This window comes from Dasypus novemcinctus, chromosome 10 (genome assembly GCF_030445035.2).
Source record: "Dasypus novemcinctus isolate mDasNov1 chromosome 10, mDasNov1.1.hap2, whole genome shotgun sequence".
NCBI lineage: Eukaryota > Metazoa > Chordata > Mammalia > Cingulata > Dasypodidae > Dasypus > Dasypus novemcinctus.
In genome coordinates this window covers 23,789,297-23,861,385 of record NC_080682.1, presented here as the reverse complement: position 1 = coordinate 23,861,385, position 72,089 = coordinate 23,789,297, and the positions used below count along the sequence as shown (strand labels likewise).

At 36.9% G+C, this 72,089-nt stretch overlaps 2 protein-coding genes and 1 pseudogene across 2 annotated transcripts; all 3 read right to left on the bottom strand.

Annotated features, from left to right (window-relative positions):
• Window positions 1–11,475: 11,475 nt before the first annotated feature.
• LOC101441019 (olfactory receptor 5T1-like) lies at window positions 11,476–12,474 on the bottom strand. Its single transcript, XM_004476924.1, has one exon. It carries the CDS (start codon window positions 12,472–12,474, stop codon window positions 11,476–11,478), a length of 999 nt encoding a protein of 332 aa, XP_004476981.1.
• Window positions 12,475–38,503: 26,029 nt separating this feature from the next.
• LOC101441448 (olfactory receptor 5T1-like) lies at window positions 38,504–47,306 on the bottom strand (annotated as a pseudogene).
• Window positions 47,307–66,930: 19,624 nt separating this feature from the next.
• LOC101441898 (olfactory receptor 5T1-like) lies at window positions 66,931–67,926 on the bottom strand. The gene has a single exon (XM_004476925.1). The coding sequence runs from the start codon at window positions 67,924–67,926 to the stop codon at window positions 66,931–66,933; it is 996 nt and encodes a 331-aa protein (XP_004476982.1).
• Window positions 67,927–72,089: the final 4,163 nt, after the last annotated feature.

Below are 72,089 nucleotides of genomic sequence, written 5' to 3'. Positions count from 1 at the left end.
GGCAGGCACACAGCCCAAATATTTAAGTATCTTAGGTGTACACCTACCAACTCTAGTACTAATTATAGGTTCGTCTAGAGGGACAGCAGAGCCAGGTGTAGGGAAAACAGAACTAAGTCCAAATCTAGCACTGGGGAGCATAAATTCCAAAGTAGGGCCCACTGGCAAGGGACCAAACTCCTGAGCTTTCTGCCCTGGCTATGTTGTTTGGATGTCTTCAGAGCCCTGATGAGCCATGATACTTAGAGTAGTAACTATTTTGGCTGTCAATGAGATCCTGCCATTATGTGCATAATCATTACCTCTGGAATGACCTCCCAACTCAGTTTGAAATATTAGCCATATAAACTCATTTGACTTTACTTCCACCCACCCACCCCCCTTTGGTCAAGGTATTTTTCCAGTTGCATTGCTTGTTAATATTTGGTAGCAATCCCTTAGTGCCAGGGAGGCTCATCCCCAGGCATCATGTCCCACATTGGGGGTAAGGTAATGCTTTCATATGCTGAGATTGGTTTAGAGAGTGACCACATATGGTCAACAAGGAGACTCCCAGTAGGTAACTCTTGGGCACCCTACCACACTAAGAAACTTTCATTTCAAGAGAAAAGTCTCATAAGCATAGTCATCAATATTAAGGGCCCATTGATGGGCCATTCTCCTTCACTAGTTATTACCTGTGTACTTGGGGGGTTCTTCTGTTCCATGAGAGAATGTGACAGTTCCTCAGGATGGGAATTTGATATTCTTTTGGTTATTTGTGAATTTCCACTCAAGTTACAATGCCCCATGAACATATGAACACATTTATATGCCTTATGTGTATGCCTAGGTGAACTTCCTCCTATGTTTTCCCCATCACTGATGCCCACAACAATGATCATCGCCTGCCACAGTTGTAACCCTTTGGTGATCCAAAACTTCTTCAAAAATGAAGCCAATAAAATAGCCAAATACAATTAAGAAGAAAATGAAATAATAATGATAGATTTAAAAATAAGAAATAAAATACAGAAAATTTTAAAAATTAAAATAAAATAATTGTGATATGAAAAAGTAATGAAAAAATATTTTTGACATTTTGCCTGTCATCACTGTAAGATCTGTTTTCCTGTATGTGCAGTGACTTTTTATTCCATTTACACTACCACTGTCTAACTTTTCATTTTGTCTTCGAAGAGGTTTTAGGTTACAGTAAATTCATATACAGAATACAGGGGACTTTCATATACCTAACATCCACCCCCTTCTCCCCCTTCCCATATTAATGACACTTTATATGTGGATGATACATTTTTTACAACTCATGTACAAATATTGAAACATAGTTACTAACTATGGTCAATGGTTTACATTATAGTTTACATTCTGGACCATACATGTTTATACATTTTGATGAAATTTAACATGGCCTGTATCCTTCATTGCAAGAAAATGTTGAACTCACTTCCATCACTCCAAAATACCCCCTGATTCATTTATTCTATTCCTCCCTTCCCTCCTCTCAGGACCTACAGAAATCACCAAGCTTCACTCCTTGAAGGACAAGATTCACAGTTACTTGCAATAACATTGAAGGTTTGACACACTGCCCAGTTCTCCCTTATTAGGCAACAACCATGGTCTTGAGAGACTCCTGCCCCTCTATTTGACAACATATTAGGCCTCCCCAGGATGGGAGTCTACCATCTTGCCACTCACTGTGTGGGTTTCCACCCAATGATACAACACACTATAACAAAATGATCACTCACATACTACCTAGAAGCCTGCCCAAGGTACATCCTATCCAGATGTCCCACATGCAGAACCCTAAACCAGTAATGTTTCCTTGTCATATTGCCAAAAGAGCAGTCCCAACATTTTAGTTTCAACAGCATACCCACCAATCCCCAGTGTTCATCTGCTCCCTCCTCCAATCCTTCCCCCAGTTTCATGGAGAGTCAAACCCACTCTCCCCACCCTACCTCCCTGAGAAAACTGCACTACCCAACCCAGTAATATCACAACATCCCTGTCATGACTCTCCACCTCACAACTACACACTTGCACCTTATCATAGACGTTGCCTACATGGGCATTGGCTCACAACCTTCCTCTCCCTTTCTATTTCCTGAAAACCTATCTTCCAGACTCTAACTTTGTGAGTCTGCTCAATTTGCTTAATTCATATTAATGAGATTGTGTAATATTTGTCCTTCAATACCTGGCTTGCTTCACTCATCATAAGGCCCTCAAGATTCATCCATGTTATTCCATGTGTTAATACTGTATTCCTTCTTATAGCTGAGTAATATTCTACTGTATGTGTATAATATATTTTTTAATCCATTCATTTGTTGATGGGCATTTGAGTTAATTCCAACTTTTGGCAATAGTGAATAATTCCACTATGCACACTGATATGTATGTATCTGCTTATGTCTTTGCTTTCAATTTTTCTGGCTATATACCCAACAGTGGAATTACTGGATCTTAAGACAGATTTATTGTTAGTTTTTTGAAGAACCACCAGAATGTCCTCCACAATGACTGTACCATACTACATCCCCACCAGCAGTGGATGAGAGTTCCCATTTCTCCATATTCTCCAACACTTATAGACCTCTTTTATAAAAGCCACCAGTATAATGGGGGTAAGATGATATCCCATTGTAGTTGTGATTTCCTTTTCACTAATAGCTAGTGATTTGATTTTCTTTTCATGTGCTTTTTAGCCATTTGTATTTCTTATTTGGAGAAATAAGAAGTTGCTTGCCCATTTTTTAAATGGATTGTTTGTCTTTTTATTTTGAGGTGTAGGTTCCTATCAGATATATGGTTCCCAAATATTTTTTCCCACTGGGGAAGCTGCTTTTTCAGTTTCTTGGCAAGCTCCTTTGAGATGTAAAGCTTGTAAAAGGTCCCATTTATCTATTTTTTCTTTTATTGCTCTTGCTTTGGGTATGAAATTCATGAAACCATTTCCCAATACAAGTTCTTTGGAGAACCTTCCAACATTATCTTCCAAGATATTTATGTTTTTGGCTCTTATATTTAGATCTTTGACCAATCTTGAGTTAATTTTGTATAAGGTGTGAGATGGAATTTCTCTCTCACTCTTTGGATATGGATATCCAGTTCTCCAAGCACCATTTTTTGAAGAGGTAATTCTCTCCAAGAGAATGGCCTTGGTGACCTTGGTGAATATCAGATTACTCTATATAAAAGGGTCTATATCAGAACTCTCAGTTTGGTTCCATTGGTCAGTATGTTTATCCTTGTGCCAATACCATGCAATTTTGACCACAGTAGCTTTGTAGTATGTTTTAAAGTCAAATAGTGTGATTCCTCTGACTTCATTTTTCTGTTTCATTATGTCTTTGCCTATTCAGGGTCTCTTGTCCTTTCAAATAAATTTCATTGTTAGCTTTTACAATTCAGTAAAAATGCTGTGGTGATTTTATTGGAATTGTGTTAAACAGTAGGTCAGTTTGTGTAAGATAGACGTCTTAATGATGTTTACTATTCCTATCCATGAACAGGGAATAGTTTTACATTTATTTAAGTCTTTGATTTCCTTTAACAGTGTTGAGTAGTTTTTTGCATATATGTAATTTACATCTTTAGTTACATTTGTTCTGAGGTATTTGATTTAGTTGTTATTGTAAATGTTATTTTCTTCTTGATTTCCAACTCAGATTGCTCATTATTGGTATAAAGAAATGTTACTGTGTACACATTGATCTTATAAACTGCCACTTTACTAAACTCATTTATAAGCTCTTGAAACTTTGTTGTAGATTTCTCAGGACTTTGTATGTAAAGGATCATGTCATCTTCAAATAGTTAAATTATTACTTCTTCCTTTCCAATTTGGATAACTTTTTATATCTTTTTCTTCCTAAGTGATCAAGGATGTACTTCTAAAACAATTTTAAATAGGAGCAGTGAAAGTGAGCATCCTTGCCTTGTTCCCAATATAAGAAGGAAAGCTTTTAAGATTTCACCATTGAATATGATGTTCACTGTGGATTTTTCATATATACTCTTTATCATGTTGAGGAAATTTCCTTCTAGCCCTATCTCATGTAGTGTTTTTATCAGGAAAGTGTGTTTTATTTTGTCAAATGCTTTTTTTGCATCTATGAAGATGATCATGTGATTTTTTTCTTTCAATCTCTTTATGAGGTGTAAAACATTGACTGGTTTCCTTATGTTGAACTATCCTTGCATAGCAAGGATGAAACCCACTTGGTAATGGTGTATAATTAGTTTAATGTGTTGTTGAATATGATTAGCAAATATTTTGTTCAGGATTTTAGCATCTAGGTTCATCACAGAGTTGGTCCATAGTTTTCCTTTTTTGTGGCACCTTTGTTTGGCTTTGGTATTCAGGTGATGTTGGCATCACAGAATGAGTTAGACAGTGTTCCTTCCACTTCTCTTTCTTTTGAAGAGTTTAAGTAGAATTGCTGTTATTTCTTTCTGGAATGTTTGGTGGAATTAATCTGTGAAGCCATCTGATCCTAGGCTATTTTTTGTTGGGATTTTGTTGTGTTGTTGTTGTTTTATTAGGCTAGTAAAAATAATTTATTTGGGAAATGAGGGAAATGACAGTGCTTGCTGAGAAATGGGACAGAAAGGAATTGGGAAGTTTTTTGATATCTAATTCTATCTCGTTACTTGTGATTGGTCTATTGAGTTCACCAGTTTCTTCTTTCATTAAGGTAGGCTGCTTTTGCATTTCTAGGAATTTGTCTATTTCCTCTAAATTATCCATCTTGTTGCCATATAATTATTCAAGGTATCCTCTTATGATACTCTTTATTTCTATGGGGTCAGTGATGATATACCCTTCCTCATATCTTATTTTGGGTATTTGCACTTTTTAAAATTGTTTTCTTTGTTAGTCTGGCTAACGGTTGGTCAATTTTATTACTCTTCTTGAAGAACTACCTTTTGGTTTTGTTTATTTTTTTCTAGTGATTTCCTATTTTCTATTTCATTTAGTTCTGCTCTAATCTTTTTTATTTCCTTCTTTTTACTTCCTTTGGGGTTAGTTTGTTATTTTTTCTCTCCAGGTGTACAGTTAATTCTTTGATTTTAGCTCTTTCTGCTTTTTTGATATATGTGTTTATGGTTATGAATTTTCCTCTCAGTACAATTTTTGCTGCATCACATAGGTTTTGATATGTTTTGCTGTCATTTTCCTTTGTTTCAAGGTCATTACTGATTTCTCTTGCAATTTCCTCATTGACCCACTGTTTATCTAAGATATGTTGTTTAACTTCAATATCTTTGTGCCTAACCTGGTTGTCTGGCCCTTACTGAATTCCAGCTTCATTCCATTCTGGTCAGAGATATAAATTTGTATAATTTCAATCTTTCTGAGTTCATTGATATTCATTCTATGGCCTAATATGTGGTCTAACCTGAAGAGTGTCGATGTGCACTAAAAAAGATTGTATACCTGTTGTTTTTGGGTGTAATGCTCTGTATATGTGTTTTAGGTTTAAATCTCTCATATACTATTCAAAGTCTTTGTTTCTTTTTTGATTCTCTGTTGGAGTGTTCTGTCTAACAGTCATAATGGTGTATTAAATCCCCACTATAATTGTAGAGGTATCCATTCCTCCACTTAGGTTTTCCAGTGTTTACCTCAATTATTTTTAGTCACCCTGCTTAGACGTATAGATGTTTATGATTGTTCTTGATAGATTACCCATTTTATTATTAAATAGTGTCTTTGTCTCATACAATAGTTTTGCATTTAAAGTGTTATTGTTTACTTGTAAAATTGTTTTCCAGCCATTCACTTTCAGCCTCCTTTAATCCCTGGGTCTAAGGTGAGTTTCTCATAGACAGCATGTAGATGGGTCATATTCCCCTTATCCATTCTACCAATATGGTTTTGACTGGAGAGTTTAATCAATTAATATTCAATGTTATTCTTGCCAGGAATTACTTACATTGGCCATATATTCTTTGGATTTATATATGCTGTTTTTGTTTCTCTTTTATCTTTTTAGTTGCTCTTACACTCTCCTTCAACTTTCTCTCTCCTGTTTTTTTCCTTTCAATCTGCAGCACTCCCTTTACAATTTCTTGAAGGGTAGGTTTCTTATTGGCATACTCTCTTAGTTTCTGTTTATCTGTTTATATTTTGAACTCTCTCTCATTTTTCAATGTTAGCTTTTCTGGATGGAGAATTCTTGGCTGGAATTTTTTTCTTTTAGTACCTGAACTATGTCCTACCACTGCCTTCTTACCCCCATGGTTTCAGATGAAAAATCAACACTTAATCTTGTTAAGCATCCCTTTTTTTGATGGTTCTCTTTTCTCTTGCTGCTTTCCATATTCTCTCTTTATCTTGAGCATTGGACAATTTGAACAAGTATATGTCTTAGAGTAGGCCTATTAGGATTTATACTGTTTTGGGTGTGCTGTGTTTGCCAGACATGTACATCCATCTCCCTCAATAAGGTTGGGAAGTTTTCAGTCATTATTTCCTCTAACACTCCTTCTGTCCCCTTTCCCTTCTCTTCTCCATCTGGGATGCTTGTAATGCATATGTTTATGCGTTTCATTTTGTCATTCAAATCCTTAAGTCCCTGCTGGGTCTATCAGTTCTGCCATCTGTTTGAGTTCAGATATATTGTCTTCAACATAGCTGATTCTTTCCTCTGCCTGTCCAGTCTACTGTTATGTGCTTTTCAGTGTATTTTTGATTTCTTGTATTGTTCCATTCTTCACCATCATATCTGTCATCTTTTTATGTTTTCTTTAGTATGTTCTCCCAGTGTCTTCTTAATATCCTTAATCTCTTCCTTCACTTCATTAAGTTGATTCATAATATTTGTTTGGACATCCCTGATTAGTTGTTCCATGTTCTTGATCTCCTCTTGGTTTTTAATTTCTTTGTTGGGCTGGACCATGTCATCCTGTTTCTTAGTATGGATTGTAATTATTTGTTGGTGTCTAGCTATCTGTTTACCTTGATGGGCTTATTCAGTTGATTAGCTTCTCTCTCTACTCTATAGTTTTATATTGTTGTTTTTGAGTATGATAATGTTTCACTTCAACACATCATTCCCCTTATTCTACTTCTTTGCTATTATCTATGTATCCTTGAAAATAAGAGTTAGAGCAGGAAAAGTAGAAAGAAATAAGAAGAGAAAAAGAATAATCATAGTAATAATAGAAAAGGTAGAAGAGGAAACATACAAGAACTAGGTAATTGAATAATTAACATTAGTAAAAAGTGGAGAGGAATTAAGTTTATAAAAGTGAAATACAAGTAATGAAACAAGAAACAAAATAGAGAAAAATATTAATGAATTAAAAGATTAGATTGATGTGAGGAGCAGAAAAGAAAAGGGAAAAGAAAGAAAGAAAAAAGTAAAAGGGAAAGAAAACAGAAAAAGTAGCTGAAAGAGAGGAATAAAAACTAGAAAAATTGAAGACCAAGCAAAAAGAGATGGAATGAAAGAAGAGCAACAGAAAACAGAAAATATAAAGATGAAGGAGAGAAAAGAAATAGTATAGGTAGAAGAAATTGGTAAACCAAAGGAAAATATTTTTTAAAATAACAAACAAACAGAAAAAAGGAAGGGGAAATACTACACAAGAATCAAGTAGTAGTTACTTTTTTTTTAAGGGAAAAGGCAAAACTAAATAACTTAAAAAAAACAAAGATAAACATGGAAAACAGCCTTCTCTCTTAGACCCCTAGGGATCTTCTCAACCTGCTGTTATTCACCAATTAATCACCCTGCCACCTGTCCTCTGCCAGTTTTAGTGAGTACAATAAGGAAAATAAAGAAGGAATTTTTTTTTTAAAAGTAAGTAATCCAAGAAAAGCTAAGACAAGAGAATGTCAATATGTTCTCTGTCATAAAGTTTCAGCTGGATGCCTGATAACCAGGTGGATCACTTCTCACAAACCCAGGCATCAAACCAAGACCATATAAATATATATATATATATATATATATATATATATATATATATATATATATATATATATATATATATACACTAAGCAGGAATTCTTCAACTGAACTCATCTCTCTCCTGTGAGGGAGTCTTTCAGAAAGCTATCAGTCCCTTTTCCCTGGGGTAGGTTAGATTCCCTGTAGCCCTGCTGATCTCTACCTCCCTTCTAATGTAATTCCTCTCTTTACCTAGGGTATGGATATGACAACCTACCTGAGGAGAACCTTGTCTTTCTCTCTTTACTTAGGCTGCTGGGAGAGGTAGCCAGCCTGAGAAGATCCCCCTCCCCTGTCCCTGTTGTGTCAGTATCCATTCCAACACCTAGGGAGGCTCTGCTGGCTAAACTATCTGCAGAGAAACCACTCTCCACTCTCCTAGACCCCTCCTCCTCTCAGGGAGGTTGCCATCACACTCCACTTGGAGGAAGCCAGCAGCTCCACCTAGTCTCTTTGTCCTAAGGGTTGAGTATATTTGCCATATCCAGTCACAGGGGCAAGAAATTCAAGGTTTTCTTAAGCTTCTTTATCTTTCCTCTACCCTCCTAGAAGACCCAGAGCACCCTCCCACTCTATATATATCTAAAGGAGCTGGCAGAGAGGAAGAAATCTGTTCTCTCAGTCAGACACAATTTACCAGGAGTTTTACCCTCTCTTGGTATCTCAGGGGGAGGGGAGGGGAGGCATTCCTCATGGCCTGGAGAATCAATAACTCACAGCTTGCTGTTTCAGTCTTTTCCTCTCTGTCCCGGGCTGTCCTGAAAGTTGTAAAGCAGTGTCCTGGTCTGGTCTGCTCTACTCCAAAGCAGGTCACCAAGACAGCCCTTGGGTCCCTCTCAGTTATTTTAGTGAGCGCTGAGCTTTATCTGCTTAACCCATCGACTGTGTTGTACAACCTCTCCTGCTCTTTTGATTAGTATTAGCATGATATATTATTTAACATCCCCTTACTTTTAAAAAATTTCTCTTATGAGAAATTGGGGCTGATGTATAAAGACATCCAAAATTTTAATTAAGGTTCACCAACCATGGGCCCTTGATTCTATGTGCATTGACTATTACTGTGGGTCATACAAATTACTGTGCAGAATCTAGGGCGGGGAAGGGGTCCAGGACAAACAAACATGTCCCGTGGCTCTCAATTTCCCTTAGATTTATTTTTCCCCCTATTTTCACATTTGCTGAGTGGTTGTCAAGACTAGATGGTCATCCAAACTTTGGGGAAAGCTAATTCTTACAAATTTTATCCATTTTCATTGGTCCAAGGGAGCTGGAAACTAGATGTATCCTACTCAAGAATTTTACTTATGTCAGTTCCTACCTATCAGTTTTTGTATGATGTCCTGTCCACTCTTTCCCTAAAGTTCTTAGCAAATTCCTACATCTTTGACAATCAAAAGTCTGGGTATAATGTGGCCCTCCTCTTCAGATTGTTTTTCCCTTTTAGCACACCTTGTGATTTATTGTTGAAAGCCAGACATGACATATCAGGTAAATGCAACTGAGGTAAATAGACTTTTGACTTTAGGACAAAGTTTAGGAGCTAGGCTGTTTTATTGTTTCTTGTAGATGCAAATTTCAGTGGCTAAAATTTCTTCTGTTGTCCATCCTTGGGCTCAGTTGCCTTAGGGTTTCTTTAGGGATTCATTTTTAAATTGGGGCTAAGCCTTGCAATTCTTAATATTTGTAACCCATTGTTATGTACAGTAACACTACAAATGTGTTGATACATTGTAGGGAGAGGTAAATGTTCTAAAATCCTATAAGGTCTCAAGTTTTCATTTAGACTGTGTCATTGGACTATGAAATTCACAAAAGATTAATAGGGTTTTATTTTACTTCTTATCTGAGAAGAGGGAAATGACAGAGGGATCTGGGTATCTATTTTCCCCCAGGTAACTTAAGCTTTGATAAAACACTATTGGTTAGGCTCAGATAAAATACTGTCCCTTAAAGACTGGTCTTTGTTAAGAAATACAAAATGCCTTGTGGATACTTTTCCCTATCTCCTAGTAGTGGTACAATGGAATTTTTCTACCATCTTTGAAGTGGTTTTGGGATTTGCAGATGCAAAATGCAAAAAAGTGTGGAGGTCCCCTAACCCAGGGCTTCCAGAAGACTTTTATCTCTCAAGTGAGTCCATAATCAATTTTCATCAATTAGGTAAAATAATTAAACTGTAAATAAAGGGAAATTTAATATGTCCCCTTTAAGTACTTCTATCTGTTGCTATTCCTGATAAGCTAAATTTCTGTATCTGCATTTCTTTGCAGTTTTGGGGTAGTGATTTGTCATGTGACCTTATTTCTAAGAGGGGTTGATTTTAGATATTCACCTTGCCAGCAGTACAATAGTGGCTATTTCCCAATTCTACCTGTAGGGTGAGAAACCAGCAGCATTGTTCAGGGGAATATGCTGAACATATTCTGCTATCAAACCTTTCTTTGACTCAATAGAGATATATGAGTCTTCCTTGCATAATTATCAGGTTACAAATGAAGTTCTGAAAATTGCTGGTTTAGATCTCAAATTCAGAGTTAAGAATTAACTGTTAAAAGATTGCTTTGACTACTTGTTTTGAGGAGATTAAGTGAATTCAAAAGACAAGCTCCACTGGTGGGAAAAGAGTTATTTTCATTGAGAAAATATATTTTCACTCTTAAAGAGTAGTGAAATGAACAAAATTTGAAACCAAAAAAAATATAGAATAGGTGAACTGATATGAATACCATTTTCATCATGTAACTTATTGATTAGGAGTAATTTGAGAAAAAAATAACAAATGCAAAGTCATTCCTCATACACAGAGGGTAAAAGTAGAGATAGAAACTAAGTCCAATATCCCACCATTACAGAACCCCTAAAAAATAGATGACCTTTTAAGACTGTGGAGCATCTATATCCAAAGCCACTTGTAGGTTTTTCCCTTGTTATAATTTTGTCTTTCCTGATCCTTATTTACAGTCTCTATAGATATTACCTTATAGTAACTGTATATTTTTGGGAGTTTCAAATATATAAATGAATATAAGTAATTGAAAAGTGGAAAGAAAATAATTTAATGGAAGAATAAAAAGTTTTGGTGTTGAGTAAAAGAGCGAAGAGATGTGTCCAGAAGTCTGGACTGGTCTGGATGTGAGCCTCGAGGGATTTCAGATTACAATTAATTTATAATGAGTGCAGAGGAATTTCTATGAAAAACATGGGCGGATATGAAGCCATCAAACCCTGAAGACATCAATTCTAGTTATAATAAATGAAAATCTGGTTATACATGCTTAAGTACAGCAATATGAGTACATCAATAAGTGTTTAATATGGATATATTCAAATGTAGTCGTAAGCATATAGATGACACAGTTTATCTAGCTGTAAAAAAGGTTGCACAGGAGGGCTCATTAGTACTTTATTTGGAAACATTCTAAGATATATTAACTAAATATAAGGCATTTTCCACTCACAAATCTTACCATAAAAAATGGACTGACATTCAGCATTCATTTCAGTTTGATTCAATGCCAAAAATATACTTTATGATGAACCAGTTTTTCTCAAATATTTCTTTCATTGCCTCTTTTACATCTTTGTTCCTCAAACTGTAGATGATGGGATTCAGCATGGGAATCACAATAGTGTAAAATATAGACAATATCATATTATCTGAAGCATAGTTGGAACTTGGCCTCATATACATGAAGAGGATTGTCCCATGGTAAATTGACACTCCAGTTAGGTGAGAGCCACAGGTGGAAAAGGCTTTTTGCCTCCCTTCTGCAGAACGCATTTTCAGAATAGCCAACAGAATGAAAGCATAGGAGATGAGGACTATGGATATAGTAATTACTTCAATACAGCCCGCAACATAGAAAATTAGGAGGAGGTTGAAATGAGTATCAGAGCAAGAAATAGCCAGGAGTGGAGGGATGTCACAAAACACATGTCTAATTTCATTGGATGCACAGAAGGACAAGCTAAAAGTGGCCGCTGTGTGTAAAGTACCATGCAAAAAGCCACCAACATAGGAAGCAACGATGAGTGGCACGTAGACTCTGGGTGACATGTTAACTGAATATAGCAGTGGGTTGTAGATTGCTACATAGCGATCATAAGCCATTGCAGCCAAGAGAAAGCATTCTGTGCTTCCAAAAGAAATAATGAGAAAAATTTGTGTTGCACATCCAAGAAATGAAATATCTCTATTTCCACCTAGGAAATTGACCAACATTTTGGGGGTGACAACTGAAGAATAGCAGGCATCCAAGAATGACAACACACTCAGAAAATAGTACATGGGGGTGTGGAGCCGGGAATCCTCAATAACCAATAAAACCAGTCCCAAATTTCCAATCAGAGTAAAAAGATAGGCTGCTAGAAATAATAAAAACAGGAAGGCCTCCAACTCAATATTATCTGTGAAGCCCATCAATATAAACATGGTGACTTCAGTCATATTCTTCAATGGAATCCTGTAGGTATCCAAATCTGATGGTACCTCTGACATCTCAGTTGATATGCAGAGGCATCTAAGGCACTACCTGGAGAAATAGAGTCCTCACAATTATACACCCTTATTTGCTTCTTAGAAGGACATATGATAACAGACAATGAATGGAGAGATGATGAAGAGGCCCAAGTGGATGTGGTTCCCTGTATATATAAAAGGAAGATATGGTTTCTTTCATTTGTTGCCTAAATTTACCATGATAAAACAGAAAACAAATTAATTCCAGTGGATAATTTTGTTAAGTTTTGAACTATTTTCCTGATATCTTCTTAAACTTAATAAAAACCAATGAATATCATGGTTTCTGTATGCATATATGATACAGTAGCAAGTAAAACCTGAATATTAGTTTGAAATTTTTTACAATGAGCATAAAATTTACTTAAATGATTGTAATTTTAAAATAAGCGTAATTACATTTACCTCATAAAATTATGCTAAATGTAAAGAAGAAAATCTGGGTGAATGTTATGTCATTTAAAATGTTCCCATGTGACTAAAACTGGGATGTTAGATAGACATTTCCACCTGACTTCCAGAACAACTATTTCACAATGAACCATTTTATGTGTTCTTTCCTAGCAGTTATCCTGTTCCTTTAGTTCTTCTGAAGTGATTTTGAAAAGGGCATCTGAAGTTACTCTGGATGTAAGTGCACCTGTGTATCATAAAAAAACAGGGCATTATATTTTTTCTTGTTTTCATTTTTCTATCTTGAAAGCATAACATTAATTTGTCCATTTTTGTCTCTTCAAGTTATTGTAGTTCTTATGCATTTTCTCATTATTTCTACAAAGCACTGGGATGGATATTCTAGACAATACAAATATGAGAACATTCTCCCATGAACTAAAACAAATGTACCACACTAATACATGGTGCTAATAATAATAAGTGTATGGAAAAAATATATAACAAATTGTATGCCATGGACCGCAGTTAGTGGTAATAGTCTGATATTGTTCTTTCATAATCTTTAACCATTGTTTGATTATGATATAAACTGTTGGAGGAGGGGTGATGTATGGGAATTCTGCACATAATGCATGCTTGTTTTGTAAGCATGCAACTTTTCTAATAAAAAATGTATATTAAAAAAGCAAAAAGTGAATAACCAAGAAAAGTTTAAACTTAAAGCATAAAAACAAAATATTAAAGAGGTAACCACATCTACATTAATGCTTCATTGATTGAAATACAGTAGTGGGTACAACGTATTTAGGCACTATATTCCAGCAAATGACATATGCTTCTCCTTTGCTACTATATAGACTGAAGTGTTGGCTCATTTTTAGAGATAATTGGCACCTGTGTTTTCTGGGTTTTAATGAAATGAAATAACTGCCACACACTGGGGTGGGCTGCAGGCAGTGACTTACTGCAATATTTTATTCATGATATGAAGCACACCACAATTTTGTCATTTAGAGATTTCCTATCAAGAAGAGAATGAAGAAATCAATTTAAAACTACAGATAGAAGGAGGAGAAAGCCATCTGTCATTTTCACCATGATAGTTTATCACATCCATGTGGCTATATGAAAGATAAATAAAAAGAGTAAATAGTAAAGTATATATTGGAGTAAGGAACTGAAGTTCCACATTTGATTCTTAGAGAATTCAAGAATTAAAATGTATATAATAAAGGTAATTTCTGATTACTGTGCAAATTCTGACAAAATGCATATTACTCATAGACGAACTGACACATTATAATTTCTGTTTTAGTTTGAATTGCTATATTAGTGAAAAAATAAATCAATTAGTAATATAAGTATGATTAATAGATTGTGCATTATAAAATATACATTTCTATTAATAATAGTGCTCAATCTTTCTCTTAACTACCTGTTTTCTCTTCTCTTTCCCTCTCATTAACTCTACAGGGAAAGGAAATAAAGATATTTAAATACATCTTGAAAAATGTACCAGTAGGTAGTCTTAAAAGAAAGTTCATTACAAAGTATACTTTGACTAACATACATAAGAGAAATTTCAGGTAAATCACAGCTCTAACCTTCACTTTTCTGCCATCTATGAGTGAAGACAATAATTGTGAAAGAGTAAAAACCTTATATTTGGCCTTTGAAAGCCTGTATTAAAATCTCTGGTTTAAGACTTAGTAATAGGAAAGTGGATGTAGCTCAAATAGTTGGGCACCTACTTCCCACATACGAGGTCCTGGGTTCTATCCCCAGTACCTTCTAAAAACCAAAGCAAACAAAACACAAACAAACTGAAAACAACAATAACAACAACAACAAAAACTCAGGGAACTGGCGTAGCTCAGTGGTTGAACAATGGCTTCCCATTGAAAAGGTCCTGGGTTCACTCTCTGGCCCTACTAAAAGAATAATAATACAGAATAAAATTTTCAGGATCAAATTACTCAACTACATGAACAATGTATCATGGCATAGTACTTACTTATGAGTTGCATTCGATCATTTTGCACTAATTTTATATTTAGTGTGCATAAAATTGAAGTGTGAGAAATTTTATTTATGTGAAATACAATCAAAGGATAGTTACAAAAATCAACTTTCATCCTTAAAATAGTGGGCAGTAATTGAGCTCCAAATCATAAACTGTTTCTTCTTTTGATTTTACATATGGCTGTTGATGTCTCTGATTCTGTCCATAGATTAGAAAGTGATTTGTGAATGGAGGTATAACATATAAAATGATGTCCCATTAGATACATTATCTACTTCACTACATGGAATGGAGACATGATAGAGAAACAGCTGACATTTAGCAACTTCATCAAGTTGATCTTCTCACTGACTTTTCTGTTAAGTAATATATGAGGATATCAGACTGCATGTGTTTATGTGTAGCTGATTTTTTCTGTAACAGGATATGGATAGAAAGAAAAAAAATATATAAATCTTGAATTTTAAAAAAGTACATACTCCTGGGAGACTCAAAACCATTTTCTCAATTCTCAGATAGTCTGAAAACATACAGTATCAGACAGCATGACCACAGTTTAACAAACATCAAACTTCAGAAGCAAGAAATATGTGATAGCAGCTACCATGTATTATTAAGTAGCACTAATGAATTAGAATTTTGTGTCCATTATCTTGTGTTATCTATATAGCTATTTGCAAGCTTAAATATTAGAGTCCTAGTGTATTTGAGGAAACTCATTCCCTGTTAGAAATACATGATAAGGCTCACATAGTTATTGACAGAGCCAGGATTCAAGGCCAGATTTCTCTGACTCCGCGATGTAAGCCATTTCCTCTGAACCATATCGTAATACCATTGTGACATCCCAAAATTCTGGAATAATTCCTAGAAAAAATACAAAATAGCATCCTTAGCTATTTTATTCATATATAACACAATCAAGCTATAAAAAGCACTAAATAAATATGAAATTAAAAACATCATGTACCTAATAAGTAAATATAATTTAATTATTATAACTCAATCAGAAAAAATTATGCACTCTAACTAGCATATACTCAATGGCTGGTTATAAGTTAATTTTCTCTCCATTTAAAAAAAATGTCCTATTTCTACTGTCAATATTGTGACTATCATCTTATACCAAGAAAAATAAGACAAATTTCTCATTGTACCTCTATTTACCTAAAAATATATGGAGTCTTTTATATTTAGGTTTCTAGCTTCCCTGGAAGGTCTAGGCATGCAGTTCAATTTTTTTAATGCAGCACTGAGTTAACTAGAATCAACTATATAAAATTTAAATATTAAAGAATGTAATATCAAGGTAATAAACCAGGACTGAGAGTCAGGATTACAGCTTCTAAAATATTTTTAGTAATAAAAGAACACTTCTTACCTATGGAACAGAATTGTTAATGCAATTAAAGTATACTTTGAATACTACGCACTTGGATTCTTTTATTAGGTGCTTGAATTATTCTTGAAGTCCACAAGGAATACCCCAGGGAGAAACACATCAATTCTCTTCTGGGACATAAAAGCACAAGTTTATTTATTTATTTGTTTATTTTCTTGCTTGTTTGCTTATTTTCTATAGAAAATATGTGAATGGTTTGGGAATAATGGACACACACACATGATTTAAAAAGTAAAGCATTAATGAACTTTATCCTCTGATAAAGAAATTATCTGACAGTGGAAAATATATATGAAATAGAATTGGAAATCAAATCTAATGTTAAAGAACAGAATCCCAGCTCTGGTATTAATGAACTAATGTGAAATAGGTTACATTTCCTCTACCTGAGAACTGAAACTGCTTAATTTTCTGAAAGTCCAGTAAAAATACATATGATAAAATAATATGAAAGCATTACATGTGACAGAATTTATAACTGATGAATATAAATTAATTAATTGACCTTTAAAATTTAGAGAGCTGCACTTCTAGGAATGAGAGATAAATGTAAACTCAGTGAGATCTTCAAAGAGATAAAATATATAAACACAAAATTATCATGTAAACTCAGGGATAGGGGATATTAAGAAGAGAAGTATGGCAGTACATACCTAACTGCAACATGTTATATGATAGAACATTAGAATATTAGAGATCTGGCAAAGTTCAGACTTTTTGAATAGTATATGTTTTTTTTTAGATCTTGGAGATTGATGTACTGCACTTCATCATATTTTAAATTTATGCTTTGTTAAAGAAACTGCTGAGAGAATATGTAAATAAGTCAGTGACTGGAAGAAAATACTGGCTAAACATCTGTCTAATAAAGAATATGTATCTGGAATATATAACAAACTCAAGTCTCAATAACATGAAGATGATAAATTAAATATTTAAATAGATTAAAAATCTGTACAACTTTTATCAGACATTTCTCAAAAAGAAATGCAGAGATAGCAACTAATCCCATGAAAAGATGCTGAGTATCAATTGTCATTAGAATAATGCAGTTTAAATCCACTATGTAAACTCCTTTATTCGAAAGTTTCTTTATAGCATTTCTGTTCTATTTAAATAACATTCTTATTTTCTAATGTAGTAGTGAAATATTAACTTACTTACTTACTTCTGAAACTGATTCCAAGATAATGAAATGCAGTTGCAATGTTTATATTAAAGAAATCTGTTCATACTATGAATTTCAGTATTGCAGGGAGGAAATAAAATGTAAAAGATGGAAATGAAATCACAAACTGCTAATATTTTAATAAATGTTATGCTGAGCACACAGTAAAAATCTATGAATTAGATATTAGAATTAAAGAATTTAATAAGTGTGCTGGATAGAACATAAACTTAGAATAATCGACTTATTTCTATAGTGCAGCAATAAACCATTAGAAAATAAAATTGAAGGAAAGATAGCATAAACAAAAATATTTTTAAAAATAAGAAACCCAATCTAGGGATAAATCTAATTTAAGAAAACTAAGGCATCTATAAACAAGTGTAAAAAGTCCTTAACTGAAGTAATTTATTCGAAAGTTCAAATCTACAATAGGTTAGGAATGCAAAGGAATGGATTAGATTTAAAAACCGGGTTTTCTGGGGTGCACAAAACTTCACCTGTCACAGACTTCATCTACACTATGTAGGTAAAGAAGACTTTGCCTGGATACAGGAGATCCCCTAGGGCTTCTCTTAGTACTGCTATGACCTGTGATTAAAGTCAATGGAAATGGAACAAGTCAATTCAGGCAGGACCATCAATGACATAGAATTGCCCAAATCAAGGAATGAAGGTTTGTGTCACTCCAACAGGCAGAAAGCCATGGCTAATTGAAGGTAAATGGAACTTGGAATAGGTAGTGGAAGAAGGTTGTCATAAATATGAACTATGGGCCATGTGAAAATAGCAGAGAGGAAGATGGTAATTGTTACGAACATTTTCTTTGTTTTGTTATGTATGTTTGTATATATAAAAAAGCAAATATCTTTGTATTTCCTTTCCTGTTGGACTGCTTTTGCTAGGTTCAAGTGCCAATTTTGCCAAAATAGTACCCATTGTTTGGCCAAGCATACACTGACCTGATTGTTAATGTGAGGATATTTCATGGACTTAAATGATTTGTAAGTTGATTGGATTTATGACTGATTACATCTATAGTCACCTGAGTAGTCTGTCTTCAGCAATGAGAGATGTCTCATCCAATCAGGTGAAGTCCTTGAAAGGGGAAGTTTTGAGATATATATATCATGCATGCAAATATGTGATATTATATCATAAATATAATAATATTATAAATTTATACATATTTAATAAAAGTAATAAGTGTAAATGATCATTCTCTATTTTTTTTCTTAGAATGAATTTTTAAATTTTATTAAACAGTCTTTATTTTAAAGATACATAAATCACAAAAATATGTTGCATTAAAAAATATAAGGTTCCCAAATACCCCACATCCCACCCACCCCCCACTCCTCCCACATCAACTACCTTTTGCATCATTATGACACATTCATTGCATTTGGTGAATACATTTTGGAGCACTGCTTCACTACATGGATTATAATTTACATTTTAGTTTATGCTCTCACCCAGTACTTTCAGTGGGCTATGGCAGGATATATAATGCCCAGCATCTGTCCCTGCAATATCATTTAGGACAGCTCCAAGTCCCGAAAATGCCCTCACATTTCATTCTACTTCCCTCTCCCTGACCTCAGCAACTACCTTGGCAACTTTCTCCAGATCAATGCTACAATTTCTTCCATTACTAGGCACAATCGTTCTATAATAGAATACCAATAAGTTCACTCTAATTCATATCTTATTCCTCCATCCTGTGGACCCTGGGTTGGTGATGTCTGCTCCACCTCTATATGGAGAGGGGGCTTAGATCCCACTTGGTTGATAGATGTGATTCTCCTGCTTACAGTTGTAGGTTCTCTCAGTTCCCTGGTGTGTTGATTGACCATCTTCACCTCCCTGCTAGCATAGAAATTGAGACATAGCTATCAAACATGGTTCCGCTTTGTTTTACATGATGGTTTATATTTTAGACTGTACCATTTTCTAAATTTTTAATTACCTTATGTTTTACATTATGGTTTACATTTTAGCCTATAGACTTTTATACATTTTTAGTGTAATTTAATATGTCCTATATCATCATTGCACGATCTCGTGGAACACTTCCATGGCTCCCAAGTTACCCTAATTCCACCTATTCTATTCCTATCTCCTCCTCCCCCCAGGGCCCACAGTGACAATCAATTTTCACTACCTAAAGGACCAGATTCACAGATACTTGTAACAATGCTGAAGACTTGACATACTAGACTGCCCTCTCCCATTGGCAGCCACCAATTCTCTTGAGAGTCACAATTTCCTCTGCTTGAGAGCATCAGGCCTCCCCAGGATGTGGGTACAACTTCCAACTCATTGTATGAGTTTCCACCCAATGATATAACACACTGTGACAAGATGAGCACCCACACATTCCCTAGAAGCCTGCCCCTGTACCAGATGCCCCCCCTTAAGCACCTTAAATAGGTAATCCTTCCTTATAATATTTTCTAAAGAGCTTTTTCAACATTATAGTTTCAATCACATACCTGATAATCTCCCATGAGCAACAGTTCCCCCCACATTCCCCCAGTTCCTTGGGTCATCTGACCCACCCTCTCAACCCTAGCCCATCTCAAGCCTGCAAAGCCCCACCCAAAGTTATCCCTATGCCCCCATCTTGTCCCTTCCTTATACAAATACTTATCCTCCAGCGTATCATAGATTTCACCCGTGTAGGCATCAGCTCGCAAACTTCCTCTCCCACCCAACTTCCTGTAAGCCTATTATCCAATGATTTCTTGATGGACAGGATGGATGAACACATTTTAACAACTCTGAATGACTTGCTTCTAATGGGAATCACTTATTTCCCTGAGATGCCAATGCTCTTTTGTGGGTTCTTCCTCATAGTTTACATGGTCATTTTGGAGGGTAAACTGGGCTTGATCATTCTTAACTCAATAAACTCCAGGCTATAAATACCAGTGTATTTTTTTCTCAGACATCTGGCCTCCACTCTTGTTTTTCAAAAGCTTTGGACCCCAAAAGGTTATTCAATTTTCTTGCAGATCAAAAAAGTCTCCTTTCATTTGTGTGCTACCCAAATCACTTTCTTCAGCATAACTGGGTTTTCCTTTGCCAGCATCTTAATTTGCCTCAGGCTGCCGAAGCATGGTACCAGAAATGGGTTGGCTTTTATGAAGGGATTTACTTAGGCTAAAAGCTTGTAGTTCTGAAGCCTTGAAACGCCCAAATGAAGGCACCATCAGAGATGCTTTCTTAACAAAATCTGCTACTAGTGATCATAGCATTCTGCAAAGTGGTGAGGCAAGATGGTGGGCAATCTATGCTGAGGTTCTTGCCTTCCCCTCAGGGGTCACCATCTCCTAGATTTCAGTATGAATAATCAGGCATATGGCAGGTTTTGTCACCCAGCCTTGCGCTGCTCCATGGGCCATTCTCTCCAGGGCCTCTTTCCTTGCCTCTGTGCACACTCTGTGGCCTCCAGATCCAGGGACCTCTCTCAGGTTCTCGGGGCCACACTGTTTTCCTGCAGACCTTACTCTCACATAGCCATATCAATATGGCAGCTTTCTTTCTCTTTATGTCTCTCTACCTGTGTCTCTCTGTATATAATGCTCAGCAAGAGGGCAATGAGTAATACCTCATTGACGTAGTCCAGTCAAAAGCAATCTAATTAAGTGATCTAAAGTAAATCTAATGCAAATCTAATGCAATCAAAGAGTAATACACCAACAAGAATAAGTTAATTTAAGGACATAATCTTTTGAGATTCAAAAAAAAGAACTTCAAACTCTCAGTCAGTAATTACCTGTATCTACTATTTGGTCAACTCTAACTCTCTACACTACACAGTCATGTCACAAACAGCATGTCACTTGCTGCAAGTAACATATATCCAGTATTTTTATATCTTATCATCATAAAAATTTTCATGTTTTCATTTTGTGGCTATAAGATAATCAGGCATTTCTACTACGATAGTCTGCCCTTGATATCCTGGTTCTTTTCAAATACACAAGAACTTAAATTGACGATACTCATCATTTCAGCTTTTAACTTAGTGCCATCTATTCTAATAAGCTTCATGTTCTACATGTTGATCCTTTTATCCATCCTTATGATGAAGTCTGCAGAGGATAGGCACAAAGACTTTCCACAGGTGGATCCCACCTGACAGTGGTGGTGGTATTCAATGGAACTCTATTCTTTATGAAGTTGAAGCCCAAAGCCAGTCAATTCTTCAATAATGATAAAATGGTCTCTGTAAATTATGCATTGGTAATACCCATGTCGAATCCCATAATCTTCAGTTTCAGGAATGAAGAGGTGAAAATGGCCCTAAAGAAAACTTGAAAATGTATGCAAATCTTCAAAGTTCACACTAGGGTATAGTAATATCTGATTAAGTAATAGGTAATGTATATGCTATCTGATAATTTTAGTATTGTAATCTTTGTATAAAACAATTTCTCTACAGAAAAAGGTGCAGTCATTGGATAATATAAACTCTTAAACTTGACATCCTTAAAGGGAAAAGGTTAGTGAGAAAATAAAGACATTCATTTTATGTACATATACAAACATACTTGTAACAATACAGGGAAGAAATATTCATGATCATTAAAATCCCTATTTAAGTGACCATATGGTTGAAATTCATATTTATCATCACCTTCTAACACTACCCATTCCATGTTCCCTTTACCCTCAGCAATCATCTCAGCTGGCCATGGTTCTTTACCTGGTGGAATGACCCAAAATTTCGTTCTTGAAAATTTTGGATCATTGTTAATCCTGCATGGATTGGGTTGCTGCAATTTTTGAATACTTTAATCACAGGGCATGGTAGTTCGAAGAAATGTTCTAGGGGATCCTATATTCCAGGCACATTCTTCTCACCTTCACTTTGTGTGTACAGTCCTATTTTTCCTTGAGAGTCAGGATCAATTACCCCATTCAGTACAGCAATTTCCCTCTTTGCTTTTTCACAGGTACAAGGATCTCATGATGGCCAGGTGACACTTTTAACTTCAGGTTCAATGGAATCATTGCTGTGCTCTCTGGATGATCCACTGCTCCTTTTGAAACTAAGACCTGTAGACCAGCTGAAGTTTGCAGGGCCAGGAAGCAAAATGACCCTAGTGAATTGCAAAAGGTAATAAAGCCTGGTACCACTTCCATATGCAACCTTGATTCCTGGAGCTGCAAATCCTGGCTTTGGGAGAAAGAGGCCCATAGAATAAATGTTGATTAAAATCATACACACTGTCCTGGAGAAAAATGCCACAACCCTGAAAGGTATTGCCACCTTCTTGGCACCATAACTAAGTCTCAAAAGGCCATTCCACCGTTCTATCAATCCAACTGCTTCAGGATGGTTGAAAACATGGTAAGACCAGTAAATTCTATGAGCATGTGTCCATTCATGCATATCATTTGCTGTGTAATGGGTTCCTTGATCAGAACAGTGCTGTGTGGAATGCCATGGCAGTGGAAAAGACATTTGGCAAGTGCACAGATGGTAGTTTTGGAAGAAACTTTATGTGCAGGGAAGGCAAACCTAGATCTGCAGTATATGTCTATCAAGTTAGAAAAAATATCTGTCTTTTCATTATATAAGTGGTCTAATGTAATCAAACTGCCACCAGGTAGCTGGCTGATCACCTTAGGGAACAGTGCCATTTTGGGTGCTGAGTGTGGGTCTCTGCTGATGGCAGATTTGTCATTCAGCAGTGGCTACAGCCAAGTAGGCCTTGGTGGGGAAACCTATGTTGCTGAGCTCATGCATAGCCTCCATTCCTACCACCATGGACTCTTGGTTCATAAGCCTATTGTGCAATGACCCTAGGAGTGGTTGGAGAAAAAGACTGATGCTAGCCACAGAGCAGGTCATCTTACTCAATTGGATATCATCCTCTGTTGAAGACAACATCTGGTAAGCATTCATGTTAGACACAAATATTTTCATATTTTTGCCCACTCAGAAAGGTATATCCATACCTCTTTGTTACCAATTTTCCAATGATGTTCATTACAATTCCCTGTCCATCCAGCCAAACCATTGGAAAAAAACAGGAATCAGTGTACAAACCCATGTCCTGACATTTATCCTTCCAAGTGAAATGAACAAGAAGGTGTACTGCTGGAAGTTCTGCCCATTGAGAGTAATTGCCCTCACCACAGTCATTCAGGGATGTCCCAGAAGGGGCAGTGTTGCACCTGTCCACTTTCAGATTGTACCTACATTTAGTTTAGAACCGTCTGTAAACTGGACTTGAGATTTCTCTTTTTCAGTCAACTAATTGTAAGGATCTCTCCAAAAGGCCATAGCTGTGAGATGGAAAAAGAAGATAATATGACAGGAGTGGAGGACATGGGTGTTTGGGCTGCTTCTTCATCTAACTTACTTGTGCTTTAAGGAACCCTACTTGAACCCTAAATCATATGTACAACTTCCATTTTATGATGGAGTGGTGCTGTGCATGCCCAAAATTAAGGTTTGGTGGTCAGACATTACCATGACAGACAATGCAAGTGTCATAATAATGTGGTGGCCCATGGTTAAGCATTCAGGGTTTACTAAGGCCCAGTAGAACTCCAGAAGCTATTTCTTAATTGGATAGATGTTATCTGCAGAGGATGGCTGGCTTTCCTCTGGCTCAGAATCCTGAGGGTCTGCTTTGTGAGTGTACTCTAAGGGCCTGCCAAAGACTCCAGATGGCATCTCTATTTGCCACTGACACTTCCAGCATCACTGGATATGCTGGATCTTATGACTCAAAAGGCAGTGCAGGTGACGCAGCATCCTGGACCTGTTGCAAATCCTCCCCTTTTCCAAGTTTGCCTCAAAACCAGCTCTTTTCTTGTTTCCAGTAAATGGACTGGAGTAACCCATACATGGGGTATATGCTGTCTCCCAAATCTGAAGAAACAAACCAACTAAAAGTTGTGCCACATTTTTGGTCTTAAGAGGGGACAGATGCAATGGCTAAGCCTTTACCTTAGAAGATATAGCTCAACATGTCCCATATCACTGGATACCTAGAAATTTCACTGAGGTGGAAGACCCCTGCATTTTTGTTGGATTTATATTCCATCCTGTTGCATGCAAATGCTTCACCAATATGTCTAAATTAATTGCTACTTCTTTTTCTTTAGATTCAATTACATGATATCAACAATATAATGCACCAGTGTGAAATCTTCTGGGATAGAGAGAAAAATAAGGTCCTTACAGACAATATTTATAACATAGGGATAGAGAGTTGATATATACCAGGATGGTGAAGGTATTGGCTGTCCTTGCCAACTGAAATAAAACTGTTTCTGATGGTCCTTTCTAATGGCATCTGAGAAAAAAAATTTGCCACATCAATATCAACATACCAGTTACCAGGGGTTGTGTTGATTTGCTCAAGCAATGATACCACATCTGGGATAGTAGCTGCAATTGGAGTCACCATCTGGCTATATTTGCAATAATCTACTGTCATCCTCCAACATCTACCTATTTTCTGCACAGGCCCAATAGGAGAGTTGAAAGGGGTGTGGTGGGAATCACAACCCCTGCATTCTTCACATTCTTCATGGTAGCACTGACCTCTACAATTGCCCCAGGAATCTGATATTGCTTTGATTTACTATTTTGCAAGTATGGACAGTTCTAGTGATTTTCACTTAGGCTCCTATTATAATATCCCTCATTCTACAAGCCAAGGAACCAATGTGGGGATTCTCCCAGTTTGTGAGTATATATCTTCCAATTATGCATCCTGCAACTGGGGAGATAACCACAGAATGGGTCTAAATTCCACTGTACCCACTGTAAGATGGACCCTCTAGTGATCACCTGATGTCTATAAGCCCCTACTCTGACTGGTGGACCACAGTGATGTTTTGGTTTTCCTGTAATTTGCATTGTTGCAGAATTTGAGAGAGGTTCAATTATTTGCATATAGAAAGGCCAAGACTCAAGAATGATTTTGAGAAGGAAAAATGATTTATTGATGGCTGGCCAGAATCAGGAGCTTTTTGTTTCAAACCCGAGCCCTGAACAAGACTTTTGAGTTCCTTTTATACAGAGAGGAAAGGCCAAATGGTCCTTTTGTTTCAGTTCTCCATAGGCTTGAATTAGCATATATCTTCCACATCCTAGGTAAGCTTTTAGCATGGACTTCATACATTCTAGATCAGCTTTTAGCACATTTGGTTTCATTTTCCCTGAATATTTAAAGTTTATAGAGTTTGCATTGATAAACTGTTTCCTGGGACTGGAGTCATTGCCATGGTTACCAAGGGCAGGGCTGCAGCCTGTCACCATCCCACACCCACAAGTCAGGACAGACAGCTTAGGTTAAGGTTATCTCTGAATAGACAAAGAGCCTCCCACCCATAGATCACGTCACTTCCCCCCTTATGCCAAGGCTTAACTTGCTAAACTTTGGCATAATTATTGTTGGAGCTAAGAGATGGATGGCTGTTTGTTGTTTTGATTGATTATTTTACTTATCAATTTTAGTGTAGCATCCAGCACTTTGTTTTTAGGTGTTTAGAAGTTTTCATTCTGGACAGCAGAATCCTGGGGCGGGGGCCCTCCTACCGTTATCCTGGAGCCACCAGTCCTCATGTGGATTTCCAGTCAGGCTCCAGATCCATCTATTAATTTTGTTTTACCCTTAAAGAGTTTACATCTTTAATCTTAAAGGGGTGCTGAAAGGAGATGATCTCTTTTCTTTAACTGCTTCCTGCTGGCCATGGGCTGTATTCATTGCCTAACAAGGTGTAAAACTCTTATTTTATTTTAACTGAAGGAAGTTGGATCCAGCATTCTGTATGAAGTTGGATGAAGTTTTCATATGGTTAATAAGATGTTCACTCTGAAAGAAACAAACTTAATTAAAAAATTGGAATACCCGATTTTAAAAGAGCACATTGGATTACAGAGGTAGACGAGGTTAGCTGCTTATAAAGATGGCACCTATTTTTAAAAGCTGGTGGGAACAGTATATATATATATTTCTTTTCTCTAAGGTATTTTTAGAGAGAAATTGCAAGAAATATTTAGCTTTATTTTGAAGACACATTTCAGGCTGTTTAATGATTGGCACTCATGTGTTCTGTTAGATGCTCCTGATGAACTGGCACCCTTTGGACAGTTGGTTTCATTCAGGATTAGTGCACTAAGATGGAAATTTTCTTAGTTTTTTGCTGTGGGAGTGGATCAGAACTACAGAATAAAGTTTTTTGTTTTTGTTTTTTCACATTTCAGTTTTAATTGTACAATTTCTGATAATTTTGACTGTTTAATAGGTGACTCATTATTAGCATGCAAGCCTAATTTTTGATACACAGTAGAGTACACTGGAATAGTAAGTTGGCTGAGCCTGGCTAAGACCGTTGCATTATTTTATAGACACTCTTATTAATTATTTAGAAAATAAAGATACCAGGAATTTAACATGTCTAATATACTTTTGTACCTAATCCAGAATAGAAAAGATAACAGTATAATTATTAGGCATATATTTAGTACAGGATAAAAGTACAGCACTTTAATGTTAATTAATGTATTAGGATTCTGGCTTGCAATTAATAGTTTTAAATTTCAGGATTGTAATACTTTACATGTTCTCTCTCCATGGGAGCAGGCCATAATGCCAATTGTGTCTAGGTTTTATTTACAGTATCCTGGTATCATGGCTCCACTTAGCATGTTCTGCACAGTGAGCAAGTCACAGCATTGTTGATCCTTGAGTGAGTTTCCAGTATTCTACCAGCCTGGTGCATAGTGCTCTCTGGCACTATGGAACAGTGCCAGTCTGGAGACACTATCCATTGTACACTTGGCTGTACCGAGTCATAATTGGCTGCTGCAGGAGTTTGAAACTGCAACATGTTTTCCATGAACTTCAGGAGCAGAACCAGAGGCTGATATAGCAAATATTTCTAATTGAGGGGTCAGTGACCAGACTAGCCAATAACTCCCATGGGGAGGCAACCTGTAATGTATTCAAGGCCTGGTTTGAATGCACAAGAGAGTTTGACAATGTTAAAGTTTATTCCTTGTTTTTATAAATATTTTAAACAATTTAATGCAACACATCATATATCAATTGACTGTTTAATTATACAATTTTACCATTAGGATAAGAGTAGGTATTTTACTTTAATAATAGAGGAAAAAAAAACTATATTTCATTGTTAATTTGAAAACAGGAGATTCACCATATAATCAAGATAACTTTTTATTACCACTTACCTAAATATGCACCTTGCAGTAGCCTTCAGACAGGTTTTATTATCATGAAGTTATTCTTTGCCACCAATACTAGTCCAAGTTTTTAGTTAACAATGGCTTCTAGAACTAGAACTATTTAAATATTTTCAATTTGGAAGATGTTTTACAAACTCTTTATAATTGACAACAACCACATTGACTAGTTACCTTATGTTTAAATAAACTTATTAAATTACAATTACTAACCAAAGAAATTTACTTTATTAATTTAAGAGAGCGTATCTACAATCTTTTTCTTTAGCTTAATTTTATTAACGTGAACTTACAATTTTTATTACTCTAAAGATTTTGTACATAGAATGTTAATTTAGTTTATAAGTTAACTGGGAGATTACACTCAAGCTAAATAAAATAAAATTGAAACCATTATAGTTTATGCAAGGAATGTTCTCTTTTTTTCTTTACAGGAAGCCAAAATGTTTTTGTTTAAGTTATGAAAATGAATAATTTTTAAAAACATACTGACTACCAGGTTTCAAAACACATTACACAATTACCTAATTTGTTTCATTATAATCCAGGAAAAGATTTCCCCATAGTTTTTATGGACTTTTCTTTACTTACTGAAATTTGTCAACAGAGCCACTAATTACCTTTATTTTTATGGCTGACAAAATGTTTAAACTGGGAAATTACAGGGCAAACTGATTCTTAATTCCCCAGCCTAGTAGATAGGCTTAATTTGCCACACCTAGTCTTGCCTTCAAAGCTCTTGCAAAGAGGAGACCCTTTCCCAATAGTTCCTATAATCAGATTTTTAGATGACTTTTTCATCCTGCTTAGTCTAATTTGGGCTCCAAGAATATTTATTCACATATATAACTGCATATTTAATTTTTAACAATTTGAATAGAGCTCTTTTAGGAATTTTCACTTGTTAATTTGATATTATCATCCTGATGTATGAAGACATGCACTGAGCAAATGGGTAGACAAAAATAAACACAGAAACACAACTCATTGATGTTACTTATAATTTGTATTATTTTATATACTGTTTAGCTTAATTTGGATTCCAGAAATATATACTACTTATATAACTGCATATTTAACCTCAACAATTTAAGCAAATAGGCAGACATGAATAATTTGACACAAAAACATAACTTTAGTTACTTAAAACTTCCAGTTTTTACAAAGTAAGTGTGACTGCAAAACATTTCAAAGACTCCTGAAACTTTTCTTAACTTGCACTATGACTGTGCAGTTCTGCACAAGATTTTTTTTTTTCTTAACTAATGGCTTGTAACCAAAATGTTCCCAATGCTTTAGCACCATTTTCTTTTGTTTCAGAACCTTATATTTTACCTTGAATTTAGCAGAATTTTGATAAGCAACAAGATTTATTCTATGTATATTTACTGAGGCTATTTGAAGCCTCAGGGAGACTGGTTTCTCTCATGAATTGCCACTTTTAGGAATACTGACAGTCAAGACAGGAGACTTCCTTTTTCCCCCTAGTGTTTGGGAGATAATAGAACTCCAGTGGTTGTTTAACCCCAAGGGCTAAGAATTCCACCAGGCAGCAATTTAGTTTACACTTGGATTCATGAGAGAAAGAGGGTTACTAATACCAGTAGGACAGGAGCTGTTACGAAATAACCATGAGCAAAGGCAAGGGGTGAGGCTAGGCTTCAAGAAACCATAAATGTAGGTAAGGTTAGTTTAGAATTTACACTTACAATAAAAGTTTCAGGCTAAATTCACCCAGTTATAACTGCGGTTATTATCTTTCCACTGTTTTATAATATAAATGCATCTATAAATGATCTTAACACGGTTTTTATTAATTTTTTAGCCTTAAGGTGAATTGGATACCTTTATTAATTAAGCTACAAGAATTTTATTAGTAACAATTCTGTGAAGTCCTGCCTTTTCTTAGTAATGGAACAAATTCTCATCTGCAAATTATGCATTTAATTTACCAGCAAGAGAGTATTGGCATTTAAAGATTCATTTTACTGTATGTTTTTAGCTTTATACTGTGAATTCTTAGGCACCAACAAGTGACAAAAGACAAACATAGATTTCAAAGTGACATTTCATTCCTTTTTTTACTTTTCCCTCTGTAGTCTCACAACCCTGAAGTTCCCAGCCAGACCAATGAAAAGGCTATCAAGTGATTAGAGGTCTATTGTTTCAAGCCATAGCCTCCTTTGTTCAGACAAGTTTACAGTTTTAAAACATTTCAAATTATTTCTATAGTCTTACAGAGAGAGAGATTTGGAAAAGTAAAGAATCTGGGCAGAATGCAAACGTATTTTGGCCTTGACACCCTAGGGAGGGAACTTTACTCCATTTATTTTGATTCTGCTTTTCATCTCCTTCACTTCCCCCCCTTCCAGGCTGTTGGGTGCACAACAATCAAATAAGAATGTGGCTTATGAATAGAAGGTGTGGGCTCACTGGAAAGGGGCAAGCCACTTCCCCCTTTACAACTTTTTGCCAAAATGGGCAGACAGAACCTACTCAAATTCAGCACCCCTCCCAGGGACCCAGCCACCCTGACTGGGGCAACCCCAACAAACCTAGGTGTGTGGCATGGACACAGATGGCTTTCAAGCCCTGGCAAAGGGGCGGACCTGAGATGAGGCAGCAGACCATGTGCAGACATCCGGACTCCACAAAACATCCAGACTACTTAGTTTTGCCCCATAATCAATTCACTCCCTTGTCAATGGCAAGGGAGAATTCCAGCTCAATTAAATTCCACTACTTTACATAACTACACAACTCCAACACCAGCATTGAGCTGACACAGACAGAAGCACAAACATCACTAATCTGACCCACAAGTTATATATATATATGTTTTTTCAGCATGGATGCCCCTGCAGCCATCACAAATCTTAGAGAGAACACTTAACATTAACATCTGGTATAAAACGAATTCATTCTCAATTCAGCACCATAACAAAAGACTCCAGCTAGACCTTTTTCACTGTTTAACTTTACACCCAGACCAAGCTTCACTAGAAAAGCCAATCCATTTCTTGTAACCAAGTTTTTTAAAATCCAGACCAATTTCCAAGATGTTAGTATTCAAACCTCTAAATAGCCCTTCTTATTAAAATCAAGCCTCCATTCTTTTGGTGGATATAAGACCAGTACCAGATTCTAACATGCAATTAGACAAACTCTAAACACTAGACTTTTTCCTGGTTTTTCTCCTTTTTCCATACCTAGAGAGAATGGCTTCCCCCCAATTTTCTGGGACTACTAGGGTTCTCTCGGGAGGTGATCAGCCTCCCTCGCTAGCAATTAAAGGTAGGGTTCTCCAGACTGTGCTCACTCAGGGAGTCTTACCTTCTTCCATGTTCAGAGTTCTTTTTTGTTCCCAGAATCTTTCTCTTCAGACCTTCCATTGCCCTAAATTTTTGTCAGGAAGATTCTGGTGGAGCCCACATCTTTTCTGGAATAAACTTCATCCAGGGGTGCCTAGATTTGGGCTTCACCCAAGTCCTCCTGGCTTCCTCAGGGACTTGGAAGGGCAGCAAAATGCTACTGTCTCTGGCCTTTGTTTGCAATCTTGGATGAGTCCCCAAAAATGTTGTAGAATTTGAGAGAGGTTCAATTATTTGCATATAGAAAGGCCAGGACTCAGGAATGATTTTGAGAAGGAAAAATGATTTATTGATGGCTGGCCAGAATCAGGAGCTTTTTGTTTCAAACCCAAGCCCCGAACAAGACTTTTGAGTTCCTTTTATACAGAGAGGAAAGGCCAAATGGTCCTTTTGTTTCAGTTCTCCATAGGCTTGAATTAGCATATATCTTCCACATCCTAGGTAAGCTTTTAGCATGGACTTCATACATTCTAGATAAGCTTTTAGCACATTTGGTTTTCATTTTCCCTGAATATTTAAAGTTTATAGAGCTTGCATTGATAAACTGTTTCCTGGGACTGGAGTCATTGCCATGGTTACCAAGGGCAGGGCTGCAGCCTGTCACCATCCCACATCCACAAGTCAGGACAGACAGCTTAGGTTAAGGTTATCTCTGAAGAGACACAGAGCCTCCCACCCATAGCCCACATCAACATCACCTCTCAGCCAGTGTCTAATAATCTCCAAAATGTTTTATCACTTCCTGTTCCTCAGTTCACAGTTTCCCTTGTAATAAGCCATTGGTATCATTGGGGAGAACTGAGAGGCAGATTAACAGTATAAATTTTTGGTAGTCTAACAGAATCCTTCTCCAAGGGGCCTGGTTTTCCCTTCCATCATTGGGCTCTGAGTCTATAAGTGTGCTTAAGTTTGGGAATTGATTCAGGGACCATGATTCCATGTTTCTGTAATTCAAGTCAGGGTTCTGTTATCTTGACAAAGAACTTTTCTTCTTATACAGATCAAATCAGAATTTAGTAGACTGCCTATCTATTTTGTTTCTAAGTACCCCATGATTTATGTCCAAGAACATAAATCTATCTAATTCAAAGTCTTTTGTTTGATTCCTTGAGTCTGTCTTTCATTGTGGTAACCACACCCACCTTGTCTTTTTTGATTGAGTGTTGTTTCTTGGCTTCTGTCAACCCAAGATCTGATCATCCCCATAGTGTTTAAGGATTCCCAACATAACAGCAGTCTCCACAGTAAAGTCTGAACTACAGAGAAGAGCAACCACAGGGCTTTTCAGGACATTAGATTTAGTCTTACAAATTTGTTCCTCACCGACGTAGGTAAGCACATCTCAAATGGTGAATCCATTCTGTCATTCCAAACTCTCTAAACCATTGAATCCATTTATATACAGTATACAAGCATAAAATACATCTTGGCATCAGATATTTGGTGCCAATTTTTGGTCCATGTTTCTGCCAGTCACTCAAATAAACAGATAAAGTCCTTTCTAACTCCTCAAGCTACTGTTTTGAATCCAGAATCTTTGTTTACCGGGTCAATATAAAAAAATCAGCCTGATCCAACATTAAATTCATTCTACATTTATCTCATATACTTAATAACCATTTCTATGTACATTTCCCTGATTGCTGTCTCTATAAATTGGAAAACTCGTGCAGTTCTATTAGAGTATATGTACTTCCTCATAGATCACACTTTGTACTTCACCACTGGGGACTTGCTATGCTTTTATTTCATTTTCATTTCATGAGACAGGATTAATCTCTCAGACAGAGTTGGAAGGCAGACTCCTCAGGACAGTTTGGAAGTATGGCAGCTCAGGCTTTAATTTGGCTGCTGCTGGCTTCAGGCCTGAGCAGAGGTGCAAACTCCCTGGGGGAGGCTGGAGGATCAGTGATTCAAACTTGCCCTGTGTGGTCTTCACAGGCCATCCATTAAAAGTTTATCTGGCAAAGTCCCAATAGAATTTAGGGTTGCAGTGTCACCACTGATATTATAATCAACTCATAAGTCTCCATCCCAACCCTCAGAGTTCCACTACTTTCTAATCAGTGCACTGATTTTAACAGCAGACTCCTTGCATGGCTGAGACTAATTAATTTCCCTTTTATCTCTGCTATCCATACAATTAATACTCTGACTCTGGTTTCCAGAGATATCAAGTCTCTTGCTTCACCAAACAAGATTTTCTTTCAGAGCATACATAAAAATTTTCACATTATTAATGCAGCACTTTGGTTGTGAATTTGAAACCTTTATCTCATCCATTTATTTTCTAACTGTATCCTGCATGTTTAGGAACAGACAGTCAACATCATTGTAGCTTTTAACTCCACAAAACTCTGTTAAGGTGTTTAAAATTAAAACAACCTCTTAAGCAGATCTATACGTCTTATAAGCATGGAAGTAGTCATATCCAGTGGTGATATTTTGTGTATCTTGGCAACTCATACCAGGTACTATCACTGGCATCATGATTATGGGAAGAGTCTAATAGAGTAGAGAGACAATTGAAAAAATCATAGAACCAATTCAGTAATACCATTTTCAAGATTCTGATTCTCAAGAACCACTCTTGGTACCAAGCTGTGTTAGTTAGGGTTCCCTAGGAAACAGAAGTGATAGGATATATCTGTAAAGTATGAGATTTTCATATAACTCTCACATAACCATGGGGATGCACAAGTCCAAATTCCACAAGGCAGGCTGTTACCCAGGGTTTCAGATGAAGATCCTTGGTAAGTTCCCAGGAGATTCTGGCTCTCTGTAAAAGAGACAGGAATTCTCTGTCTCAGCTGTCTCTGTCTCTTTCCCTTTGAAGGCCTTCAACTGATTAGATAAGAGGTCACTCATTGCTGGAGGCAATCTCCTTACTTGATTTTACATCTATGTATTCAACTCACTGACCTTTAAAATTCACAAAATGACCTTTATTACAATTAGCCCAGTGCTTGCCTGACCAGAAAACTGGGCACTATTACCTGGCCAAGTTCACATCTTATCCTAACCATCACAATGCCCTACTTTAACCTTCATAATTTTCCTTATTCTGAAATTAATAAAGCTATTATTTCTCTTTTGATTAGTTTTAGGATGGTTTGTTATTTGACATCCTCTTCTTATACAATTTCTTTTATGAGAGAAGATGTGAGTTTATGGAAGAATCATGAATAAAATACTTTATTTCCATATACTGCCCCACCACCAACACCTTGCATTGGTGTGAAATACTTGTTACAACTGATGATAGCACTTTTTGTAAGTATACAATTCTTTAACAGAGGTATCCAGCATTTATTTGCCAATTCTACTTTCTGGGCACTGTGTGAAGCAATTTACATAGATCACCTCATTTAAAATATCCAATACATAAGTTCTTGAAATATATTCTAAATTTGAAATATTTTAAACTAGATAAGTTATTGGTTTTCGGAAAACTCATGTAAATAATACAATACTCATATCTACACCTTTATTTTTCACTCTATACACAAGTGTTTTTTTTTTTCAATTCTCACTTTTTTCCAGATTTTCTCTTCGTTTTAGATTTTCTTCAGGTTTAATATTTGTCCTGTTTGATGTTCTTTGAGCTTCCAGGATCTGTGATTCAGTTTCTGTCAGAAATTTTCAAAAATTCTTAACCATTAATATTTCCACTCCCCATTTATTTCTCTTTCCAGTTTTCTCCATTATGTTATTGATCCACAGTTTTCCAATATTCTATTTCATATTTAAGTTTTTTTGTCTTTGCTCTGCAATTTGGGAAGTTTTAATTGACATCTGTTCATGTTCACTATAACTTTCCTTGACCATGTCCATTTATCTGATGCTCCAATTAAAACATTTATCTGTTTCACTTCTTAAAATATCTAGCATTTCCTCCTGATTAATCCTAGAACATCCATCTTTTTGTTTGAAGACCCCTCTCTGATTTTCTGATGTTTTGTTATAAAAACGTAGACTCAACTCAAAATTTAACCACTTTCAAGGATACAATTCATTGGTATTAATTATATTCTCAATATGATTCTACCATCACTATGTTCCATTATCAAACTTTTGTATTGCCTCAACCAGAAATACTGCATTGATTTAATAATAATTCCCTGTTTCCTTCACAACTCAGCCCCTGATGGCCTGTAATCTATTAGCTGTCTCTGTGATTTTGTTTTTTCTAGCCATTTTGTATAAATGAGATTATACCATTTTTCTATTTTTGGGTCTGGTTTATTTCACTCTAGTTCATTCATACAGTATTGTGGCATGTATCCAAGTCTGTCATTTAGCATTGGGTAAAACATACATTCTTGTCCTGTTCCTAACCTCAGGGTGAAGACCTTCAGTCTTTCACTACATAGCATAATGATAGCTGTGACTTTTCATATGTGCTACTTACCCCTCTGAGAAAGTTGCCATTTATCCTCATTTTACCAAGTGATTTTATCATAAAATAGTATTGTTTTTTGAGAATTTTTTTACATCAATTGATATCATAATGTAACTTTTCCTTCATGTGTTAATGTGGTATATTACCTTGAAATATCTTCTTTTGTTCAATCACCCTTACATTCCTCAGATAGATCTAAGTTGGACATGGTATGTAATCTGTAATGTAATGTAATGCAATGTAATACAATTACATTCAAATTGCTAGAATTTGTTGATAATTTTTATAACTATTTTCCTAATAAAAATTAGTATATACTTTTCTGTGCCACTTCTCAATCACAAGTAAATCCCATGTTAGGAGACCCAGCCATGGCCCCCAATTCAGTGTTCCACAGAGCTAGTTAGTTAGGGCTGATGTACAAAGACATCCAAAATTTTAATTAAGATGCACCAGCCCTGGGACCCTCACTTTTACGTGCATGGATCCACTACTATGGGGCATACAAACTACCATGCCCAGGACAAACTTGTCCTTTGTTTCTCAGCCTACTATATGTTTCTTTTTTCCTCCCATTTTCACATTTTCTGTGTATTTGTGAAGACTTGATAGTCTTCAAAAGTTTGGGGAAAGTTATTCTGAAAAATTTTACCCATTTTCATTGGTCCAAGGGGACTGTGGGCCAAATGTGTCCTACTCCAGAATCTTACTCATGGCAGATGCTATCCATCAGTATTTGCATCATGTCCACTCTTTCCTTAGACTCAGCATATTATCATAGTCATTTAAATTTTTTCATCTCATAATTTCAACATCTCTGACAAACCAGAGTCTGTGTATTCTGTGTCCCTGATTTTCATAGTTTTTCCCTTTTAGCACACCTTGTGACTTATTGTTGAAAGCCAGCCTTGACATATCAAGTAAAGGCAACTAATGCAAATAGACTTTTGACTTTAGGTCTTATGCTACTGGCTAGGAGTTAGACTATTTTATTGTTTCCTCTTGCTGCAAGATTCATTGCCAAAAATTTCTTCCCTGGTATTTGTCTCTTTGTCTCTCTCATTTGTTTTGGGTTTCCTTAGGGATTCGCTCTGAAATTGGGACTGAGCCTTGAAATTGTTGATATTCATAAGCTATTCTTATATATATTAATTCTATTAATGTGTTATAATATGTAGGAGAGGTAATTGTTCTATAATCCTTTAAAAGTTTTCCTTAAGATTGTGTCACTGGGCTATGAAATTCCCAAATTATTATCACCTTTTTTGTTGTTGTTGTTATTCCTTATGTGAGATGTGGGAAATGTCAGAGGGACCTGGATTTGAGCATCTGCTTTCCACCAATAAAGTTAGGCTTTGATAAAACCTAGTTCAGTTAGGTTCAGGTAAAATAGTGTCTCTTAAAGACTGGCCTTTGTTAAAGAAGACAGAATGCTTTGTGAAAATTTTAAAATGTTACTATTTTAAAATGTTACCATTGTGGGTACAATGGTTTTTTCCACCATCTTTATGGTGACAAGTTTAGGACTCCGGGAAGCAAAATGCAAAAATTTTGTGAGGGACTTCCTGAACTTGGGCTTCCAGATATTCTTTTTTAAGGTCTCAAGTTAGTCTAAACTCTCTCTTCAGCAATTAGTCAGGTCAAGAAGTTAAGTTGTAAAAAGGAAATTTAGCATTTCTCATTATGTATGTCTACCTGTTGATAATCCTGATAAACTAAATTTCTGCACATCTTACCAATTCTAGGGTAGTGATTTGTCAAATGACCTTGTTTATGACAGATCTAAGGAGAGTTGATTTTAGATATTTTAGCTTGCCATCAGGACAAAAGTGGCTAATACCAAATTCTTCATGCTGTGCTAGAAATTTGAAGTATTTTCTAGAAGAATCCACAGATCATATTCTGATAGCAACCTTGTGCTTGTTGCAAAAGAGATATATGACTCTTCCTTACATAATGATCAGAGAGATTGAAAATGAAGTTCTTAAAATTTTTGATTGGATCTCAGATTCACACTTAAGAATTACCTATTAAAAGATTGTTTTGATAACTTATTTTTATTATATTATTTTAGTGAATTAAAAAAGCAAGCACCTCTGATAGGAAAAGGGTTATTTTCATTAGGAGAAAAAAATATTTTCACTCTTAAGGTGTCTTCAAATGAGCAGAACATGAAACCAAATTAAATACAGCAGAGGTAACTTGAAATGAAAATCATTTTCATCATGGACCTTGTTCATTATGTGTAAATTTGAGAAACAATAACAAAGCAAAGTCATTCCTCATACATAGACGGTAAAAATAGAGACAGGAATTAAGACCGATATTGCAGCATTAGAGAAACCCTGAAACATGATCGACCTTTTAAGATTGTGGGTCATCTTAATTCGGTAGCCAGTTGTGGGTTTTTCTCTAAACTACATTTTTTTCTTCCTTGATCCTTAATCACACTCTCTGTAAATATTATCATGTAGACTCAATATATTTTGGGAGTTTCAAAATAGATATAAACAATATAAGTACTTGAAAATGGAAAGGATAGAATTTAATAAAGGAATGTAAAGCTATGGTGTTGAGCCAAAGAGTTCAGAAATGTGTCCAGGGGCCTGGATGGATTTGGGTGTGGGAGGGTACATGAGCAAGTGAGTTAGCCAGAGGATATACCTTCCAAGGGATTTCAGATTATAATCAATTCATAATGACTATGAAAAATGTAAGAATATAGAAACCATCAAAATCTGAAGACTCCAACTCTAATTAATAAATGAAAATCAAGTTATACATGAATAAGAACAGAAATATGTGTCAGTAAAATTGTAATTTGTATATATTCGAAAGTAGACATAAGCATATAGATGACAGTTTATTTGTATAAAAGGTTGCACAGGAAGAGTAATTAGTAATTTATTGGAAAACATTGTAATGTATATTACCTAAAAACAGGTCATTTTCTACTCATGAATCTCACCATTAAAAAATGAACTAGCATTCTTTTTCATTTGATTAAATGCCAAAAATGTATTTTATGATGAGCCAGTTTTTCTCAAATATTTCTTTCATTGTCTTTTTTACATCTTTGTCCCTCACACTGTAGAAGATAAAATTCAGCATGGTAATGCCAATAGTGTAAAATATGGACACTATCACATTATTATCTGAAGCATACCTGGAACTTGGCCTCATATATATGAAGTGGATAGTTCCATGGTAAATTGACACTCCAGTAAGGTGAAGAGACACCTATCAAAAACGTTGTTGTTTTTTTTTTTTTTGTCTCTCTTCAGAATAGACAACAACAGCAAATCATAGGGGATTATGATTATGGATACAGTAATTATCTCATAGAGACCACAATGTAGAAAATAAGGCGGCTCGCAGTGGGGCTGCTTCCCTCCCGCTTCCTACCGGTCTGCTGCACGTCCTGGGCGCCTCGAAGTGCTGCCGCCGCGCCTGCCCCCACCAGCGTCCCCACCGCTGTAGCCATGATCTCCTTATCGACACCCAGAGTTTTATTCGTGGCTGGCTTGGCTTTTGTAATTGGTTTAGAAAGAACATTCAGATTCTTCTTCCAAAAACACAAAATGAAAGCTACAGGATTTTTCCTGGGTGGTGTGTTTGTAGTCCTTATTGGTTGGCCTTTGATAGGCATGATCTTTGAAATTTATGGATTCTTTCTCTTGTTCAGGGGATTCTTTCCTGTGGTAGGTGGCTTTATTAGAAGAGTGTCAGTCCTGGGATCTCTCTTGAATTTACCTGGAATCAGATCATTTGTAGATAAAGTTGGAGAAAGCAACAATATGGTATAACAACAAGTGAACTGAAGACTCATTTAAAATATTGTATTATTTATAAAATTCTTTGAAGAATATTCAGCACAAAATTAAATTACACGAAATAGCTTGTAATGTTCTTTACAGAAGTTTAAAATGTATAGCCTGCAAAGTATCAACAGCAGTTAGTGAAAGAAGCAGTGAAAACAGGCTTCTGATCAAGTGCTCTAAGAAGTCAGCAAGCAAACTGAAGGAGATGAAATCTGTGTTACAACCTTCATTGAAACTCTTGAAGGCTCTTTTTATTGTTTTTCTACAATGTGTGGAAAACAGCCATCCTTAGAGAACTTTTGTGCCTGTCTCTTTTCTTTTGAAATTGCAGGGACATCCATAAGCAAAATTTGCTATGTAGAAATGTCCACTGCAAAGGCAAAAATACTTCCAGGTGCACTGTCTCTAAAAGTGATGCATGATATAAATTGGGTTATGTTGTTTTAATGTATTAAAAACAAGGAACACCCCCCCCCAAAAAAAAAAGAAAATTAGAAGGTGGTTGATGTCAGTGTCAGAACAAGAAATATCCAGGAATGCAGGGATGTCATAGAACATATGTCTAATTTCATTGGATGCACAAAAGGGTAGGCTAAAAGTGGCAATTGTATGTAAAGTACCATGCAAAATACCGCCAACATAGGAAGCAATGATGAGTGGCACAGAGACTCGAGGTGACATGTTAATTGAATATAACAGTAGGTTGTAGATTGCTAGCTACATAGTGATCATAAGCCATTACAGCCAAGGAAACCATTCTGTGGTTCCAAAAGAAATAGTGAAAAACATCTATGTAACACATCCAAGGAATGAAATATTTCTATTTCCCATCAGGAAATTGACAAATATTTTGGGAGTGACAACCAAAGAATAGCAGGCATTAAGGAATAACTACTGTGGTCTAGGGCTCTTGTGAAGAGAAGTTCAATAATTAGGAAAAAAAGAAAAGAAAAAGATAGGATGTAGAATTTTTCCAAGTCAACACGTATTCTATATCTAACCTTTAAACCCTTTGCTATATGCCATTTTACTAGTAAGGGATCCTGACATTATATGGGGCTTCAATTTTCAGGAAGTTTTGGATCACAGAGTGGTTCAACAATGGCAGTGGAGGAATACTGGTATAGGACACTATTGACAGGTGATATATGGCTGACAGGGAGCTATACAGGGCACATGTCCAGGGTGCATGGTAATGTTTGGATATACTCATAGTGGCAACAATTAAAAACTACAGCTGGGGGGGTACTGGGTGCCTGGCCAGGGGTACTCTGTTGTGGTCCCTAGGGGAGCAGCGGCAGTCCCCCAGGTGCAGCGGCAAGGACCGGGAAGGAATGAGGGTCCAACAGTGAGAGCATGATACTAATGACTATGCTTGTGAGCCTATATGCCTGAAATAAGAACAAGGCCTAGAGCAGCACTGTGCCTGGGAATTTCCTCCTGACAGCCTCCATGTTACTCAAATGTGGCCAGTCTCAAAGCCAAACTCAGCATGTAAATGTAATGCCTTCCCCCCAGCGTGGGACATGACACCGGGGGATGAGCTTCCCTGGCACCAAGGGATTGCTACCAAGTACCAACTGATGATGCAACTGGAAAATGACCTTGAATTGAAGGTTCAATGCGGATCAGCAGAATATCCCTGTCTACATATAATAACATGACTTTGAAATGCTGTTTGACCTAATGTAAGGGGGAAATGGAAAGGAGAAATGAGTTTATATGCCTGCGAGTCTCTAAAAAAGAGTCTGGAGGCTGTCAGAAGGATTGCCCTTATGCACAACTGAGCAGAGTCTAAGAGACAGATAAAGTAGATACAACCCCAGGTATTCGTTCCTTTGAGGGCTAAGGAGACCCACGGGTTCTATGGTCATGGCAGATGGGGTTCACTGCCATGTCAGATGGCCCTTCTTTGGAGCTGGTGTTTCTGCGTGATGAAATCGGACTCAGATGGGATCTCTTTCACAAGACTTTCATGCTACTTTACTGGAATTGTAGTTGGTGTTGGGGTTTAAGATGTATTTAGGGGATTTGAATCTCTGGACTGACAATAAGATAGCCAGGCTCTGAGCCTCAACAGACTTCAGCTCCTACAATCTGATTTATTGGACTCACCTCACTCAGCTAAGATGGAGTTGAAGAAGGACAACCACCACACCATGGAACCTAGAGTGCCTACAACTGAAAGCAGGAGGATTACATCCAGTATCCATGTGGAATCTGGGGCTCCTCTTGACATAGAGGTGCAACGGACACAACCAATCCAAGGTCCACAGAGAAAAGGTGGCACTGGAGTGGGAAAAGTGGACATGGTGGCTGATGGGTATGGGGAATGGCAGGAAGAGATGAGATGTGGAGGCACCTTTGGGACTTAGATTTGCCCTGGATGGTGCTTCAGGGGCAATCACCGGACATTGTAAATCCTCCCCAGGCCCACTGGATGGAATGTGGGAGAGTATGGGCCATGATGTGGACCATTGACCATGAGGTGCAGAGATGCCCAGAGATGTACTTACCAAATGCAATGGATGTGTCATGATGATGAGAGTGAGTGTTGCTGGTGGGGGAGTGGTGGGGTAGGGGTGGTGGGGTTGAATAGGACCTCATATATTTTTTTTAATGTAATATTTTTACAAAATCAATAAAAAAAAAAAGAATTGTGAGTTCATAAGCTGTCTAATCAATAGTGTCTGCTGTTTTAGCCTAGAATTGTGAATGATTAACTTGTCCTTTGGAATGTTATGACACAGCTCTGCAGGCAACTCCATCATCCATTACCCAAAAATCAAATGTATAAGAAGAGCTAAATACCAGAAACGGTATTTGCATGTCCTTTTTGTATCCCATGTAAAACTAAAGGCTGAAAACCTTTATGTTCCTGTCCAACGTACCATGAACAGAATAGAAACAAAGACCCCTCAAGACACCACATCTCTCCTGTGGAGGACTGGCCACCCCACTCCTGACAGATTTGGTTATTTTCAATGAAGTCATTCCTCGCGAGTTGCAAGACTCACTGGAGTTCTGAGGTTGGGAACCTCTTAAAAGGGGTGGTCCCCAAATTGCCAGTGACACAGGAGGGGACATTCTGCCTGGGACTGTTTTTCCAATCAGGACTCTGATTGGCTGCAAAAGTGGTTCCTCAGCTACATGAGAGATCAGATGTTGAGTTTTTCCCTGATTTGGTGAGTGGTTGAATATACTTTCATTCTTTCCTATGTCTTTAATTGATTACTATTCTTTTCTATGAAAGCTCAATTGTTATAATCCTTTAGTATAACCTGAAACTCATTTGAATGAATAAAGCTGCGTTTGCATAGCATTTAGACTTTCTGCCTCTTTCTTAGCAGAAAAACAACACACTCAGAAAATAGTACATGGGGTGGTGGAGCCTGGCATCCTCAAAAATCAGACTGAAAAGATTGGTTGCTAGAAATAATAAAAATAAGAAGACCTCCAGCTCAATTTTATCTGTGATGCACGTCAATATAAATATGGTGACTTCAGTCACATTCTTCAATGGAATCCTGTATGTATCCAAATCTGATGGTACCTCTCATTAGGTTTGAGGAGAGGCTGAGGAAGGGAGGCATTTCAGAAATCAAACTGGGAGCCGAGGTCAATCCAAGCAGTCTTCAATAACAGTGATCATAGCAGGTGAGCTGAATCTAGATAGACTGCAGCCCTGAGGGAGGGAGAGAGGAGAGTTTTTATAACTCATTCTGGGGTTAGATTACAAAACTTTCAGGGCCAGGATGTGATAATTTACTGGGCTTGTAGTTCAGGGCCAGGAGGTAATAATTCAAGCCAGTTTTGTGGCTCTATTTGCATCTTAGGTATAATCGCTCCTTGGTCGGTCCTGGGTTGCTACTTTTGCAACAGGAAAAAGTGGGGAGGAGAGTACAAAGGGGAGGCAGAGTGAGAGTTCTGGACTTAACACATCAAACATCTCAGTTTACACATAAAAGTCTGCAAGACACTATATCTGGTGAAATAGAGTTCACCCAATTATATCCCCTTATCTGCTTCTTAGAAGGACATTGATAACAGAGGCAGTGATTGGATAGGCATTGATGAAGAAATTAGGCACAGGTGGATGCAGTTCCTCATATGTATAAAAGGAAGACATGGTTTCATGCATTTGTTGCCTAAATTTGACATGTGAAAAAAAATAATTAAAGTGGATTTTTTGGGTTAAATTTAGAATTACCCTTCTTTATACTATATCTTCTTAAAATTCATAAAATACCGATGCGTATCAAGATTTCTGTATCCAAATATGTTTAGTGGAGTGTATCACCTGAAGAGTAGTTTGGAATTTCCTACAATGACGATGAAATAACTTAGTTAAATAATCGTAATTTTAAAATAGGAGTAATTACATTTACCTCATGAGATTCTATTAAATTTAAAGGAGAAAAATTAGAAAGAAAGTTAAGTTGTTTAAAAATATTCCCACATCACTAAAACTGGGATTTTAGGCATATATGTCAACTTCTCTTCCAGGATAGCCATTTCACACCAAACCATTTTGTCTGTTCTTTCCAGGCAATGATCCTATTCCATTAGCTCTGGAATACTTTTGAAATAGGCATCCGAACTTATTCTGGAAGACAGTGCACCTGGTTATCATTTTTTAAAAAAGCAGTGCAGTATCTTTTATTCTTATTTCATTATTGTTTTTGAAAACAGAACACTAAGTTGTCCATTTTTGCCTCTTCAAGTTATTGTGATTCTCTATGCACTTGCTTATTATTTCTGCAATGTTCTGGGGTGCATATTCCAGACTTTTTTACTATAAAGGTAAATTATGTCCATGCTTTTAAAATATAATTAGGGAAGTGATCTTGGCCCAATGGATATGGTGTCTGTTTACCACATGGGATGTCCACGGTTCAAACCCCAGTCTTCCTTGCCCCGTGTTGAACTGGCCCATGCGCAGTGCTGATGCACACAAGGAGTGCCGAGCCACCCAGGAGTACAATACTAACACATGGTGCTAATAATAATGGCTGTATGGGAAAAATATAAAACAAATGCATGTTATGGACCATAGTTAGTGGTAATAATTTGATGATGTTCTTTCATAATTGTAACAAATACTCCACAACAATGTAAAGTGTTAGAGGAGGAGTGATGTATGGGAATTCTGCACATAATGCATGCTTTTTTGTGAGCTCACAACTTCTCCTATAAATATATATATATATATTTTTTTAAAAAACAGAATTGAGTGGGAGAGAGTATAAACTACAATGTAAACTATAATCCATGCTTAGCGGCAAAGCTCCAAAATGTGTTCATTAATTGCTGTGAATGTACCACACTAATAAAAGAAGTTGTTAATATGCAGAAGAGCAGGAGGTGTGGGTAATATGGCATATGGGAACCCCTTATATATATATTTTTATGTAACATTTTATGTAATCTAAGTACCTTTTAAAAATATATTTTTAAAATATTTAAAAAAACAAATAAAAAAACCAATAGGAACTGGAATTTGGAACATTTAGCATGTTAAAGATATGACTTAAAGATTAAATAAACCTTTTGAAAAATGTGAAAAAAATAATAAAAATAAATAAAAAGAGAAAAGCGCATGACAAAAAATGTTTAAACTAAAACACAAAAACATATATTAAAGAGGTACTAACATCTGGAATTAATGCCTCAGTCATTGAAATAGAGTAGTGGGTCCAAAATATTTAGGCACTACATTCCAGCTTAGTGACATTTATTTTTCCTGTCCTGCTATACAGACAGAAGGATTTGACTCATTTTTAAATAACTGTGTTTTCCAGGGTTTAATGGAATGAAATATCTGCAATGCACTGGATTGGGGTGCAGTCAGTGACACAATATTTTATTCATGATATGACGTACACTGCAGTTTTGTCATTTTGAGATTCTGTATGAGAAGAGAATGAAGAACTCGATTAAAACTACTGTTGGAAGGAGAAGAAAGCCATATGTTATTTTCACCATGAAAATTCATCACATCCATGTGGCTATGTAGAAGACAGATAAAAAGAGTAAGTAGCAATGTAAATATGGAGATAGAAACTAAAATTGCTCATTCAATTCTTAGAGAATTCAGGATTGAAATGTATATAATTAAGGTAATTTCTGATTACTGTGCAAATCCAAATACAATACATATTACTAATAGAGGAACCTATACATAAATATAGAAATTACTAATATGGTTTGAATTGCTATATTGATGAAATAATGTAAATAAATCAATTACTAATAAGTATGTATTAATGCATTGTGCATCACAAAATATATTTTTCTATTAGTAGTAATACTCTCTCAGCTACCCATTCTCTCTTCTTTCTCTCTCTCTCCCATTAACTATATAATGAAAGGAAATAAAAATATTCAACCACATTTTAAAAAATGTGCTAGTAGATAGTCTTAAAATAAATTCATTACAAAGTACACTTGACTGACATAACAAAGAGAAATTTCAGGTATATCACAGCTCTAACTTTTATTTCTCTGCTATCTATTAGAAAAGACATCAATTATGAAAGAGTAAGGACATCATATTTGGCCTCTAAGACCTTGCATTAAAATTTCTGGTTTAAAACTTAGTGTAAGCTTGTAAAAGTAATTCCATTATTCTAACTAAAAGAATAATAAAATGGAACAAAATTTTCAGGTTCAATATTTCTAATATATGAACATGGTATCAAGACACAGTACTTATTTATGAGCTGCATTAAATTATTTTGTATTAATTTTGTTTACAATGCATAAAATTGAAATATGACAAATTTTATCTATGTGAAACACAATGGAGAGTTACAAAAAATCAACTTTTATCATTAAAACATTGGACAATGATTGGGCTCCAAATCATAAGCTAACTTTTTCTTCTTTTAATTATATACATGCTTGTTATCTGACACTAACTATACATAAATAAATCAATTAAAATGAATTCTATTGAGATAAGACACAAAGAAGCCTGTTATTCTGTGTTTAAGGTGCCCTAAAATTTATACACTTTACTACATTCTGCTATGTCAATAAACAATAGTGTGTTTTTTTCCTTTTCCTTTCCTGAAAAGCTTGCTTGCTAATAGAATTTCCTGACAATGTTGATGTCTCTGATTCTGTCTGTAGATTAGGAGGTGATTTATGAATGAACATATACAAAAAGATATCCTATTAGAGAAATTACCTACTTTACTGCAAGGAATCGAGATATGATAGAGAAAATGTTGACGTTTAGTAACTTTGTCAAGCTTATCCTCACACTGGCATTTCTGTTAAGTAATATTTGAGAATATTAGACTGGCTGTGCTTATGTGTGGCTGAATTTTCTGTAACAGGTTAAGGAGAGAAAAAAAATATACCTAGATATTGAATTAAAAAATAAAAACACATATAATGCTTCTGGAATACTCAAAACCATTTCCTCAACTCTCATTTAGTATGGAAACAAAGTATCAGACACTCATGAGAACAGATTTACACACAATAAACTTCAGAAAAAGGAAATCTATGAAAGCAGCTACCATCTATTACTAAGTGACTATTGCTGGATGGGAATTTTGTGTCCATTACCTCCTAGTATCTACAAAGCTATTTGCAAGCTCAAAATGTTAGAGTCCTTGTATTGATGAAGACACTCATGCCCTGTTAGAAATACAACATGACAAAATTCACATAGTCATTTACAGAGCCAGGATTCAAGCCCACTTTTCACTGACTCCACATAATAAGCAATTTCCTCCAAACCATATTGTAATACCATAGTGAAATGCCAAAATTCTGGAATCATTGCTTAAAAAATTACAAAATAAACTTCTCAGCTATTTTTTTTTTACTTTAACATGATCAAGCTTATGAAAAGCACACAAATAAACATGAAATTACTTACCTAGCTCAGCTAACAGGGTGATGAAGATGGTCAACCACCACACCAGGGAACCAAGAGTGCCCACAACTGCAAGCAGGAGAATTGCATCCATCAAACATGCAGGATCTAAGGACCCTCTCAATATAGTGAGGAAGTGGACATCACCATCCCAGGTTCCACAGGATGGAGGAATAAAACATGGATTAGAGTGGACTTACTGATATTCTATTACAGAACTCTTGTGACTAGTAATGAAAGAAATTGTATCATTGATATGGAGAAAGTTGCATGGTAATTGTTGAGGACAGGGAGAGAGAAAAACAGATTGATGTGGGGGCATTTTTGGGACTTGGAGTTGTCCTAAATGATATTACAGGGACAGATGCTGGACATTATATATCCTGCCACAACCCATTGAATGTACTGGGAAAGAGTGTAAACTATAATGTAAACTATTATCCATGTGGTGCAGCACTGCTCCAAAATATATTCACCAAATGCAATGAATGTGTCAAAATGATGAAAGAGGTTGTTGATATGGGAGGAGTTGGGGAGGGTATGTGGAGTATATGGGAACCTCTTATATTTTTTAATGAAACATTTTTTGTGATCTATGTATCTTTAAAAAATACAATTAAAAATAAATTAATTAATTTAAAAACTAACTAAAGTGGGTTCTAGGTCATTTAGCTAACTAGTAAAATGAAATTTAATTTAATTATTATACCTCAATCAAAAAAATTATATGCACTAAAAGTGGTATACATTCAGTGACAGGTTATAAACTAATTTTCTCTATATTTAATAAAATGTCTTATCTCTATTACACCTATTCTGACTATCAGCTTCCATCAAGAAAATTAAAACAAATTTCTCACATCTCTATTTAGCTAAATATATATGGAATCCTTCCTATTTAGATTTTATCTTCCCTGGAAAGTCTAGGCATACAGTTCAATTTTTAATACAGCACTGAGTTAACTGCAATTAACTATATCAAATTTGAAAATTAAAGCATGTAATATCAATGTATTAAACCAGCATTGAAAGTCAGGATTATAGGTTCTGAAATGTTTTTCATAATAAAATACCCTCTTACCTAAGAAACAGAACTGTTAACTCAAAGTATACTCTGAATATGCATATGGATTCTTAAATTAGGTTCTTGAGTTATTGATAAAGTCCACAGGGGATACGCCAGTGAGAAAAAAACACTAACTCTCTTATTGACATAAAAGCACACATTTATTATTTATTTATTTATTTGTTTATTTATTTATTTTCTATAGAAAATGTGACTGGCTCAGGAATAATGGACTACATGATAATAAAAAAGAAAGCATGTGGGAAATGGACTTGGCCCAGTTCAAAATGGACTTGGCCGGTTCAAACCCCGGGCCTCCTTGACCCGTGTGGGGCTGGCCCATGCGCAGTGCTGATGGCGCAAGGAGTGCCCTGTCATGCAGGGGTGTCCCCCGCGTAGGGGAGCCCCACGCACAAGGAGTGCACCCCATAAGGAGAGCCACCCAGCGCGAAAGAAAGTGCAGCCTGCCCAGGAATGGCGCTGCCCACACTTCCCGTGCCGCTGATGACAACAGAAGCGGACAAAGAAACAAGACGCAGGGAATAGACACAGAGAACAGACAACCGGGGGAGGGGGAGGATTAAATAAATAAATAAATCTTTAAAAAAATAAAAAATAAATAAATAAAAAAGAAAGCATGAATGAACTTTGACCTCTGGTAAAGAATGATCAGCCCATGGAAAATATATATGAAATAATATTGGAAATCAAATCAATATTAAGGATATAGTCCTATCTATGATTGTGGCGAACTAAGTGACACAGGTTAATAACAATAATTCTCTGAAATCAACTTTCCTTCTCCTGAGAATTGAAACTGCTTGATTTTCTCAAAATCCAGTAAAAATGCATAATGAAAAAATATGAAAGCATTACATGTACAGAATTTATAATTGATTAATATAAATTAGTTATTTAACCTTTAAAACCTAGAGTACTACCCTTCTAATGGAATGAGAGATAAATTTAAACTCAATGAGGTTGTCAAAGAAGAGATATCATAAGAATAAAACATTATCAATAAACTCAGGGATAGGGAATATTAAGAGGAGAGATGTGGCAGTATATAGATAACTGCAGCATGTTATATGATAGAACATTAGAATATTACAGAACTGGCAGAATTAAAGTTCAGAATTTTTTAGTAGTATACAGTCTTCTCATGTATTGCAACTTTCATATAATAATCTTTAGACTAATGACTTGTTATGTATATAAGAAACTCTATAAAACTTGTTTAAACACATGTATGCCTTGGTCTCATATGAAAGGATTTTAATTTAGATAGGGAATTCAGATTATCAAATTTGAATTCAGAAAGAAGGAAAGAGATATGATATTGATAGGCAGACAACTTGGAAATAGTCAATCCATTAATTGACTGCAATCCCAAATTTTCCTGGAGATTCAATGCAATCCCAATTAAAATTAAGCAAGCATTTTTGCAGCAATTGACAAGCTGATTCTACAAATGACAAGGCAAAGGAACTAAAATAGTTGCAGCAATTTAGAAAAGGAATAAATTTGAAAAACAAAATCTGTTTACAGAATTTATCATAAAACTAAAATATACAAGAAAGTGTAGCATTGGTGAAAAGATATACATCTAGTTCCATGGAATAGAATAGGGAGTGCAAAAATAGGTTCAGTCACATATATTCAATTGACATTCTACAAAGATGTCAATTGTGTTAATCTGACAAAGGGGTGTTGATACAAAGCAACAGAAAACTGTTGGTTTTTATTTGTTATAAAAGCTAACAATCATATGGCCCTAAAGAGTCCAAGTCAAGGTTGCTTTCTCACTAAAGTCAGTTGCCATGCTTTGAAGCAAGTTGGTTGCTGATCTCTGCCCTGTCTTTCCTTCCTAAGCTTCCTCTTCCACTTGAGGCTGTACGGACCCAGCTTGTTTCCAGTCTCAGCTATCGGTTGGCACAGGTCTTGTCTCTCAGGGCTTCCCTTCTCCTTTAGCATAAGGCTTGTGTCTTTCTGAGCTTTCTATAACAGCTGCAAACTATCAGTTTTTATCCTGTGGCCCCAGGATAAAAAGTGGCAGAGCTCTCTCTTTCTTCCTGTGGGTCTTCTTGAATGAGTGTGCATTTATATCAGCCCACGAAGGGGAGGGTGAGTCAACATGAGTCCTGCTTTACTAACATAGTCTGAACAAAAGCCCTAAATTGATTTTATCATGTAAACTTAATCAGAGGCCACTCAACTGAATTGAATACTATCAAAAAGAGTGTTAAAACCAAAAAAATAGATTAATTTACAAACATAATCTTTAACTTTTTGAGATTGACAAAAATAACCTCAATCTGTCACATGAAGGAAAATCCAAGGGGGAAGAATAGTTATATGAAATAATTGAACAGTCTTTTGCCACACACAGAGACACAAAACACATTGATTAAACCTTTGCATCATATTTAAACTTGTCTTAATATGGCCTAAGGATTTAAAACTTCTAGAGAAAAAGTAGAACAGCATGTGCATAACCAAAAGTTAATCAATTTTTAAAAAATAAAAGACAAAATTCATGAACCATAAGAGAAAAAGATGGTATAATGTAGGTTCACCACATTTAAAATTTCATGATTTTGAAAGAGTCTGCTGAGAGAATGAGGAAACAAGCCATTGACTTGTAGAATATATTTGCTAAACATCTGTCTAATAAAGAACATGTATCTGGATGTGTAATGAATTCAAGTCTCAATAATGTGAAGACAAAAAAATAAAATCAATTAAAATATGCAAAAATTTGATCAGATATTTCACAAAAGGAAATGCAGAGTTGGCAACTAACACCATGAGAAGATGCTCAGCATCATTTGTCATTAGAGTAATGCCATTTAAATCCACTATGTAAACTCCCTTATTTGATTCATTCCTTACAATGTTTCTACTCTACTCAAATGACATTTTTAGTATCTAATTAATAGTGAAATGTTACAATCCCTCCTTTGGAATCTGATTCCAAAACAAATGAAATCCAGTTGCACCATTTATATTTATGTGCTTGGTATATTCCATGAGTTTCAGTATTGCAGGAAGGAAATAAAAGGTAAAAGATGGAAATGAAATTACAAACTGCTAATATTTGGAAAAAAGTTATGATTGAGCACATAGCAAAAATCTATATATTATTATTATTAATGAATTTAACAAATGTTCTAGATAAGACATAAACTTAGAATAATCAACTGCATTTCTATAACAGAAAAATAAACAATTAGGAAATAAAATTGAAGGAGAGATAGCAATAGCAAAAATATTTTTTAAATGAAGAAACCCAACCTAGGGATAAATCTAAAGTAAGAAATCTAAGGCATCTATAAAGATTAGTATAAAAGGCCCTTAGCTGAAATAATTTATTCAAAATTTCCCATTCCTCCATCCTGTGGACTCTGGGATGGTGATGTCCATGTTACCTCTAAATTGAGATGGGGCTTAGATACCAGATGGTGGATGGATGTGATTCTTCTGCTTGTAGTTGTAGGCACTCTCAGTTCCCTGGTGTAGTGGTTGGCCATCTTCACCTCCCTGTTAGCTGACCAGGGTAAGTCCAATGAACCAGAGAATAGGAGTTGCAACTCTGCTGAGACTCAGGGCCCAGCTGGTGCATGGACAGTCCAGAGATTCAAGTCTCCTGAGTATACACCAACCCCAGTGTCAACCACAGGTTCAGTAAAAGTGACAGAAGAGGCATGTGTATAAAGGTCACATCTGTGTGCAACTCCATCACGCTCAGGAAGACAAATTGCAAAATAAGGTCCACTGAAAAGGCACTAAACTCCAGAGCCATATGTCATGACGGTAGAACCTGTGTGTCTCCATAGCCCTCAGGAGCACCAGTACCTGGGGTTGTATCCACTTTGGCTGTCTCTTGATCCTGCTGAGACGTGCATAAGTGCGACCCTTCTGTTGACTTCCCAACTCTTTTTTGAAGACTCTTAGTCATATGAACTCATTTGTCTTTACCATTATCTCCATTTTATTCAAGGTCTTTTTTCTATTTGCTTTTCTTACTACTACCATGCCTTATGATTAAAGTCAATGGAAAACTGCAATAATTCAATTCAGGCAGGACTACCAAAAAACAAGAAACTTCCTAAATGTCCAAATCAAGGAATATAGGTTTAGAGCACTCTACCAGGCAAAGAATCATGGATATCTGAGGTGCTTGCTGAGGGTAAAAGTAGCTTGGAATGGGCAGTGGAAGAAGGTAGTGATAAATATGAACTAGAGCCACCTGACTATAATAGATAGGAGGACTTTAATTGCTATGAATATTTACTTTCTTGGTTATGAATGTTCATATATGTACATAAAACAAATATCTTTGTTTTTTCTTCCCTATCTTATCCCCTTATTATATCATATAATTTGTGTTTGTTTCATGTTATGATATGTAAGTTACCAGATATCAATTTTAACAGTGAATATTACCCAACTACCTGCACCTTATCCTGGAGAGATTTAGTGTGTTTCCAGTTTTACACAGGATAATTGAGTATTGCCATATGAAAAAAAAGTCTGCTATTGTTTTTTATAGCGTAATTGTGGTTTAAAGTGATGTGTATGGCTGCTAAGTTGAAAAGTGGTGGGCTATGATTGCTAGGTTCAAGTGTCATTTTTGCCTCCATGGTGCCCATTGTGGACCAAACACTTACTGCCTAATTTTTATTGTAAGGCTATTTCATGGACATAAGTGATCTGTAAATTGATTATAACTATAACTAATTACACCTACAGTCACCTGAGGAGATTGTCTTAAGCAATGAGAGATATCTCATCCAGTCACGGTAAGACCTTGAATGGAGAAGTGATGAGATATATAAATATATCATATGTATGCAAATATATGATGTTATATTATATATATATTATATTATAAATGTGTATATGCATAATGGAAGTAATGAATATAAATGATCATAGTATATGTTTTCTTAGAATAGGTTTTGGAATGGTCATAATGGATGACTACAATCGAACAATTCTGAGTGAATTGCTTCTGATGTGAAACACAGATCTCCTTTAGCTGAAGATTCCATTATTTGGAATCTTCCTCATTGTTTACATGGTCATAGTGGTGGTTAACCTGGACTTGATCATTCTTACCATGACAGACTTCAGGCAACAAAACCCATGTATTTTTTCTAAGACTTCTGGCTTCCACTAATTTTGTTTGTTCAAAATCTATGGGACCCAAAATGCTGTTTCATTTTCTTGCAGATCAACCTACAGTCTCCTGTCATTGGTGTGCTACCCAAATCATTTTCTTCAGTAAAACTAGTGAAATTTTCTTTTTGCCAGTATCTTTGTTTGCCAAAGGGTTGCCGATACAGAGTATCAGAAATGGGTTGGATTATATAAAGTAGATTTATTTGGCCTAAAATCTTATAGTTCTGTGCCTATGAAATATCCAAATCAAAGCACCTTCAGAGATGTTTTCTTATGAAAATCTACTGCTGGTGATCATGGCATCCTACCAAGTCATGAGGCATAATGTCAGGCAATTTCTTCTGAGGTTCCTGCCATCCTCCCGAAGTTCAACAACTCCTGGAGTTCAGTTGTGAATGATCTGGCACAAGGCAATTATTGTCTCCTCAGCCTTGAGCTGCTCCATTGGTCCAGCTTATCCAAGTCCTCTTTCCGTGCCTCTGTGCTCTGCAAGTTCCAGACTCCAGGATCTGTCTCAGCCTCTCAGGGCCACTCTGGTTTCCTGAAGAACCCTCTCTCACATGGCAGAATCAATACGGCAGTTTTCTTTCTCTCTGTGTCTCTCTTTCTGTGTCTCCCTCTATAAAAGACTTAACAAGAGGGCAATGTTCCATACCTCATTGATGTAGTACAATCAAAAGCAATCTAATCAAGTGATATAAAATAAAATAAATCTAATGAATCAAAGGGTAGACAGCAATAGCTATAGATTAGTTTAAGGTCATAATCTTTTGAGATTCAGAAAAGAACTTCAAATTCTCACTTAGCAATGACCTATGACCACTATGTGGCCATCTGTAACCCTCTATTGTAAACAATCTTGTTATGAACAGCATGTTACTTGTTAGAAATATCTTATCTTTATAGGATGTTTATGTTTTTACTGATCATCATAAAACTTTTTGTATTTTCATTTTGTGTCTATAAGGTAATCAGACATTTCTACTGATATTCTGCCCTTGATACCTTGGTTCTGCTCAAACACACATTAAGTTATTGATAATATAAATATTTTCAGTTTTAATTTAATCTTATCTATTCTGATAAGCCTTGTGTCCTACATGTTGATCCTTATACCCATCCTTATCATGAAGTCTGCAGAAAGCAAGCACAAAGACTTTCCACATGTGGATCCCACCTGACAGTGGTGGTGGTATTCAATGGAATGCCATTCTTTATGAAGGTGCAATCCAAAGCCAGTCAGTCTTTTGATAATGATAAAATGGACCACTGTAATTTATACATTGGTGATACACATGCTGAATCCCATAATCTATAGTTTGTGGACCAAAGAGGTGAAACAGGCCCTAAAGAGAACCTGGAAAATGTATGCAGATGTTCTTTTCAAAATTCACTGTAGAATGTAGTAATAATAATGCATGAGTAGTGAATATGCCTACTTGATATTTCTTTAGCCTTGTACTGTTTGCATACAACTGGAAAGACACAAATTCCCTTTGGATATTATTCATTCTTAAACTCGATATCCTTAAATACTAGACATGAAACTAATACAACTTATGTCATATGATAAGGGAAAATGTTAGTAAAGAAAACAAAGACATCATTTTATGTACATATACAAATGCAAATGTAATAAAACAAGGAAGAAATATTCACAACCATTAAAGCCCTCCTTTCTGTAACTGGTCATGTAGTTGAAGTTCATATTTATTACTACCTTCTTCCACTACTCATTACATGTTTGCTTTACCCTCAGCAAGCACCTCAGGTGGCCATGGTTCTCTTCTTGGTGAAGTGACCCAAACTTTCATTCCTGAAGATTTTGGACCATTGTTAGTCCTACTTTGATTGAGTCATGCAATTTTCCATTGACTTTAATCACAGGGCATGGTAGTACTAAAAGCTCTAGGGGATCTCCTGTATTCCAGGTAAACTTTTCTTTACCTCCATTGTATAGGTGTATTTCTATTTCCCCTTGATAGTCAGGATAAATCACCCCAGTCAATAAAGTAATTCCCTTTCTTACTTGCTGTTCAGAGGCATGAGGAACCCAAAGTGGCCAGGTGGTAGTCTTAACTTCCAGTTCAATGGAATCATTTTTCCCTGATGGAAGAACTCCTCCTTTTGGAACCAAGACCTGTAGACCAGCATAGGTTAAGGATGCAGAGAAAGGAATAAAAAAATGTTCCTAGTTGATCACAATGTGTAACAATGAATGTTGCCACTCTCATTTCCAACTGTTGACTCCTGAATCCATGAATCCTGGCTATGGGAGAAACAGCACCAGAGTGGATGCTGATTATGAGCATACAGAGGTAAGTGGATATAGCTCAGTGGCTGAGTGCCTGCTTCCTTTGTAAGAGGTCATTGGTTCAATTCACAGAATCTCTTAAAAAAAAAAAGCATACACAGCCTCCCAGAGAACATTGCCACAGTCCTGCAAGTGACTTGTTGCTGCCATAATTGAGTTTCAAAATGGCATTCTGTTTCTCGGCTTCTCTCCTTTCTCTCTGGGGTGGCGAAAGGCCCCCTGCAACGTGCGTGCCACTGTGGGGGAGGCCTCACGAGGTAAGTGATGAACAGAGCACAGAACACATAGTAACCACTCTGGAGATGCAGGCTCGTGGAGAAGGCCTGATTTATTAGGGAAGTGCAACAGCTTATAAGGGCTAGGGTGGGGGTTGAGGGGAGAGTGGCATGCACTGATTGGCTGGGTATAGGGGACGGAATGTATAGATTGCTCGCTCTTGTTGCTGGGGAGAGAAGCAGCTTTCAGGTTGGCGTGCATGGGAAGGTAGCGCGGGAAGGAGCTATCCAGCACCGGAGGCCATTTTGGTGCAAGCCAAGCCATTTTGCTAGGCTGAGATGTGCTGCCTACAACAATTCCTCGGTTTTGTTTTTATTTTGATTGACGCTGTAACTGTGCCTGTCTTAGGTTGTTCTCCTCTGAGAATCTTACCCATCTTTGGCTACCAGTTACGCATTTTAAATTTTCCCAGGTAACTGCGCCTGTCTTAGGTTGCCTCCCTCTGGAGGTCTTACCCGTCACTGGTTGCCAGTTAAGCTCCGGGGCCAAGGGAATTGTTAAGTCTTAGGCTCATCTTTTAATTTGGCTTTATGGCCTCAGAGCACATAGTGCTAGACTGCTGTGGTTGCTTCTTCCTCTGTTGTGGCTGCTTCTTCTTGTGCAAGCGGCTGGTATTGCCGAAGTGCGGCTTTGTCCACATGTCTGGGGTGTTGCAGCCTAGGAGGAGAGCGGCAATGCAGGTGACCACACCATACAGGACGAGACTATTGCTGCTGCAGGCTTTCATCAAGGATGCTTTCTGATGCAATGACAGGCTTCGGGAGGCGGCTGGGAATCCACAGTGGATGTTCTGTATTCTCTGGAAAAATACAAGCAAATCCTCATCTCTGGGTTAGTAGGGGGGATTTTGAGGTTTGACCGCAGAAGAAGGAGAAGGAACCTGGATGGCCAGTGTGGATAGGTGCTGTTCTAACGCTGCTTTTTGGTCTTCTAAGAACTTTAGTTTAGAGCTGTTTTTTTTGGCAGCATGAATCCTGTGTAGAGGGTTTATTGGGAGTGGTTTCCTCTCTTACTGGTGGAGCTGAGAGTTGCCCTGGGGGGAGTTTAAAGGTGGAAGTGGGTTGCCGAGCACATCAACCTTTGAATGGCAGTCCTTCTTCCAGTGGAGGCCCTTGCAACATCTGGGGCAAATGGAAGGAGGAAGTGCGGGCTGACTGCGGGCAGAGGAGCTATTCTGGGGACACTACCTAGCAAAGTGTCCCAGCTGACGGCACTTGTAACAGTTTCGTTGGGGGGGCTGCTGCAGGTGCTCGGTGATTGCAGCAGCAAAGACTGCTGGGGAGGGCATGGCCGTAAGGGCGGCAGCAATGCTACCGATGTCTCGGCATGCAAGGACCCAATTGGTAGGGGATTTATTGCAGATTGGTGTGATAGCATGCTCACAGGTTGAACTGGCACCTTCCCAGAGGAGGTCTTTAAGTAAGGCGTCGGCAGCAGCCTGATGGGAGACCTTTCTATCCACTGCCTCCTTGACGCGACTATAGAATTCAGAGAAGGCTTCATTGGGACCTTGGATTAACTTAGAAAGCTGCACAGGTTTTCCTTTAGGGTTGATTTTATTGAATGCAGCCATGGCGACTTGACAACATTGGTCAAAGTATGGTGCAGGGCATGCCATTTCGGCTGTAGGGAGGATGAACTGTCCCTCACCCTTAAGAGCATCCACAGGGATTCCGGGAAGATTATTTTGGATGTTATTTGCACCCTGGGAATTGACCTCCTCAGTGTAGAGAGCAAGCCAGGTTACATAATCGCTAGGGGGGAGTACAGCTCGTGCGAGGTTTTTCCAATGGTGGCGGTATTGTGCGCACCACCAAGATTTTCAAGAAGCATTTGAGTGTACGGGCAGTTAAGACCATCTTCTTGTACCGCCTTTCTTAAATTTGAAATGGTTTTGTGATCCCAGGGGGCCCAGTAGGGCAGATTGTTGTCCCTGGGGTAATGAACAGGAAGAACGGAAAGCAGAGTAGAGGGGGAGGGGGAAGGGATGGGAAGAGAAAGTAGGCGGGCACGGGAAGGGGAGGGCAGAGGGAGGAACTACTGGCAGGGGGGGCGGGGGGGGGGGTTGACAGAGAGGGGTGGGGAGATCGGAGCTCCGGAAAGGGAGCGGGGGCCAGAAAAGATTGGTATAGTGGGTAGTGGAGGCCAGAAAGGGAGGGGATGGGGATGGAGCCTGAGGCGAGGCTAGAGCGGGTGTGGGGGGGGGGGGGAGGGGAGGGAAAAGCAGAACGGAGGCGGGTGGCTTATAGCTATTTTCAGCTGGGTGGCCTGAGGCATTGCAGGTTGTTCCGAAAAGCGGAACAGAGGCGGATGGCCCGTTGCTGCCCTCGGTTGAGCAGCCCAGGGTGGGTTTTGTCCTGTAAGCGGAGCCTCACTATGCCCGATTGCGGCAGGCGCAGGGCTGGGGAGGGTACCGGGAGGAGGCTGCACCTCTGAAAGGGTAGGATAAAGTGGGGGAGCAGCAGGGATGCAGAAAGGAAAGGAGGGGGCTCGTAAGGTGGAGCGGCGGGAGGCTGTTGTGGGAAGGGGGGGGGGTGCAAGCAAAGTTCACAGAGGATGGGTGAGTCTCGGTAGGGGAAGGGCTAGGGAGACAAGTGTGGATAGCTTGGAGCACGGGCATTAGCCCGAGTGGGAAGACTTTGCTCTCATGTTTCTCAGCAGATTGGACCCGCGAGATGAGTTTAGTCCAGGTGGAAGGGTCCCATAGCATGGCGGAAGAGAGCCACGGATTAAAACGGACCAGGAGGTCCCAGTATTGTGAAAGTTCTTTCTCACTAATTTTGATGCAGGGACTAGCTAAAAGTACGTGTAGTGCCACGCTTGTGGTGCTTTCTCGGATGAGGAGGTGTTTCCCATTCTGAGCTTCACTTACTGATACAAAGAGGATCGATGCGGATCCTGCTGGTGGCTAGCGAGGAGTGTCCCTGTTCGGGTGCCAGTTGTTTCTCGGCTTCTCTCGCTTGGCTCTGGAGTGGGGAAGGGCCCCCTGCAACGTGCGCGCTGCTGTGGGGGGAGGCTGGCGAGGTAAGTGATGAACAGAGCACAGAACACACAGTAACCGCTCTGGAGACGCAGGCTCCTGGCGCAGGTCTGATTTATTAGAGAAGTGCAACAGCTTATAAGGGCAAGGTTGGGGGTTGAGGGAAGGTGGCATGCACTGACTGGCTGGGCATAGGGGACGGAATGTATAGATTGCTCGCTCTTGTTGCTAGGGAGAGAAGCATCTTTCAGGTTGGTGTGCGCAGGAAGGTAGCATGGGAAGGAGCTATCCAGCGCCGGAGGCCATTTCGGTGCAAGCCGAGCCATTTTGCTAGGCTGAGATGTGCTGCCTACAACAGCATTCCTCTATTCTGTTGATCCATCTGCTTAAGGATGATGGGGAACATAGTTAGACCAGTGAATTTCATGAGCATGTGCTTATTCCCATGCATCATTTGCTGTGATGTGGGTGCCTTCATCAGAAGCAATGCTGTGGAATAAGATGGTGATGGATGAAATATTCAGTAGTCTATGGGTGGTAGTTTCAAAGAAGTGTTGTGTGCAGGAAAGGCAAACCCATATTCAGAGTATTGTCTATTCCAGTTAGAACAATTGCTATACCTTTCATGATGGAAGTGGGACAATGTAATCAACGTGCCACCTGGTATCAAACTATTCATCTCAGGGAATGGTTACATATCAGGGACTGAATGTGGGTCTCTTCTCCTGGCATGTTGGGAACTCAGCAGTGGCTGTAGCCAAGTAAGCCTTGGTGTGGGAATTCCACATTGCTGAGCTCATGTATAACCTCCATCCCTACCGTAGGCATTTTGTTCATAAGCCTATTGTGCAATGACAAGAGTGCCTGGGGAAAGAAGCTGAGTGCTAGCCACAGATTGGGTCATATTATTCACTTGATTATTACAATTTTCCTCTGCTGAAGTCACCCTCTGGTGAGATTCATGTGGGATACAAATATTTTCATGCTTTTTGTTCATTCCAAAAGGTCTGGACCCACTGTGAGATGTACTTGAGCTAAAACTCCATTGTTGACCTGATCTCCATAAGCACCTACATTGAATGGTGGGCCACAGTGACATGTTGGCTCTCCTGGAATTAACATGACTTTTGAGCCAGTTTCTAATAATCCCTAAATGTTTGATCATTTCCTTGTCCTTTATACACAGTTATCCTGGTAAATGGCCAAAGGTTTCTTTGAGGAAAACTGAGAGGAAGAGTAATAATAAAAATTTTTGAGAGTCCAACAAGATTCTTCCCCAAGGGAACCTAGCCTTCCCCTCACTCAAAGAGCCCTGAGTCTGTAAAATGTCTCAAGTTTGAGCATTGATTAAGGGACCATGATTCTGTGTTTCTGTATTTCAAGTTAGTGTTTTGTTTAGTTGGCATAGAACTTTTCTGCTTATACAGATCAGGTAGGAATTTATTAAATTGCCTATCTAGGAACCCGATGATCTATTAGCCAAGGCTGTAATTCTATGTGACACAGTCTTTAGATTCCTGCTTTAAGTCTGCCTTTCACTGTGGTAGCCATGCCCACCTTGTCTTTGGTGATTAAGTGCTGCTACTTGTCTTCTGCTAGCCCAAGGTCCAATGATCTCCATTGTGTTTATAGAGTCTAGTTCCATGACAGAAATTTCTACAGTAATATCTGGGCTATAAATAACAACAACCACGGGATCTTCAGGGCAGATAGAGTTAGTCTTACAAATTTATTCCTCACAATCCTGGTTAAAGGTATGCCCTCTGGACATTCCTGGGGTGGGTAGGCAGGTCTCAAATGGTGACTCTATTCTAGCATTCCAGTCTCTCTAAATCTTTGGATCTCTTCATCTACAGTGTGCGAGGGCAAACTGGGCAGCTCAACCTCAGATATCCTAAGCCATCTTTTGGTCGATGTTTCAACTAGCCATCAGAACAAAGTGTTAGAGGACTTTCTAATCCATCAAGCTACAACACTGCATCCAGAATCTCTCTTTAGTGGGCCCCAATCAATAAATTCTGGCTGGTCCAATCTTATTCCTTCCACCATTTTCCCATACACTTGATATCCATTCTCAATATAATCCCCTGATATATGACTATATAAATTTGAAAACTCATGAGCATACTTCCTCACGGGTCACACTTTGTATTTAGCCTTTGTGGGCTTGTTGTGACTACAGTCTACTTATAGGTCTCCAAGAGAAGAAGGGTGGTGGGGAAGGATGAGGAGAAGAATTAGAAATGCTTTGAAACTAATGGCCTTAAGGCATTTCATCTGTTGAGAAAGGATTAATCTCTATAGGCAGGGTTGGATGGCAGACTCCCCGGGGCAGAGTCCAGACTTCCCAAGGATATTGGGCAGTTCAGTATGGAGTTCAGTTGTTCTCTAACTAAAGGCATAGAGGAAGTCTGAACTCCCTGGAACAGGGTGGAGAATGAGCAAGGTAGACTGTGTTTGACTGATACCCACATCAGGGCTAGGAGGAGGTACAGACTCCTTGGGGCAGACTGGGGGATATTTGATTCAAACTTAATATTGCCTGGTCGCCACATGACAGAACACTACAAATTTATCTGGCAGAGACTCAGTAAAATTTAGGGTTTCAATGTCCCCACCAATATTATAATCGACTCATAAGTTTCCATTCCAATCTTCAGAGCCCCCACTCCTTTGTAATCAATGCCCTTACTTTATCAGCAGACACCCTTCAAGGTTGATTTTTTAGTTTCCCGTGTAACTCTGCTACTCATATGATGAGATTCTGACTGATTTTCAGAGATCTCAAGTCTGTTGCTGTGCAAAAGAAGATTTTCTTTCCAAACACACACGGAATCTTTCAAATCATTCATGCAGTGCTTAAGTTACAAATTTGAAGCCTTTAGTTCATCCATTCATTTTGTACCTGTATCCACCATACTTGTGAACGCTCTTAAGCAGATCCTTAGCACTTATAAGTATGGTTGTATTCATATCCGGTGGGGATATTTTGTGTGCCTCTATTGCCAATTCACACCATGAACTGCCAGTGGCCTCTTAATTATTGGAAAGACAGTCAGTGTGTTGTAATCTAATCAGAGCAGATAGGCAATTGCAGAAAATCCCAGAAACATTTCAGAAATCCCACTTTTGAGATTCTGTTTCACAAGAAGCACTCCCAGTACAAAGCTGTGTTAGATAGGGTTCTCTAGGGAAACAGAACTTACAGGATATATTTGTAAATAGGATGATGTTTTATAAAACTCTACATAAAGAAATATATTAAACCTGAAGAAATTTAAGCAAAGAGTAAATATTAAGGAAAGTCAGAGTTAAAAAATAATTATTTATTTATACAGGGAAAAATAAAATGTGTATATTTAAACACTGTATTATTCACATGATAGTTGTGTAAACTGAAAACAGATCTCATTTAAAACATTTAAAAGTTATAACATATTCACAGGCCTAGCATTGGGTGTTTTAAATGAGGTAATCCATGCAAATTGCTTCACGCAGTGCCTAAAAGATAAAGTCTGTAAATAAATGTTGTATATCTCTGTTAAAGAATAGTACAATTATAAAAAGTGCTATTATCAATGGTAAAAGATGTTCCACACCAATGCAAGGTGTTGGTAGTGGGTTGGTGTATGGGAATAATGTATTTTACACATGACTGATCTGTAAATCCACAGCTTCACTAACAAAAGAAATCTGGAAAAAAAAGGGGGGGATGTCAAATGATATATCATTATTTATATCATTATTTATTCCAGAATAAGGAAAATTATGAAGGTTGAAATAGGGCATTGTGATGGTTAGGATAATGTATGAATTCAGCAAGGTAATGGTGCCCACTAGTCTGGTCAAGCAGACACTGGACTAATTGCAACACAAGGACATTTCATGGACTTTACTGATCAGTCAGTTGATTGCACAGGTGGCTTTTAATGTTTACAATTTATTAATACTAAGGAGTTTGCTACCAGTAATGCATGTCTCTTATCAGTCAGCTGAAGGTCTTAAAAGGGGAAGAGATTTCAGCATTCAGACAGAGAATTCAAGTCTTTACTACAGAGAGTCAGCATCTCCTAGGAACTAAACAAGGACCTTCATTGTTACACCTGGTATATAGACTACCTTTGCAGAATTTGGGCTTGTGCATTCCCACGGTCAAGAGCCATCTATGCAATCAAATACGTTATTCTCATTTACCATCCCAGTGCCAATGTGAAATATGTTCTGAATTTTAAATGTTTTAAATGAGATGAATTATCAGTTCACATAAGTATCATGTAAATAATAGTGTTCACATCTACACCTTTTATTTTTCCCTGTATACATAATTTGATTTTTTAAATTCTGACTTTTTCAAGATTTTCTCTTTGCTTTCGATTTTCTTCAGGCTTAATATAGCCCTATATGTGGATTATTAAAATATTTATCATGTTTGGTGTTCTTGAGCTTCTTGTATCTGTGATTCAAAAATTATCTGCCATTAATAGTATATTTCCTCTCTCCATTTCCTTCTCCTTCTGGTTTCTCCATTATAGATATATTAAAACATTTGTTACTATCCCACCATTCTTTGATATTCTGTTGCATATTTAAGGCTTTTTTTGTCTTTGCTATACAGTTTGGGAAGTTACAATTGACATATGTTCACGTGATTGATGATTTCCTTGACCATGTCCAATTATCTGTTGATTCCAATAAAGGCATTATTTATTTGTTACTTTTTTATAGTTATGATTTCCTTCAGATTCTATCTTAAAGTATCCCTCCTTTTGTTTACACTTCCTCCTGTTTTTTTCTGACTTTTTCTTATATAAACATACACACAAGTCAAAATTTAACCACTTTCAAGGATACAATTCAAAGGTATTAATTATATTCTCAATATGGTGCTACTATAACTATGATCCATTATAAAAAATTTTATCACCTCAACCAGAAATAATGCATTGATTTAGCAGTTGCTCCCCATTTCCCTAACAACTTGGCCCCTTGTAACCTGCAATCTACTAGCTGTCACTGTTTATTTGCTTATTCTAGGTATTTCATATAAGTGAGATTATAACATATTTATATTTTTGCATCTGGTTTATTTCACTCAAGTTCATTCATATGGTATTGTGGCATGTATCCAAAAGTCACTCTTTTAGCAGTGGGGAAAGCAGACATTCTTGTCCTGCTCCTAACCTCAGAGTGAAGGGCTTCAGTCCTTTACTACATACATAATAATAGCTGTGACTTTTCATATGTGCCACTTATCCTACTGAGAAAGTTGCCATCTATCCTTATTTTACGAAGTGATTTTATCATAAAAGTGTGTAGTATTATGTCAAAATCTTTTTCTCAATTGATATAACAATGTAAATTTATCTTCATGTATAAATGCGGTGTATTACCTTGAATTTGTTTCTTATGTTGAACTAGCCTTACATTCCTGGGGTAAATCTAAGATGGGTGTGATATGTAATACTTTTAATCCACATAAAATTTGCTAGAATTTGTTGATAATTTTTGCAAATATATTCCTAAAGGATCTTAGTATATATTTTTCTGTACCACTTCTCAGTCTCAAGTAAATCCCATGTTAGGGGACCCAGACATGGCCCCTTATTCAGTGTTCCACAGAGCCAGGTGGGGCTGATTCACAAACACATACAAAATTTTAATTAAGGTGCTCCAGTTTCAGGCGCCAGAGACTCTCACTAGTACATGTGCATGAACCAGTAATGTGGGGCATACAAACTACAGAAACTGGGGATGGGGAAGGGCCCAGGATAACAAATGTGTCCTGTGGTCCTCCTACCTTTCCTGTTTTTTTTTTGTTTTGTTTTGTTTTTGTTTTTTTCCCATTTCCCATTTCCCATTTCTTGATTCATTTCCCATTCTAATTGTCTTCCGAAGTTTGGGGAAGGTTAATTCTGAAAATTCTACCCATTTTCATTGTATCCAAGGGGTCTGTGGGCCAGATGTTTCTTACTCCAGAATCTTACTTAAATCAGCTCCTACCTATCAGTATTCAAATCATGTCTATTCCTCTTTTAAAGCTATTAACATATTATTCATAGTTATTTTACATTTTTCATCTAATAATTTCAACATCTCTGACAAACCAGAGTCTGGGTATGATGTTGTTCTGACCTTCACATTGTCTTTACCATTTAGCATGCCCTGTAAGTTATTGTTGAGAGCCACACATGATGTATCAGGCAAAGCAACTAAGATAAATAGACTTTTAACATTAGGTCTATGTTTATCTGGCTAGGAGTAAGTCTGTTTTACTGTTTTCTGTAGCTGCAAGTTTCAGTGACTAAAGAAAACAAAAGATTTTGTTAAGGAAAACAAACATTTTAATCTTTTTTTTATCCCTTCCTGCTGGTGGAGGCACAATGGGATTTTTCCACCATTACAGTGAGAAGTGGGTGGAACTTGTGGTCCCCTAAACCTGGGCTTCCAGAAGATATTTATCTCTCAAGTGAGTCCACTCTCAATATTCAGCAATTAGTCAGGTCAATTAAATAAATTGGAAAATAGGGAAATTTAATATTTCCACTTTAAGTACTTCTACTTTTTGTTGCTCCTGTTAAACTAAAATTCTGTATCTGAATGTCTTACAATTTTAATGTAGTGGTTTGCCCTGTTACCTCAATTTATGACAAGTCTAAGAGGAGTTGGTTTTAGATATTTTAGCTAGCCATCAAGACAAGAGTGGGTATTTTCAAATTCTACCTGTTGGGCTAGAAACCAGCAGTATTGGTCAGAGGAATACACTGAACATATTCAGCTTTTAGACCTTTGTTTGTCTGAATAAAGATATAGGAGTGTTCCTTGTATAATAATCAGAGAGACTACAAATGAGGTTCTGAAAATTTTTGTTTGGTTCTCAAATTCACACTTAAGAATTAACAGTTAAAAAGATCATTTTGATTACGTGGTTTGATGGATTGTTTAAGGAATTCCAAAAACAAGAAACCAATCATGAGAAATGAGTCATTTTCATTGAGAGAAAAGATATATTCACTCTTAAGGAGTTCCCAATTGAGCAAACCTTGAAACCAAATTGGATACAGCAGAGGTAACTTGAAATGAAAATGATTTTCATCATGCCCCTTGTTTATTAGGAGTAAATTTGAAAAGTAATAAAAATTGCACAATCATTCCTCATATATAGAGAGTAAAAGTAGAAAGAGAAACTGAGGTCATTATCCAAGCATTATAGAAACCCTAAAATATGGATGGCCTTTTAAGATTGTGGAACAGCAATATCCTATATCCAGTTGGGGGATTTTCTCTAAGCTATAATTTTGTCTTTCCAAATCCTTAATTACAACCTCTGTAAATATTATCATGTAGCCTCAGCAAAAATTTATGAGATTCAAAATAGGTATGATCGATATAAGTAACTGAAAAGTGGAAAGAAGAGAATTCAATTAAAGGAATAAAAATCTACGGTGTTCAGCCAAAGAGTATACAGGCCTGGATGGATCTGGATGTGGGAGGGCACATGGAGCAAGTGAGTTAACCATCGAATGCACCTTCCCAAGGATTTGAAAGGAGAATCAACTTCGTAATGAGGACAGAGGAATTTCTATGAAAAATGTGAGGATATATGAAGCCATCAAACCCTGAAGACATCAATTCTAATTATAACAAATGAAAAACAAATTATATATGACCAATAGTAGCAGTATGAGTATATCAGTAAATGTTTAATATGGAAATATTCAAAAGTAGTCAAAAATATATGGATGGCCCAGTTATATCTATCAGTATAAAAGGTTGCACAGAAGGGCAAATTAGTAATTTATTTGGATATGTTCTAAGGTATATTAGCTAAAAATAAGCCATTTTCTAGTCCTGTTTCTGACCATTTAAAAAATGAACTGACATCCAGTATTCTTCCAGTTTCATTCAATGCCAAAAATGTACTTTATGATGAGCCAGTTTTTCTCAAATATTTTTATCATTGCCTCTTTTACATCTTTGTTCCTCAAACTATAGATGATAGGATTTAGCGTGGTAATCCCAACAGTGTAAAATATAGACACTATCATATCATTGTCTGAGGCGTAGCTGGAACTGGGCCTCACATACATGAGGAGGATTGTCCCATGGTAAATTGACACTCCAGTTAGGTGAGAGCCACAGGTGGAAAAGGCTTTCCGTCTCCCTTCAGCAGAATGCATCCTCAGAATAGCCAACAGAATGAAAGCATAGGAGATCAGAACTATGGATATAGTAATTATCTCAATAAAGCCCGCAATGTAGAAAAGTAGAAGGTGATTGATGTGAGTGTCAGAACAAGAAATAGCCAGGAGTGGAGGGATGTCACAAAACACATGTCTAATTTCATTGGATGCACAGAAAGACAAGCTAAAAGTGGCCACTGTGTGTAAAGCACCATGCAAAAAGCCACCAACATAGGAAGCAATGATGAGGGGCACATAGACTTGGGGTGACATGTTAACTGAGTACAGCAGTGGGTTGTAGATTGCTGCATAGCGATCATAAGCCATTGCAGCCAAGAGAAAGCATTCTGTGCTTCCAAAAGAGATAATGAGAAAAATCTGTGTTGCACACCCAAGAAATGAAATATCTCTATTTTCTGCCAGGAAATTGACCAACATTTTGGGGGTGACAACTGAAGAATAGCAGGCATCTAAGAATGACAACACACTCAGAAAATAGTACATGGGAGTGTGGAGCCCAGTGTCCTCAATAACCAATAAAACCAGTCCCAAATTTCCAATCAGAGTAAAAAGATAGGCTGCTAGAAATAATAAAAATAGGAAGACCTTCAGCTCAATATTATCTGTGAAGCCCATCAATATAAACATGGTGACTTCAGTTACATTCTTCCACACACTCTCGTAGGTATCCAAATCTGATGGTATCTCTGACATCTCAGATTTTTATGTGTAGGTTTGCAAGGCACTGTTGAAATACAGTTCACCCAATTTTATCACTATGTCTGCTTCTTAGAAGGACATTGATAACCTAGGCAGTAATTGGATAGGCATTGATGAAGAAGTTGGGCCCAGGTGGATGTGATTTCCTGTACTTATTAAAGGAACACATGGTTTCATTCCTTTGCGGTTGCCTAAATTTGTCATGTTAAAAAATAAAATAAAATTTATTAGGGGGATTTTTAATATAAATTTTGAATTACCTTTCCTTAGAGTATATTTTCTAAATATTAATTTAAAAAGCAATGAATATGAAGGTCTGTATCCAAATATGTTACAGTGGAGAGTAATACCTGAGTACTAGTTTGAAATTCACTACAATGAGCATGATATACCTTTACTTAAATGAGCGTAATTTTAAAATTAAAGTAATCACATTTACCATATTAGATTGTGTTAAATTTAAAGAATAAAAATCAGGATGAAGTTACGTCACTTAAAAGTGTTCCTACATGAGTGAAGCGGAGAGTTTAGACATGTTCCAGCTTTTTTTCTAGGACAGCCATTTCACACCAAAACATTGTATGTGTTCTTTCTGGGCAGTGTAATTTTTCTATTAGTTCTTCTGGAATAATTTTGAACAAGGCATCCGAAGTTATTCTGGAAGAAAGTACACATTGTGTATCATAAAAAACAGTGCAATATGCTATTCTTTTTCTTGAAAGCATTACAAAAATTGTCCATTTTTGCCTCTTCAAGTTATTGTAACATTGTAATTGTTTTTCACATGTTAACAAATTTACATAAGCATGTCTCTATGTATTTGTTCATTATTTCTGAGAAATTCTGAGATGAATATTCCAGATGCATATCTATAAAAAGTAATTATGGCCATATCTTTAAATATTCTTATTGTTAATGGAACTTCTAAAATAATATAGAAGGGAAGCAGACTTGGCCCAATGGATAGGGCATCTGCCTACCACATGGGAGGTCCACGGTTCAAACCCCTGGCCTCCTTGGCCTGTGTAGAGCTGGCCCATACACAGTGCTGATGTGCACAAGGAGTGCCACGCCACGCCCTGCATAGGCAAGGCCCACATGCGAGGACTGCGTCCTATAAGGAGAGCCACCCAGCGCAAAAGAAAGTACAGCCTGCCCAAGAAAGGCGCCGCACACATGGAGAGCTGACACAAAAACAAGATGATGCAACAAAAAGGAACACAGATTCCTGGTGCCACTGATAAGGATAGAAGGGGTCACAGAAGAACACACAGCAAATGGACACAGAGAGCAAACAACTGGGGGGGGGGGCGGGAAGGGGAGAGAAATTTAAAAAAATAAAATAAAATAACTATAAAATATGATCCTTGAAAATCAGTGATGAACTGATTGTTAAAGTACTTGTTTTTGCTTTGCTACAATATAATGTGTTAGGGAAACGGACTTTGGCCCAGTGGTTAGGGCGTCCGTCTACCATATGGGAGGTCCGCGGTTCAAACCCCAGGCCTCCTTGACCCATGTGGAGCTGGCCATGCGCAGCGCTGATGCGCGCAAGGAGTGCCGTGCTACGCAAGGGTGTCCCCCGCGTGGGGCCCCACGCGCAAGGAGTGCGCCCATGAGGAGAGCCGCCCAGCGTGAAAAGAAAGAGCAGCCTGCCCAGGAATGGCGCCGCCCACACTTCCCGTGCCGCTGACGACAACAGAAGCGGACAAAGAAACAAGACGCAGCAAATAGACACCAAGAACAGACAACCAAGGGAGGGGGGGAAATTAAATAAATAAATAAATCTAAAAAAAATATATATATATAATGTGTTAATTCTGGTGTATTTTCTTATGTCATCATAGTGTTTCTTTTGAAGGATATGAAGAAACAAAACTGCATGATTATAGTTAACAGTAGTATTGTAATATTCTTGCATCAATGTCAAAGAAGTTACTATATTAACACTAAAGGTCAATAATAGGTGGTTATGGAATTTTTTTCTTTTGGAATAAGGAAAATGTTCTAAGGTTTACTTGGGCAATGTCTGCACAAGGCTATGATGAAATCATGAGGCACTGAGTGTCCACTTTGGATAGATTACACAAGGAATGGGACCGTATAACACAGTGAACCATGTGGTGGAAGATGGACTGTGGGAAACAGTACAAATATGAGAATGTTCTCTTGTGAACTAAAAAAAAGTACAATACTGATAGATGGTGCTAATAATAATGGGTACATGGAAAAAATATACCAAATGTATGCTACAGGCCAAAGTTAGTGGTAATAGTCTATTGATGTTCTTTCATAATCTGTAACAAATATTCCACAGCAATGTAAGGTTTTGGTGGACGGGTAATGGATGAGAATGCATGCTTGTTTTGTAAGCGCACAACTTCTCTAATAAAAAATATGTATTAACAAATGAAAGTGCATAATCAAAAAAAATGTTTAAGCACAAAAAAATATTAAGAGTTAACAACATCTGGACTGAATGCCTCAGTGACTGAAATACAGTAATTGGTCCAACATATTACATATAAGCATAATATTGCAGCATAACGACGTTTGTTTTTCCTTTGCTATTATAAAGACTGAAGTGTCTGAATTATTGTTAAGAAATTGGCACCTGTGTTTTCCAGGATTTAATAGAATAAAAATATCCCATGTGCTGGGATGGACTGCATTCATTGACTTACAAATGATTTCATTCATATTAAACACACCAAGGTTTTGTCATTTTGAGATCCCCTACATGAAAAAGAACATGAGGAAGTCAGTTTAAAACTACAGGTGGAAGGAGAAGAAAACCATATGTTATTTTCACCATGAAAGGTTATCATATCCATGTGACTACATGGAAGACTAATAAAAAGAGTAAGTAGCAATGTAAATATGGGTCTAGGAAGCAAAAGTTGCTCATTTGACCCTGAGAAAATGCAATAATTAAAAATAACATAATTAAGGTAATTTCTGATTTCTGTGCAAATCTAGACACAAAAAATATTATACAAAGAGAACACACATGTAAATAAAATAATTTCTAATACACTTGGAATTGTTATGTTAACAGAATAACAGAAAAATCAAATAATAAGTATGAATTAATGCATTGAGCATCATAAAATATATTTCTATTAATAATAAAACTCATTTTCTCTCCAACTATACATTCTCATTTCTCTCTCCCCCCCATTAACTATAATGAAATGAAATAAAGATATTCAAATACATTTTGAAAAATGTACCACTAGGTAGTCTAAAAAGAAATTCATCACAATTAATACTTAATAGACATACACAAGAGAAATTTTAGGTACATCACCACTCTAACTTTCACTTCCCTGCCATCTATGAGAGAAGATAAAAAATAAGAGTAAAAACATTATATTTGGCTTCTAAGACCCTGTATTAAAATCTCTGGTTTAAGGCTTAGTCATAGCGTAGGTATGGAAAAGTAACTCCACAGTTATAACCAGAATAATAATAAAATGGAACAAAATTTTCAGGCTCAATTGTTCGACTACATGAACATGGTATAATGGCACAGTATTTATTTATGAGCTGCATTAAATAATTTTTTATTAATCTTAAGTTTAGAATGCATACAATTTAAATATGATAAATTTTATTTATGTGAAACACAATTAATGGAGATTTACAAAAATCAACTTTTATTATTAAAACATTGGGCAATAATTGGGTTCCAAATCATAAGCTAAGTTTTTCTTTTTTTAATTATATATAAATGTTATATGACACTATACATAAAATAAATTAAATACTTAAAATGAATTCTATTGATATTAAACCCAGAGAAGCTTGTTACTCTATGCTTTAAGTGGCATAAAAATTTGTGCATTTCACTACATTCTCCCTTTGCTCTGTCAGTAAATAATAGTGCTATTTTCCTTTAACGTTCCTGAAAATCTTGCTGATAGAATTTCCTGACAACTGTTCATGACTCTGATTCTGTCTATAGATTAGAAAGTGATTTAAGAAAGAAGGCATAACATATAAAAAGATGTCCCATTAGACAAATTGTCTACTTCACTACATGCAATGGAAACATGATAGAAAAGAAATTGACGTTAAGTCACTTTGTCAAGCTGTCTTCGCATTGGCATTTGTGTTAAGTAATATTTGAGGATATTAGACTGGCTGTGTTTATG

Coding starts and splice junctions, on each gene's coding strand:
- LOC101441898 (XM_004476925.1), bottom strand. CDS start 67,926: ATGTCAGAGATACCATCAGATTTGGATACCTACGAGAGTGTGTGGAAG.
- LOC101441019 (XM_004476924.1), bottom strand. CDS start 12,474: ATGTCAGAGGTACCATCAGATTTGGATACCTACAGGATTCCATTGAAG.